The sequence below is a fragment of the Oryx dammah genome, unplaced genomic scaffold (genome assembly GCF_014754425.2).
Source record: "Oryx dammah isolate SB20612 unplaced genomic scaffold, SCBI_Odam_1.1 HiC_scaffold_28, whole genome shotgun sequence".
Taxonomy (NCBI): domain Eukaryota; kingdom Metazoa; phylum Chordata; class Mammalia; order Artiodactyla; family Bovidae; genus Oryx; species Oryx dammah.
Genome location: NW_024070212.1, coordinates 16,598,367 through 16,670,455, shown reverse-complemented (window position 1 = coordinate 16,670,455; position 72,089 = coordinate 16,598,367). Strand labels below are relative to the sequence as shown.

The window sequence follows — 72,089 nt, the reverse complement described above, 5'->3', positions numbered from 1 at the left end:
TGGCACTCCGTGACAACCTAGAGACATAAATAATTAAAGGGTAGTTTCTGAGTCTTGCACTTGACATTCAGGTCTTGAATTAGCTGTCTTTCCAGTTCACCCAGTAATGCTCCTCTGGCAGCACAAGCTTAGTGGCAATGCCTTTGTCTGCACATGTCCCTTCCCCGGAAAGTCCAGCCCCTCTGCCAGCCTTACCAGGTTTTAAGACACAGCTTGAAGAACACTTAACAAATGAAGTCTTACTGGATACAACAATGGAAACTGATTTTTCACACATTTCCACATCATCTATACCTATACTTTGCCACTGATAACAGACTGATCTTATAATAGAAACAGACTAATTTCTATAATAACAGAATCATAATTGTTACTTGGTGATATAATTAATAATGTATAGAATTAAATACTTTTTCTATCTAGTAGACACTATACTAAATGTTTTCACTTTGTATTCTCTTATCTAAAATTCTAACATTTCAAAAAGATTTTGAAGGAATTATATAAGAATATGAAGAGAACATTAAACACACTAAAAGACCCCAAAACATGCAAAATCCAAATAAATAGTGAAAAAAATTTAGATAGAGCCAGGGAAGGAAGAGGAAGATATTAACAATAAATAAATAGATATAAATATATAGGATATAGGAATTCCACTATACTTTGCAACTTAAAATCACATCTAATGTTACACATTTTAATCAAAACAATGAGGCTAATCTAATATCCCAAATTCCACAAATATTTTGAATACCAAAGATACACAAAAATACATACGGAGAGAAAGAAATTGAGGGAGATATATATATATATATATATATATGTATATATATATATATATAATTTACTTATTTAGAACTAATTTTAAGATGCAAGGTATAATGGTATTTGGTTAGATTTCTAAACAGTATTGACATATTTAAGAAACATAAAAATCAAAATATGTATAAATTTTCTTCCAGTATGTATCAGGATTGTATTTGTCAGAAGGTTAATGTACTTGGAAATTGGGTATATCAACTTGGCAACTTCAGTACCAAAGATTAATTAAATAAAGTTGTTCAGTGGAGCAAGTATGGCTCCAAAGTTCCCTTTTAAAAACTATTAACATTTCTAGAATTTTAATCAGATCAGTAATACTAAGTTATTAGAACTTAAAGCTCACAAAAGCAGCATTGTACTTTGTAACAAATAAGTTGAATATTAATTTTGTAAACCAATGTAACCCTTCAATCATCTTTGCTATACACAAAAAACAACTTCAAAGACAAAAAAAATAACCTAAGTTGATGAAAAATGAGCAGAAAAATAGTTCTATGTGACAGAAGAATGGGTAGAAAAGATGGGAAAATGTCTAGGAATCAACTCTAGAAGACTACTGAGCAATGGTGGGGGGGGTGCGGTGGAGAGAAAAAGAAAGACATGGAGATTAAAGGCATTCATGAAGAGATAGAGAAGAGTGCTCTCATATTTTCTGCAGAAAATTGCTTTTAATTTTCCAAGTTAACCAGGATGTGGTGATTCACACATCACATTGAGGACTATACAAACCAGCCATATCATTGGCTGGTCAATGACTCAAAGGAGCTAGTCAGGTGGGGAGAAATAGGGTATTGTGGACAACTGGTACAGATATTAAAAGGCTTAGAAGATCCAGCACCCACAATAAGCTCAATCCACCCCTTTGGTTCTTGGCAGTCACATCACACCCTTCATCCTTTCAAAGACAAGAACACTCCCAGGCAAAAGTACTGTTGCTGCTAGAGGTTACCCGGTCACACCTGCCTTAAAGGCCAGTGTGAATGAAGTGTTGACACTTCCCCTATCTACATTTTAACCTGAATTTCTCCAGACAATTAATTTCCCAGAAAATTAGCAGGTAAACACCCTTCCCCCACCCTTTTCTCAGCACTCCTGGGACTACTTGAAATACAGATATGTATTTACACAAACTACACTCGAGAAAAGAGTAAATATTAGATTGGTGCAAAAGTAGTTGCAGTTTTTGCATTGTTGAAATTTGGTGTTTAATATTAGAATATATTCTTAAATGTGGTTGTGTTATCACTTTAATGAACATTTCTTGCTTTATGTTTTTTGCTAATGACTTGTTGATTGCTGTTTATTTTGTATGTATTTTAGACTATGGAAATGATGTTAGACAAAACGCAAATAAGAGCAATTTTTTGCCACTTTATTTTTTTAACTGAAGGATAATTGCTTTTACCAAATTTTGTGGTTTTCATCACATCATACATCAACAGAATCAGCTATAAGCACACACATGTCCCCTCCCTCCCGAACTTCCCTCCCATCTCCCTCCCCATTCCACCCCTCTAGATTGTCAGAGAGCCCCTGTTTAAGTTTCCTGAGTCATACAGAAAATTCCCATTGGCTATCTATTTTACATAAGGTATTGTAAATTTCCATGTTACTCTCTCCATAGAACTCTCCCTTTCCCTCCTCCTCTCCCCCTGTGTCCTTAGGTCTGTTTTCTATGTCTGTTTCACCATTGCTGCCCTGATAATAAATCTTTCTAGATTCAATATATATATGTCACTATATGATATTTATATTTGTCTTTCTGACTTACTTCCCTCTGTATAATGGGCTCTAGTTTCATCCACCTCATTAGAACAGATTCAAATGTGTTCCTTTTTATGGCTGAGTAGTATTCCATTGTATAAATGTACCACAGCTTCTTATCCATTCATCTGTTGATAGACATCTAGATTTCTTCCATGTTCTAGCTATTGTAGATAGTGCTGCAATGAACACTGGGATACATGTGTCTTTTTCAATTTTGATTTCCTCAAGATATATCCCTAGGAGTGGGATTTCTGGGTCATATGATGGTTTTATTACTAGTTTTTAAAGAAATCTCCATACCATCTTCCATAGTAGCTGTATCAATTTACATTTCCACCACCAGTGCAAGAGGATTCCCTTTTCTCCACACCCTCTCCAGCATTCATTGTTTGTATACTTTTTGATGATGCCTATTCTTACTGGTGTGAGGTGGTATTTCATTATAGTTTTGATTTGCATTTCTCTAATAATGAGCGATGTTGAGCATCTTTTCATGTATTTGTTAGCCATCTGTATGTCTTCTTTGGAGAAATGTCTGTTTAGGTCTTTGTATGAGCTGCTTGTATATTTTGGAAATTAATTTTTTGTCAGTTGTTTCCCATTCTGAGGGTTGTCTTTTCACCTTGCTTGTAGTTTCATTTGCCATGCAAAAGCTTTTAAGTTTAACTAGGTCCCACTTATTTACTTTTGTTTTTATTTCCATTACTCTAGGAGGTGGGTCACAGAAGATCTTACTTTGATTTATGTCATCAAGTGTCCTGCCTATGTTTTCCTCTAAGAGTTTTATAGCTTCTGGTCTTACATGTAGGTCTTTAATCCATTTTGAGTTGATGTTGTGTATGGCATTAGGAAGTGCTCTAATTTCATTCTTGTGCATGTAACTGTCCAGTTTTCCCAGCACCACTTATTGAAGAGGTTATCTTTGCCTGATAACATTTTTTTGCCTCTTTTGACAAAAATAAGGTACCCATAGGTGTGTAGGTTTATCTTTGGGTGCTCTATCTTGTTCCATTGGTCCATATTTCTGTTTTTATGCCAGTACCATACTGTCTTGATGACTGTAGCTTTGTAGTATAAAGTAGGAAAGGTTGATACATCCAGTTCCATTCTTCTTTCTCAAGATTGCTTTGGCTATTTAGGATCTTTTGTGTTTCCATATGAATTGTGAGATTTTTTGTTCTAGTTATGTGAAAAATGCCATTGGTAATTTGATAGTGATCACATTGAATCTGCAGATTGCATTTGGTAGTATAGTCATTTGCAACAAACAGAATAAAATATCTAAGAATAAGCCTACCTGAGGAGACAGATGAACTGTATATGGAAAATTATAGGACACTGAAGAAAGAAATAAGCATATGACATAAGCATATGGAGAGATATTCCATGTTCCTGGGTAGGTAAAGCAGTTTTCTCATTTGAGTTCTAAATGGGTCATCAGGCAGCAGAGACAGACTGCAACCTCAACAACACATTTGGCCCAGGAATTGTTATTGAGCATACAGTGCAGTGGTGATTCAAGAAGTTTTGCAAAGGAGACAAGAGCCTTGAAGATGAGGAACATAGTGGCCAGCCATCAGAAGCTGATAATGACCAACTGAGAGCAATCATCAAAGCTGATCCTCTTACAATATGAGAAACTGGTGAAGAACTCAATGTGAACTATTCTATAGTCATTGGACTTTTGAAGCAAATTGGAAAGGTGAAAAAGCTTGATAAGTGGGTACCTCATGAGCTGACCAAAAAAAAATTTTTTTAATCATCATTTTAAAGTGTATCTTCCCTTATTCTACACAACAACAATGAACCATTTCTAGATATGATTATGATATGTGACAAAAAGTGGATTTTATACGACAACCAGTGATGACCAGCTCAGTGGTTGGACCGAGAAGAAGCACCAAAGCACTTCCCAAGGCCAAACTTGCATCAAAAGAAAAAAAAAAAAGTTATGGTCAGTGTTTGGCAGTCTGCTGCCCATCTGATCCACGACAGCTTTCTGAATCCCAGCAAAACCATTACATCTGAGAAGTATGCTCAGCAAATCAATGAGATGCACTGAAAACTGCAACACCTGAAGCCAGCATAGGTCAACAGAAAGGACCCAATTCGTCTCCACAATAATGCCCAACCACATATCACCCATCAATGCTTCAAAAGGTGAACAAATTGGGCTACTAAGTTTTGCCTCATCTGCTGTATTCACATGAACTCTTGCCAATTGACTACCACTTCTTCAAGAATCTTGACAACTTTTTGCAGGGAAAATGCTTCCACAACCAGCAGGAGGCAGAAAATGCTTTCCAAGAGTTCATTGACTCCTTAAGCATGGATTTTTACACTACAAGATAACAAATTTATTTCTCATTGGCAAAAATGTGTTGACTGTAATGGTTCCTATTTTGATTAATAAAGATGTGTTCGAGCCTAGTTATAATACTTTAAAATTTACAGTACAAAACCACAATAACTTTTTTACCAATCTAATAATAACTTCAGTAACTATTGAGTTGATAGATTGTGTGCAAGCATTGATGATTTGGGGATTGAAGATGCCTTTAGAACTCATTCATCTTCCCATGATAACTCAGGCTGACATTGGAGAACTTGGGGTGCACAGGCTTTAGTGATCACACCACTCTCCTGTTCAGTGCCTGAAACTCCACTACATGTGCTAACTTCCATCCTGACTGCCACTCCCATCCTACTGAGCTTACCATCACTCTGAACACTCTGAATCACAGCAGGTGATTGCTCACTTTTATACCAGCTAGGGCTCAAAAGCAGAGACATTACTTTGCCGACTAAGGTCTGACTAGTCAAGGCTCTGGTTTTTCCAGTGGTCATGTATGGTTGTGAGAGTTGGACTGTGAAGAAGGCTGAGCACCAAAGAACTGATGCTTTTGAACTGTGGTGTTGGAGAAGACTCTTGAGGTTCCTTGGACTGCAAGGAGATCCAACCAGTCCATTCTGAAGGAGATCAACCCTGGGATTTCTTTGGAAGGAATGATGCTAAAGCTGAAGCTCCAGTACTTTGGCCACCATGCAAAGAGTTGACTCATCGGAAAAGACTCTGATGCTGGGAAGGATTGGGGGCAGGAGAAGAAGGGGATGACCGAGGATGAGATGGCTGGATGGCATCACGGACTCAATGGACGTGAGTCTAAGTGAACTGCGGGAGATGGTGATGGAAAGGGAGGCCTGGCGTGCTGTGATTCATGGGGTCGCAAAGAGTCGGACACGACTGAGCGACTGAACTGAACTGAGGGCTCAAGTATCATGTACCAAAATACTGGACATTAACTGAAAATTCTTTTGTATTGATCTCTGATGAATAGCCACTTCTCAACTTCACAGCTACCCAGAGATGAGCATCCCTTCTTTCTGGTACATACAGTGAAATATTTCTTTCTCTCCACTCATATATGGTTTTTAAGTGTAGTTTCCCCTATCAAGCAACACAACAAGGCAAACACATCACACAATGGATAGTAGTAGTCTGAGAAATACCCAAAGTCCATCACTCCCCTCTCTACCTCTGCCTGTTACTGAGTCCAAGCTTGTACTGCTCACCATATGACAGGACTATAAATGAAGAGATGTGTTATTGGGACAAGGAATAGCAACTTCATTCAGAAAATCAGCAGACCAATAGGATAGTAGACTAATGTCCCAAAAACCATCTTTCCTGAGTTTGGATGCTAGTTTCTTTTATGGAACAAATAGGGGCAGGTGAAGACATAGTAAAAAAGGTAATAAGTTGTTGCTAATATTTCCTGGTTCTGGCCATACTTGGAAGGAGATGTGTTCATTTCTTTCTTTCTTGTAGCTATTGACAGGTGGACCTATTCAGAATGTTTCCTGTGAGCTAAACAAAGGAATTTTTGCTTAATTGTCAGGCATGGGAGGCAGGGATCCTGGAGAGGGCCATTATGTATACTTGAAGCTATCAGCAGCATCCTTTTACTAATTCACTTATAACAAAAGCAATAGAGCACAAAGATTAAAAGAAACAGATCCAAGATGGAGTCAGACTTGTTTCCCTGTTACATTTCCAGTGCCATCTTCTCTCCCTTCCCAGGCCTCTCAACGCTCCAGTCCTGTATTCCAACTACCAGTATCTACATCCACCCCATGACTGTGTGCCACAGCTTCAGATAACAGGCTAGACTCAAATATCTTCTTGAATCCTGAGTCCACTAAACAACTGACAGCCAACCAATGCTCCATGAGAAAAGACTAGGAATTATTCCTCACTCTACTTTACTTTCCACCTTCCAGAGTCTATCAAGATTCCTTGACTTACAAAATTGTGCTCATAAATGTAGAAGCTATGATCTATGTTTCCAAATGACCTCATTTTACTCTTTTCTAGTAGCCATTTTTTTAATTTATTTTATTTATTTTTTACTGCACTGGGTCTTCTTTGCTGCACATGGGCTTTCTTTAGTTGTGGCAAACAGGAACTACTCTTTAGCTGTGGTGTTCAGGCTTCTCACTGTGGTAGCTTCTCTTGTTGTGAAGCCTGGACTCTAAAGTGTCAGCTCAGTGGTCGTGGTACATGGGCTTAATTGCCCTGCAACATGTGGGATCCTTCCAGACCAGGGATCAAACCTGCGTCCCCTGCCTTGGCAGGCAGATTCTCAACCACTGGACCACCAGGGAAGTTCCTCTAGTATCTCTTTTTATCCTTCAAAATCTATATAATTCTTTTCTGACTATACCAGCAAAGTACATGGTCTGGATTCATGGGGCGTACTTTTGCTAAAGCATTAAAACATAAATTAAACTGGAAATAAAAAATTGTTTTGGTGGGGAAAAAATGTAAGTTAACATCTTCTACCACTTACTTATGAGGCCCCTCACGTGCTCCTCCCCTCCTCAAAGGTCCTGCCTCCCTTAGTCCATTCATCACACCTTCCCATGGTTACTCATCATCCACTGAGAGCCCAGCCCCTGTGTCCCATTCCTCCAGATTGCCCTGAGGAGATGGAAGCCTTGTTAGTCACTCAGAACCTGCCAAACCGGAGATTTCTAAACAAAGAAGTAGTTTCACAAGTCATTTTAGGACCTGAAGGGAGACACCTAAGAAACAGGAAACTGGGAAAAACCCCTTTGTTTTCCTTAAGTTTGCCTGAGCTTGGTATCAGAGATACAAAATAAGGCTCTCCTCAACGCCTCTCGAATCCTCTGAGGCAGGAAGCGGACTGGAGACGTAGGTGATATAGTCTCTCTCTCTGCAAAGAGGGACGAGTCCGCTTAAGGGCTGGTATGCTGCTGCTGCTGCTAAGTCGCTTCAGTTGTGTCTAACTCTGTGTGACCCCATAGACAGCTGCCCACCAGGCTTCCCCGACCCTGGGATTCTCCAGGCAAGAATACTGGAGTGGGTTGCCATTTCCTTCTCCAATGCATGAAAGTGAAAAGTGAAAGTGAAGTCGCTCAGTCGTGTCCGACTCTTAGCGACTCAATGGACTGCAGCCTACCAGGCTCCTCCACCATGGGATTTTCCAGGCAAGAGTACTGGAGAGGGGTGCCATTGCCTTCTCCGTAGGGACTGGTACAGCCCCTTCCTTACCTGAATGATCCTGTGGTTGAACTTAGAGTGAAGTTTCCTTTGAGGTGGAGTTTTAAAGGAATAGGATAGCTAGGTGTATAGACAGACAGGCAGACGTAATGTTAATTCTAGGATTAACTTTGGAAATGTTCATATCCAAATCTTTCATTTTAGAGATGAAGAGATCAAGTTATGGAGATATTGAGTGTTTTGAGTAAGACCACACAGCTGGTTAATGTCAAAGTAAAGCTAACATCCAGATCTTGTTTCTATATCACGTTCTTTCTATAATATCAAGAAGCTTTTTTTCCACTCAGATTTGAGGCCAAAGTCCAGCTGTAGGGAAATAACAAAAAACAGTCTTCAAGTGAAGACACAGATCTGACAATGTGAACTAAGGCCTTGGGATAGAGGATAAATATTCTGGAAATCCTACATTTGTGATATTCTATCACTACCTGACTCCTCTGTCAGGGCCTGTGATTAGGTCAATGAAATGGAAGAGAGAATTTATAAAATATCCTTAGGGTGAGTCCTACTGAAAGAGGAATTAATAGAATTAGATGGAGGCCCTAGAAGGAAGTCAAAAACAGAAACAAAGTCTCAGGAGAGAAAAGGCATCACAGAACCAAAAGCATATTTTGCACAAATATCTGTTCCAAAGAACCTCCTGAGAAACAGTCTTTCCTCCTCTGCTCGAACCTTGCCAGCAGCCGGGGGTTCAGTGTGTTGTAAGCTGCTGGTCTTACTGCAAATAAATTACTCAGGAGCTGTGTTCTCAGTTGGACTGAAATGTGCTTCCCAGTCACTTCTGTTTCTTTAGGAGACTTCTGCTCTGAAATACAGAACAGATTTACTTTCTATTCCTGTTATTTACACATAGCTCTCATATCAGCTCAAATTTTTGATTCCCCAAGTTAAACATCTTCATTTTATTCTCTCAAACCTAACAGCTGCAGCGCTCAGGAAGCTCTAGTCAATGCTGGTTAAACAAAAATGGCACAATTTCTGGACCTTTTCCATCCTACCCCAAGGACTAGTCTTGACCCAGGAGTCAGTGTTCTCCTGAGAGTGAGGGGCCAGATCAGAACACCAGCAGTCTGAATGGACCTGATGTAATCAGACAAAGGAACACCCCCAACCCCCAGCTACATAAAGAGTCACATTTGAGCAGCCTAAAGAAAATCTTTCTCCTGACAGCCCCTCAGGACACTCCTGAAAGGCTAGGAGTTAACATTTGCTAGAAAAGCCTAGTGGATGTGTGAATGTTAAGAGTGCTGGCTCTGAGGTAAGGGAATTCAAACTTGGTTCCTGGTTCCACAAGTTACTAGTTATTATTCTTCAGATAGGTCAGTTAACCTTTCTGTAACTTTTTTCCACTATGTATAAAATGGAGGCAGTGGCTTTTCTCGTCTCATAGGATTTTAACAGGGTTAAATTAGAAAATCGTGCAGCATGCTTAGCATAGCACTAACTGTATAAACACTCGGTACATGTTAGAAATTATTGCTATTATCATTATATTAAACTGGAAAAATCTGAATCATAGAATATGATAATGGAAACTATATGCCGAGGAGGTTTTGTCTACTCTCAAAGTTAGAATTTGGGGGGCAATTGCTCTACTTTAAACTATCTGAATGCCAAACATGAAAATAGTTCTCTCTTGTTTCTTTTGGGTTCTCTTAAACTTGGGTATGATGTCCCATCTGTAGTGGCAACAGTGCGAGCCTCCTCCCCACGGCCCTGAAACCTGCCCTTCTCCTGGGCAACAGAAGTGCTCTCTGCTCAGTGCCACCTGTGCCAGCAAGAATACCTGGAAAAGCGGAAGTCACATCTGAAACAAGCTTCTTTTCCCAACTTGAGCAAGGATTGTCTCCCAACCACCCAATAGACACTGCCACCTTGTGCACCATCTCCTCTTCTTCACCACTTCTACAGACTTCTCCCTCCAAAGGTTGGAAGTCACCAAGGCTTGGAGACAAAGGTTTTACTATCCCTTATTTTGCGGGAGCTCCAGTTCTTAAGGAACAAACTAAGGAGGGTTGATAAAGGTTCTTTTCAAATGACTTAGAACTACCTAGACTCTACAGATACCTCTTCTTCTAACATATATGTCCTTGGTGAAACCATCGAAGTTGGGCCTGACACATCCGTCCTCTCTACGCTTCTCCCCAACCCTTCTCCCTTATCAACGTGAAGAAGAGCTGATCCCTCCCTCTAAACTTCAGAGTCCTTTCCTATCTATTCCTTTGATGAAAACACGTATTGCTGAGAGACCCTAGACAGTGCTCACTTGCTAGAGGTGAGGGATGCTATGAGTCCAGAAGGAGTCGGGAGGCACCCAGTACGGGGAATGGATCAGTCCTTGGAGGGGTAACTCTAAGGGCAGAACAGGAGTCACAAGGAATAGGAGTGTGTTCGAGGATGAGAGATTGAGTGGTGTTGAATTCCTCTCCGGGAGCATCTGTCCCAACTGCCTACTTTCCAAATCCCACCCTTGTCATCATTATCACCCTTGCCATTCGAGGGATACACTACAGATGAAAGAAGTGAGCGTCACCAGGAAAGCAGTAGCACCAGGGCTGCAAAGAGGGCTAACAGGGAGGGACTTGTGCTTTCCTTCGGGGGCCGCTTAGGCCACAGCAGACATCAGAGAGAAGCTTGCACTGTGCTGTGTGCTGTGCGAAGTTGCTTCAGTAGTGTCTGACTCTGCGACCCTATGGACTGTAGCCCGCCAGGCTCCTCTGTCCACAGGATTCTCCAGGCAAGAATACTGGAGTGGGTTGCCCTGACTTCCTCCAGGGGATTTTCCCTGCCCAGGGATCAGACCCACATCTCTCACACCTCCTGCATTGGCAGGCAAGTTCTTTATCACTAGCACTACCTGGGAGGCTTACTGATAGCTTTTTAGTCACTTATGTGAGCAGTCCTTCTTCTGAGCATCAGTTCAGTTTGATAAATACTAAGTTCTTACGGTCTGCCAGACTCAGTGTTCCCAGATGAAACTTCGAAGTATTTCTGCATAATTCTAACAATAGCAGGGATCGCACTGGCACTAGAACAGCTGTTCACTTATTGCACTGTGACATGTATGGAATTTGGTGTGTACGCTTATTGATTGGAGATCAGTGCTTGTGAAGGCAGGAAGAGAAACCAGGACAGGGCAGAGGGAGAAGTCAAACTGCCATAGAAGCCTGATAAAGGTTCAGCTAAATGCATAGGAAACCTGAGAGCCTGTACAGCCTAATCATTGTCCTGGCCTAGATGGCCAGGCTGCTATATCTACCTCCTGAGTAGTCACTGGGTGTGGCCCAGCCTGGACTGGAATGTTCTTGAAAGAGGCAGCTCTCTGAAGCTGAGGCCAACCCTGAAGAAGCTGATGGCTCCCAATAGTTGGAACAACAAACCATTTCTTTAAGGGAAATCTGGATAGCACATCTTTATTTTACCACATTCATCTCTCCTAGTAAAGACTTTTGTGATTAAGGTAAAGATTAATCTTTGTGATAAAGATTTCACAATTTTATGAGACAGATAATCATGTAATGGTTGATCAAGTAATCCTCATGCTTCATATGGTATGAACTGGAACTTCTTGGTGGTATTCACCTGTTAGCTGATCAGCTCTGCGAGGTTCAAGATAGATTCATCCACATTCACCCTGCCTGATGCCTGGACAGAAGAAAGGCTAGACTCCGCTAGCCTCCTCTTTTTCTCTAGGTAATTTCAAGGTCTCTCCAGGAGAGTGGTCAGATTCTTGCACTTTGACTCAAGACATCAAAAGAAAGAAAATGGAAATTGCCCTGGTGTCACTTCAGTCAAAGCAATCATAGAACTGCCCATATTCAAGAATTGGACACATAGCCTTCCCCCCTTAATACACACACACATATCTCAATAGAGAAATATTTAATAAACTGTGCCCATCTTTAATGTCACAGATTTTCACCCTACAACTCCAAACCCTGCTATCTTTGTCCCCAGTATGCTGAGCCCTGTCCCCCATAATCTGATTTTTGGCTTCCAAAGGACTTTCAGCCCAGTCCCTTACAGATCCCACATTCCTGACTCTTGTCTTCCCCATACCACAAAACTCTGCCCTCAACATAACTCTCTCCCCACTGCTCTCCCAACAGTTCCAGACACTACACTCCCTGAAACCCAAATTTTGCCATCTACGTCTTCCTGAGCAGTACCTTCCCAAAGACCTGTATCAGTGGTCACTTTATTTCTCTCTTCTCCAAAATCATCCTCCTTTGCCTGTACCATGATAAGGGGTCTAGGCTTTACAAATATTCCTCTTTTTCCAGTTGTCAGGTATTTAGTTTTGTCAGTAGAAGGCACTGGAGGGACATCGCAAGAAAGTTTCTCTCTTTCTGGTTCTAATGTGTCTCACTTACAAAGTGGGAAAGGAGGAATAACCATTTGACACTACAGTCCACTCATATGTTAAGGTCAGAAAAACCCTATGTGTCATGAATTCCAGACTTTTTACACCCTGCCATATAATCAGCAATAGGTTCTAACCCCATTGCTGTGCTTTTTCCCTTTTAATTTCCTTTTAATATTTCAACTAAAATCTTGCATAGAACTGCAACATACTGAAAGGTTGCTGCTATGAACCATGAATGATGCCAGGATTCATGGCCTCCAGAGAGGAATTCATTCTGGGGCTAGAGACAAGGCTTGATCACTTGGAGCTTTTTATATGAAAGAAACTTGGACTTCCCTGGTAGCTCAGCTGGTAAAGAATTCATCTGCAATGCAGGAGACCCTGGTTTGATTCCTGGGTCAGGAAAATTCCATGGAGAAGGGATAGGCTACCCATTCCAGTATTCTGGCTTGAAGAATTCCATGGATTGTACAGTCCAGGGGGGTCACAAAGAGTCAGACATGACTGAGTGACGTCAGGATTTGTGGCCTCCAGAGGAGAGGAATTCTATCTAGGACCAGAGATGAGGCTTGACCACTCAGAGTTTTTTGTGTAGCAAAGTTTTATTAAAGTATGAAAAGAGATAGGGAAAACTTCTGACATAGACATCAGAAAGGTGCAGAAAGAGCACCCCATTGCTAGTTTTTAGCAAGGAGTTATATCCCTGTTAGTAAGCTGCTAATCAAATAAAGCAAACACCTCAAAACTGAGAGAGTTGCACCAGCCCCTCACCCACAACATGCATTCTGAGATAGCATTGGCCCAAGGTGAGTCATCCCCAGCCATATAACAATTGACATGAATTTTGAAGAAAGGCAGATTTCCAAGCAAATACATAGTTCATTAACATAGCTTAAGAAATACATTTTCAAGAGAAAAATGCATTGGTTAGCTCAAGGTTTGAGATAAAGTTAAGTTCAGGTGGAACCAGGTGTTGCTATGACAACACAGGATCAAAAGAGGAAAGAAAAAATAAAGTCTGCCACTTGCGGTTTATTCCCTCCTGCCACTTAGGGACCTCTGGCCTCCCTACGGAGGCTGCTAACACTCAATACAAAAGAGTAAACTTGGGCTACTCAAGTTGAAATTCACAGAAGGGTGATGTAGACCTGCTCTGTTAGCCTGTGAAATATCTCTTAAAATCTTGTCTCCTTAGAACTTGGATTGGAGGCAAATACTCTAAAATATGACCTTATTTTGTCTACTTTCCTCCATTGTCACTGACAAAACCCTAAGGCAAGCCAACAGCATCTCTTATTTGAACGAATGAAGTAGCCTCTTAACTAATCCTGCAGCTTTCTGTCTGTCTTCAAATAATTTATTCTTATTCAGAATTCAAAGAGATTATCTATGATAATCTAAGTATAATTATATGATGTCATTTAAATTATCTAAAAGGCCCTACATAATCTGTTCCTGCCTCTTCTTCCATCTTGTCTTCCCCCAACCCATCCATCCAACTCATTATATTACACCAGGCTGCTTCATTTCCACCTCTCCAACAGGACAAGTTCATTTTTTTGCATTTCCCTCTGCCTAGAATATTCTTCCCTTGAAGGATGCTCCTCATCACTCAGGTCTTGGCTCAGATATATTTTTAAGGATATTATAGACTGCAAGTAACAGAAACCCACCTCAAATTGATTTAAATAATTAAAATTTAATTTCATAGCATTCTTAGTAGAGTGGAGTGGCTTATTGGCAAACCAACACTCTTATCAGGAACAAATAGAAAACTTTGTTATAATTTTAAAGTCAATTGTTTAAAGAATTCAGAGACTTCCTGAAGAAATGGAGACTAAAGAGATTAATATTATAAAGAGGAGCAATCTTAGAAGAGCTGACTTTTGCAGCTGCTTCTTTCCCTCTGGGAGCATTTACTAGCTCTGGCAGAAAACAAGAGGTTGATATTTTATTCTGGACTTTCCCAGACATCCAGCTTTTGAGAGACAAGGGAGATTTTTATCATCTCACTGAGATAGTGTGACACATGGTTGATTCTTCTGAAAATATTTGGCAAAATCTAAAGTTTCATGAGGTGAAATACTAAAAAGCTAAGTATTACAGAAGTGGTAAAAGCAATAATTTGAATAATTTGCATTATTTTGTAATAAGCTAGATATTTGTTCTCTCCAATAATGTTAAAAGAATATAAAGCTAAAAATTTAATCAGAGAAAATAAAAGAAAAAGAAATATTCAAAAAAGGGCAAGAGAGAAAATGAACATAAACCATGAAATAAGATAATAGATACTAGTAATTTGTTAAATCTTAATAGGCTAAATATACCAGTATTACACCAAGATTGTCAACTGGGTTTTCTTAAACTATATTCTGTTACAAGAAGCACACCAAATTAAAAGGAGCAAAATATTTGAAAGTAAATTATAAAAAGGATAGACTTTGTGAGCAAAGTCTGGTGTAGCTCTACTAATACTAAACAGAGTAAAATTTAAGGCAAAAAGACTTTTTAAAGATAAGGAATGGCATTTTATAAGAACAAAATGATCAATGCAATAGAAAGTTTGCAATACTCAATCTAGATGTATCTCAAAACATGATTTCAAAATGCATAAAGAAAATAATCACAGAACAAAAATAGAGAGAAGTGAAAATCACACTCCTATTTTGAAAGTTAATACAAAAGAGAAAAAAGTTAATAAGGAAATAGAATTTCTCCCTAGTTAACAAACTTGACCTTATTGTATTATATAGAATATCATACCAAATAAAATATACCCATGGAATATTTACCAAAGCAGATCATATGATTATCATGTCTCAACAAATTTTAAAGAATTAAAATTACATAGAATATATGCTTCGTTTACACCCATGGCAGATTCATGTTGATGTATGGCAAAACCAATACAGTGTTGTAAAGTAAAATAAAGTTAAAAAAAAAAAAGAATATATGCCTCAACTACATTGAAATTAAGTTGGAAATTTACAACAGAAGGGTAATTAGAAAATCACAAACTAATTATAATTAAACAATATTCAAAATAACTCTTAGGTAGTATCATATTCCTATGAGAATTATAAAATATTTAAGTGAATTATAATCAAAATGTGACACAGCAAAACTCATTCAGTGGAGTACTATTGAGATAAGAATTTACAGTGTTCCAAGTACATATAACAGAATAAAACCTGAAAGTCAGTTATTTAAACTTCCATCTCAAGAAACTAAAAATAGAACAAATTTAACTCAAAGAAAGTAGAAGAAAAAAAATAAAGAATAGAAACAAGGAAACTATAAAGCAAACAGAAAACAGAAAAATCAATAAAGCCAAAAGATGGTTTTAAAAGGTGTTAGTAACAATAATAATTTCTGAGACAACTGACAAAAGGAAAAACATAAGTAACTAATATTAGGAATGGAAAAATTGGTATCACTACAAACATTCAAAAAATAGCAATAGAACATTATGAGCAACTTTATTCAAATAAATTTTTTATATTGAATTAAAACAGACAGATCATAAAATATAAAAACTAGTACAAAAATAAATTTAAAAACTGAAGAGTCCATAAGTAGGTGAATCAGTTATTAAAATTTTTTCCACAAAGAATACTGACCCAGTAGTCTTCACTGTGAATGCCTCCAAATTTTATTTTTTAAATTTGTATTATAAAAATGTACCATACCTTTAGAAAAGTATATAAGTGTATATATGGGGGGAAAGTATACACATTCTTCTTTTAAAAGTATACACATTCTTTTTAAAAACAAAATGAACATTCATATATCCAGGTTAAGATCTAGATCTTGACCAGTATCTTAGAGTTCCAATTTTTTTTAATTTTTTAAATTTTTATTTTTACTTTATTTTACTTTACAATACTGTATTGGTTTTGCCATACATTGACATGAATCCACCACAGGTTTACATGAGTTCCCAAACATGAACCCCCCTCCCACCTCCCACCCCATATCATCTCTCTGGATCACCCCCGTGCACCAGCCCCAAGCATCCTGTATCCTGCATCCAACATAGACTGGCGATTCATTTCTTACATGATAGTATACATGTTTCAATGCCATTCTCCCAAATCATCCCACCCTCTCCCTCAGAGTCCAAAAGTCCACTCTACACATCTGTGTCTCTTTTGCTGTCTCGCATACAGGGTCATCATTACCATCTTTCTGAATTCCATATATATGTGTTAGTATACTGTATTGGTGTTTTTCTTTCTGGCTTACTTCACTCTGTATAATCGGCTCCAGTTTCATCCACCTCATTAGAACTGATTCAAATGTATTCTTTTTAATGGCTGAGTAATACTCCATTGTGTATATGTACCAAAGCTTTCTTATCCATTCGTCTGCTGATGGACATCTAGGTTGTTTCCAGTCCTGGCTATTATAAACAGTGCTGCGATGAACACTGGGGTACATGTGTCTCTTTCTATTCTGGTTTCCTCGGTGTGTATGCCCAGCAGTGGGATTGCTGGGTCATAAGACAGTTCTATTTGCAATTTTTTAAGGAATCTCCACACTGTTCTCCATAGTGGCTGTACTAGTTTGCATTCCCACCAAGAGTGTAAGAGGGTTCCCTTCTCTCCACACCCTCTCCAGCATTTATTGCTTGCAGACTTTTGGATCACAGCCATTCTGACTGGTGTGAAGTGGTACCTCATTGTGGTCTTGATTTGCATTTCTCTAATAATGAGTGATGTTGAGCATCTTTTCATGACATAAATTCTATACAAATTCTTCCACAAATTGAAAAACAATGGGACAGTTTTCAATTCAGGAGGTGGAAAAACAGATTTTAAAAAAATACACAATTGTTTGATTACTATTAAAGATTTTTTTATAATATTCAGCTTTTATTTCCAATATTCTTCACAAAATAGGAATAAAATATTTTTCCTAATTTAATAGATGTATCTGCAAAAATATCTGCAGGAAACATCATGCTTAATAATGAAATATTGAAATTTCCTCTCTGAGATCAGGAATGAAATCAAAGAACCCATTATTACCATTTCTACTCAGCCTTATACTGGAGCTCTTGTCAATGCAACAAGGTGAAAAAACAAAGGAGGCATAAGTTTGAAGTTGCATATCAGAACATCTAGATTTTTGTGTGTGGATAATAGGGAGTTGTTTTATTCGATTTATTGTGACTGTTGCTTGCTTACACATAGGATGAAGGAGAAAATATATTTAAGGAAATATTTACAGAGAATAAGATAACATCTTGAAAATTCTGCCGATTAACTATTTGTCTGCATATTTGTAAAAAACTATATATTTTGAATCTACGTTATTCAGCTTTCTACAGACTTGTACTGACTATCATCCGGATCTTAGGATTGGTGCTGAAAATAAAGCAACAGTGTGTTTTCCCAGGGATTTCAGTATCTAATATTGTGAGGAAAACAATATGGCAAAATAGACTATAGTAAAGGAAGAGTGACTCATTAAATGAGTTTTTCTCCTTCAACTATTCCTTTTATGAGATCATTTTCAAAACAGTCACTGTTCTGATGAAAGGTGATGTATAGAGGAAAAGTAATTAGACATCCCCTCTCACTTGCCTGTAGTTTGCTTTTGGAGGAGTTCCTTCACTGCTCAGAAGCAAGGTTTTCTAATACAAACAAAAAGAATACAAAATAAACAAGCGATTGTTGAGTGAAAAGAGAACAGAATTAATACACATGAAATGTCAGTATTTCTGGGACCAGTGTAGAAACTTCTTTGGCTCATTGGTCTATATGGTCCACCAACTGCAGTTTCAAGACACTGGACATCTTATTATTTGGCAGGCAGGTTTTGACTTTGCGGGATAGGATTATCAGCTCTTCTGGCTGACTTCTCCTAGAGGACTTCAAGTTTGAAAAGATTAACAATTCTCATCTATAGAAAAAGGAACTTTGCTTCAAAATTAGGAGGATATTATGTCTGAACACTTTTGTCTCTTGTATGTTACAGGTTTACCTAGATCCAAGAAAGATATCCTTTCAGCAGTAACAACAAAGTAAGGTCCCCAAGTAACCTCTGCTTTTTCCACACCCAAGGACCATGAACTCTGCACCCACCTTCAGGCAGCTAAAGCATGCCCCACATCAGGAAGAATGCTGATGTGAAACCTTAGCAGAAGTGATGTCCTCAGCAATAATTGCAAAGCAAACCAAAAGTGCAGTTGGTCATTTTTCTTGGGCCCATCTCCCATAAGAAATAGAAGTAACATACTTTCAGGATCTTCTCTGAAACAGAGCTGCCTTTATCTTATCTGTGATGGTCAACACAAAGTCAGTTTTTCCAGCTTCTGTATAGGGAAGATTTTTAAGACAGAGGTTTAATTCCTTTCTCTAGATCTCTTCCCATTTGAACAAAGATATCCTGAGGTGTGGACAGCTCAATAAAACATGGTGCATATTAGGTCCCTTACTCTGCCTTCACAGAGGGCTAAATCCATCCTTTGCATACTCTCCACTCCTTCAACCAGCCAGTCCCAGCTGGCTCCTTCTCCGTTTTCTCCAGCAAAACATGATTCCCTAAGATGCCCAGTCTCCTATTCCTTTGGCATCCATCCACAGCATGGTGTCTTACAGAAAAGTGAAATTTAAGGCTAGGAAGGGGAGATACTAATGAGGAATGAGTGCCTAGTCAGGGAAGAGAGGTGGACAAATGACAAAGGAGGGACCATAAGGGACTCTAGAGATCCAGACAGTTTAAAAAGAAAGAAAGAAAAAGGAGGATGAAGAGCACTTGTGGAGACAGAATTGAGAGCTTGATGGAAGTACTTCTGCTGACTGCAAGATAGGGCAGGTGCCAAGTCTTGATGGACAGATTCGAGAATGTGGTGTGAATTGTGGCAAGTCACTTTGTATTGCTCCTGCTACTACTACCGATAAAGAAACTTCCCCCATGATAAGCAAAGAAATTATTAAAACCTTTTTTATTTCAATTAACATGTTCTCATTTAAACTATATTAAGCTTAAATATAAAGAGCGCTCTATTCTTTCACCTCCTTTTTCAGTCTCAGAGACTTAAAACCTCTCTGTCACGACCGTTAGCCACCTAGGAGCTACCACATTCTGAGAGCAATAATGATATTCTGACTATTATTTTGGGGGCTCTTACTCTGAACTAGGTCTTTACTCATGTTAAATAATTTAATCTTCACAATCACTAATGATTGATCTTTTAAATAATTTATGGCTTTGCATTAAATAATGTAAGATAAATTACATATGTAGAAAAGGTAGGCTTAAGATTTGAATCAAGTCGCAGGCTGGGAGCATATTGCCTTTCTAATAAATGCAATTATCTTGGAGATTAGGTAATTTGCCCTAGGTTATGTATCTTATAAATAATATACAGTGTCTGACTCCAACCCTGTCAATACTCTCTGGGAGGAGAGAGAGGTCATCAGATTGGGTCATATGTGGAAATGCAAAGGCAACAGAATTGTTTAACCTGAAGAAAAGAAGACAGATAGGAAAGAAAAGAGAGTCTGATGCCTAAAGTTACTGCAGGAGGATGCACAAGTTCTTATGAGGTGCAAGTGGTAGATGTAGGAATAGGGAGTAGAAGTTAGAGGATACAGGTTTCAGTTCTGTACAAGACAGACATTTCTCAAAGCAGACCTCACCGTGCAGCAACTTCCTTAAAAAGCATTTACCCTTTGTCACTAGAAGTGTTTTAGCAAAGACTCGTAGTCCTGAGTCTGAGATGCTCCAGAAGGCTCCTGGGGGTGACGGTGCCTGGACTGAAGTCTCTCCTTGGCTTCTAGAATTCTTCATGGATCTTCCCTACTGGGGCCACTTTCTCACTTGCTCATGACTTCCTCAGGACATTTCATAGTACCTTCCTCACCATACACACACACACCCCCACACACACTTGGCAGGAAAGATTCACTTTGTAATTCAGAGATAGGTACATTTTTTATTTTGCTTTATTTTTATTTTTAGCAGACAGGTTCAGGAATTTATCCATGTGATGGCCCTTTGAAATAGTTTCTTTGGACTCATACAGAGACGTGCGTTTCTCTTATTTGTAATAAATGTTTGCCATAACCCTAATGTGAGCCAAATATGAACAGAAGCTGTGATCAGACCTATTTTTCTTGTTCAGTCATACTTCTGAGGATCTCAATCTCATGATTTCATTTCAGGGAACGACTTCATACTGTGTGATTAATAACATCTAGTTTTATATCAGTTGGGGATATTAATTATAAGTAACAGAAGCTCACTCTGGCTGACTAAGCAAGAAAAAAAAGAGCTTATTAAAAGGCTATTGGGTGGATTACCAAACTACTGGGAGAGCTTAACGATGAAGTTTGAGGCTGAGTATCAAAAAATTATGCCCAAAACCACACCTGGTGAGGAAGCTGCTGCCGACACCACCTCCACTCCACCAATGCAACATTTGTGCCAGGAACACACCCTTGCCTCCTCAGCCAACAGCAAAAGGGAGCCACCACCCTTGTCAGGAAAATATGTTCTACAAGGAAACCCCCTTCCCACGGCTCCTTTCTAGAGCAAATTCTAATTTGTAGAGCCCAGACTGTAAAAGACACTGTGAGACTGATTTTCTGGGTTCTACTTGGGGAGAAGAGATGCATAAGTCTATAAATAGACCATACATAGTAAGACATTCAAAGGGTATTGGAAAATAAGGAGAGGGATTACATATATTTGCCACAAGCTCAAATTGGTACTGGGTTTATATCCAGACCAGTTGCAATGACACCTGGCAAAGTCAGATATTTGAAACATCTGTCAGGGAGTTCAGTTTTGCTAGGTGGAAATTACCTTGATGAGCATTTGAAAACAAAAATGGAACACTGAATATCTCAGGCAGGCTGCACCCATGTAGGACAGTGAGTGAGTGAAAGCCGTAGAGTCATGTCCAACTCTTTGTGACCCCATGGAATATATAGGCCAGAACACTGGAGTGGGTAGCCTTTCCCCTCTCCAGGGCATCTTCCCAATTCAGGGATCGAACGCAGGTCTCCCACATTGCAGGCAGATTCTTTACCAGCTGAGCCACAAGTGAAGCTCAAGAATACTGGTGTGTAGCTTATCCTTTCTCCAGAGGATCTTCCTGACTCAGGAATCTAACTGGGGCCTCCTGCATTGAAGGCAGATTCTTTACCAACTGAGCTATGAGGGAAGCCCATATAGGACAGATTTAACTATATTTATCAGTGTGTACTGGAGAAGGGAATGGCAAACTACTTCAGTATTCTTGCCTTGAGAACCCCATGAACAGTGTGAAAAGGCAAAAAGATAGGACACTGAAAGATGAATTCCCCAGGTCTGTAGGTGCCCAATACGCTACTAGAGATCAGTGGAGAAATAACTCCAGAAAAATGAAGAGATGGAGCCAAAGCAAAAACAGCACCCAGTTGTGAATGTCACTGATGATCTGAAGTAAAGTCTGATGCTGTAAAGAACAATATTGCATAGGAACCTGAAATGTTAGATCCATAAATCAAGGTAAATTGGAAGTAGTCAAATAGGAGATGGCAAAAGTGAACATAAACATTTTAGGAATCAGACCATTATATCTACTACTGTGGGCAAGAATCTCTTAGAAGAAATGGAGTAGCCATCATAGTCAACAAGAGTCCAAAATGCAGTACTTGGATGCAGTCTCAAAAATGACAGAACCATTCAGGTATGACCTAAATCAAATCCCTTATGATTACACAGTGGAAGTGAAAAATAGATTTAAGGGATTAGATTTGATAGTGTGCCTGAAGAACTATGGATAGAGGTCCGTGACATTGTACAGGAGGCAGTGGTCAAGACCATCCCCAAGAAAAAGAAATGCAAAAGGGCAACATGGTTGTCTGAGGAGGCCTTACAAATAGCTATGAAAAGAGAAGTGAAAGGCAAAAGAGAAAGACAGACCCATTTGAATGCAGAGTTCCAAAGAATAGCAAGGAGAAATAAGAAAGCCTATCTCTGTGATCAATGCAAAGAAATAGAGGAAAACAATAGAATGGGAAAGACTAGAGATCTCTTCAAGAAAATTAGAGATACCAAGGAAACATTTCATGCAAAGATGGGCTGGCTCAATAAAAGACAGAAGTGGTATGTACTTAACAAAAGCAGAAGATATTAAGAAGAGGTGGCAAGAATACACAGAAGAACAATACAAAAAAGATCTTCACAACCCAGATAATCACGATGGTGTGATCACTCACCCAAAGCCAGACAGCCTGGAAAGTGAAGTCAAGTGGGCCTTAGAAAGCATTACTACGAACAAAGCTAGTGGAGGTGATGGAATTCCAGTGGAGCTATTTCAATCCTAAAAGATAAAGTTGTGAGTGTGCTGCACTCAATATGCCAGCAAATTTGCAAAACTCAGCAGTGGCCACAGGACTGGAAAAGGTCAGTTTTCATTCCAGTCCCAAAGAAAGGCAATGCCAAAGAATGCTCAAACTACCACACAATTGCACTCATCTCACACGCTAGTAAAGTAATGCTCAAAATTCTCCAAGCCAGGCTTCCACAGTATGTGAACCGTGAACTTCCTGATGTTCAAGCTGGATTTAGAAAAGGCAGAGGAACCAGAGATCAAATTGCCAACATCTGTTGGATCATTGAGAAAGCAAGAGAGTTCCAGAAAAACATCTACTTCTGCTTTATTGACTATGCCAAAGCCTTTGACTGTGTGGATCACAACAAAATGTGGAAAATTCTTCAAGAGATGGGAATATCAGACCACCTGACCTGTCCCTTGAGAAATCTATATGCAAGTCAAGAAGTAACAGTTAGAACTGGACATGGAACAACAGAGTAGTTCCAAATCAGGAAAGGAGTATGTCAAGGCTGTATATTGTCACCCTGCTTATTTAACTTATATGCAGAGTACATCATGAGAATGCTGGACTGGATGAAATACAAGCTGGAATCAAGATAGCCAGGAGAAATATCAATAACCTCGGATATGCAGATGACACCACCCTTATGGCAGAAAACAAAGAGGAACTGAGGAGCCTCTTGATAAAAGTGAAAGAGGAGAGTGAAAATTCTGGCTTAAAACTCAACATTTAGAAAACGAAGATCATGGCATCTGGTCCCATCACTTCATGGCCAATAGATGGAGAAACAGCAGAAACAGTGACAGACTTTATTTTCTTGGACTCCAAAATCACTGCAGATAGTGACTGAAGCCATGAAATTAAAAGATGCTTGCTTCTTGGAAGAAATCCATGACCTACCTAGATAACATATTCAAAAGCAGAGAGACATTACTTTGCCAACAAAGGTCCATCTAGTCAAAGCTATGGTTTTTCCAGTGGTCATGTATGGATGTGAGAGTTGGACTATAAAGAAAGCTGAGTGCCGAAAAATTGATGCTTTTGAACTGTGGTGTTGGAGAAGACTCTTGAGAGTCCCTTGGACTGCAAAGAGATCCAACCAGTGCATCCTAAAGGAAATCATTCCTGACTATTCATTGGAAGGACTGATGCTGAAGCTGAAACTCCAATACTTTGGCCACCTGATGCGAAGACCTAACTCATTTGAAAAGACCCTGATGCTGGGAAAGATTGAAGTCAGGAGAAGAAGGGGATGACAGAGGATTGGATGGCATCGCCGACTCAATGGACATGAGTTTGAGTAAACTCCAGGAGTTGGTGATGGACAGGGAGGCCTGGATTGCTGCAGTCCATGGGGTCACAAAGTGTCGGACATGACTGAGCAACTGAACTGAACTGAACTGACTGATCGGTTGTGTTATAATTTTGACTGTGTAGATGTTATCACAGGTTTCAGACTCAGGGAATTATTAGAATAGTTAGAGTTAATATTTTGATCTTAACAGTTCTACCCGATATTGCCTCTATTTCTCCCATCCATCTTTCTCCATCTCACTCATGTTACGTTCATCCAAATACCCTCACTTCTTGCCTGGCCTAACTGTAAGAGCATCTCAAATGGTCTTCTTCAACCCCTGATGCCCTATAAACCATTCACCACACTGCAGCCAAACTACAAGTGAGACTCCATTATTTGCTTGATATCCTTCTGTGGCTTCCTTTAGACTTAAAAACATACTTGACTTCCCTAACATTGACCCAGAAGGCTCTGATTGTTTGGCTACCTCCTCATATTTAATCCATGAGGCATGGGTTGCAACATGCTCTGCTGGCCTGGTTTAAGAGCTCTGGTCACACCGGCCTCTCTGCTCCTCATATGATCCAGGTTCCTTCCCTCTGACCTCTTCCCTCCTCTCAGCCAGGAGATGTCTTTCCCTGACTGACTTTCATGCCCTATACAGCGTTCAGGCTAACTCTGATGGATTATTCTGTTTAGGCAAGGCTAGTTCCTCCTGTTTTATGCTCTTTTTACCCTGAATCACTCTTTCATGACACATGTAGAATTACTAAAGAATTATTCATGTTACCATTTGTTCAGTGTCTATTGACCTTGATGAATTTAAGTTTCATGAGTTAGTCACTGCTTTATGTCCAACACCTAACAGTTTCCAGGACAACTGAAGTCCTTAATTAATATTTGAGGAATCACTCTTTTCCTCTTCTCTCCCCTCTGGAAGCTAAGGCTTGGCGAAGCATGAGATGAGAACTGATAATGCCTCAGAAAGAATAGGGTTCTGGCAACCAGGATAGTGCAACCAGAGTGCGCATGCATGCTTAGTTGTGTCCAACTCTTTGCAACCCCGTAGACTGTAGCCCACCTGGCTCCTCTGTCCATGCAATTTCCCAGGCAAGAATACTGGAGTGTGTTGCCATGCCCTCCTCCAGGGGATCTTTCCGACTCAGGGATCAAACCCACATCTCTTTTGTCTCGTGCGTTGCAGGAGGATTCTTTACCACTGAGCCACCTGGGAAGCCCCCAGCCAGGATACTGGATTCCAATATTCACTGTGCAACCCTAGACACATTACTTCATATTTCTAGACTTTGATTCAATGGTTGGAACATAGGAAAAACAAACTTTGACTTCTTGATTAAACTTCCTCTATAGTCTATTCGTTCATTGCCTACACATAATAATACATTTCTCCATCCAGCCGTGTCTGCTTATCTGTCTTAATTACCCCCCAGTCCCATACCTGGCCAGAAAGAATCACTCCATCCATTGTTCTGTCCAAACTGCTCTTGTCCTCAGAAGACCCCAGTGCATGAAGAGGACTGACTTAATACCTCTCAGCCCACGTGTAGCTGGGGTCTGGAGCAAATAGCAAGTATTTTCACAGCAGTTCTGATTCATGTCAGTTCCTGAAAACTGACTCCTGGATTTTCAAAGGAAACTCCACTTTGGTGGCTGAATAGATGCTAACATTTTTCTCTCACCAGAAGAGCACCCATGAAGGAGAAATAAAATAATAAGACTCCTTTTTCCAGAACCTCTGGAGCATTCCAAAAAACCACTCATTGATGGTCAAGAAAGCCGATTCCGATTTTATACAACCAGTTTTTGCAGCCACTGTGAGTAAAAGTGAAAGAATAAAGCAATAATACCAATACATCTTTTCGTTATGACTAATGGGGATAATATAATTCAAGAATGCAGATATCTAGGGAAATGATTTTAGAACTTGGCACAATGTGTTATGTGGATAGATAACATGATCTTATCATAACAGTCCCTGTAATATCCGAGAGCAAGGAGAATATAGAATACTTTGCAATACTCCTTTCTACTTACTTCTTCCCAAAGGCATCTCCTGTTCAGATTCCTATCACCACGGGTGAGTTTTGCTTACTCTAGAATTTCATGCACACTGAATCATACAAAACTCACTCTGCTCTGTTTGACTTCTTTTGCTGAACCTGTTTTGATATTCTTCATGTTATTGTTTAATCAGTAGTTTTTTTAGCTCTTTTTTAATTGCTTGGCATATTCTGCTGTGAATTATCTACAATTTGTTCAGCTATTTATATGTTGACGAACATTTGCATGTTTCAGTTTGGTGTTATGCAAACAAAGCTATTATGAATATTTATGTACAAGTCTTTTATGAATATATGTTTTTATTTCTCTTAAATAAATATTTAGAAATGAAGTTTCATGGTCATAGCAGAGAAATATGGTTAACATTGTAAGAAACTGCCAAACTGTTTCCTAAATTGACTGTGCCATTTGCATTCCCACCAGCATTGTGTGAGGCTTCCAATTGTTCCACACCCTTATCATGGCTGTTTTAGTCACTTATTATCCTTAGCGATTTTCATGATCTGAAATGGTACCTCATGGGGCTTTTTAACTTCATTTCCCTGATTAGTAATGTTGTTAAGCATGCTTTTTGGTATTCATACATTTTACTTGACCATTAATGTTGAGTCCATCTCTGGATTCTTTATACAGTTCCATTGACCTATATGTCTATTACCTGACAAAGCCTTGCATTTTGATCGATGGATATTTGTAGTCTATGTCTTGAAATCAGATAATGTGAGACCCTCAATTTTGTTCTTTTCCAAGATTATTTGGTTTAGTTTACATTCTTTGCCTTTCCATATAAATGTTAAATTTGGCCTGTTGATTTCTCCCCAAAAAGTCAACCAGGATTTTTATTGGGACTATAAGAACTCAATAGATCAACTTAAGAGGACTGATATGTTTTAAAGAATGTGTTATCCAGTGTATAACTCCTGTATATCTCTTCATTTATATACATCTTCTTGAAATTTCCTCTGGATTATTCTATAGTTTTCAGTATAGACAACTTGAACATTTTTGTTCAATATATTTCTAATACTTTATGATTTATATGCTATTATGAGTTTATTTTTTACTTTATTTCCAATTGTTTGGTGATGGTATACAGAAATAAAATTGATTGGCCTTATATTCTGTGGCATTGCTAAAATCACTTAATTCCAATATATATTTGTGTAAATTCCTTAGATATTTCTACATAGGGAGACTGAAGCTATCTGTCATGGTCTGAAGTTATTATTCAGGTATAGAATTTCTTCAGGAACGCTTCAATCCTACTCTTAAAGTCTTTCAACTATTGCATCAGACCAACCCAGCATATCTAGATATGCTCCCCTACACAAAGTTATTTGCTTAGGAACATTAGTCATATCTACCTCTCTGCAACACCTAGATTAGTGTTTGAATAACTAGGGATTGTAGCCTAGCCAAGCTGACACATCAGAAGATCATTACAGGGCTATTCAAATTTTCCTCATGTGTTACTTTTTGTCACTTGGTTTTCAAGGAGTTTGGAGTTTTACTATAAGTTGTAGAATTTATTGTTATGAAGTTGTTCATAATAACTCCTGATTATTTTTTTGGTAGTAATCTCATACCTATCATTTGTGGAACATTTTCTATGCATCTTCAGTATACACAGCAATGTCACCGTGTATATAAAGATGCTCAAGACACAACTAAATAACAATAATATTTTTAAAGCCTAGATTCATCTCTGATTTCTTGTGTTACCTCACACAGATAATTCCTTCCAAAGTCCTAAAGTTCTGTACTAAGAATGGAATCACTTCTCATGAACACACCTCCAGTGTTCTTATCCTAGTTGGAGTCAGTATTATTCTTCCTCTGAGCCACTGCAAAAGTCACCTGTCTTGTCTCTTTCTTCTTATCTTGTGCCACAATCCCTTATCAGAACTGCAGCAATCATATCAAGACATAAATAACATTATGGTCTCTCTTTACTGAAATTATCAAATATCATCCCATTTCAGAATAAAATCCAAAGTCCTTACTGTCCTAAAAATATTCCATGCTATCTATGGTCCTTAATATTTTGCTATTCTCATCATCTCTCACTCTCTCTTTCACTACATTGCAGAAATATTGACTTTTAAATTAACATTTTAATTGGACTAAATTTGAAATATAAATAAATGAAATTACAACAATTTAAGTACACAGCTCAATAAACTTTCACTAGCTAAATAGCCATCTAACCAACACACAGATGAAGAAATAGCATGTTACCAGCATCCCAGTGGTCCATCCTATCGTGCCCCCTCCCAGTCACTACCTTCCCACAAACAGAACCACTCTCCTACATCTAACACCACAGATTAGCTTTCCTTATTTTGAAATCCATAAAAAGGAAATCATACAGTAGAAATTCTTTATTGCCTGGATTTTTTTTCCTTCAAAATTGTGTTTGTGAGATTCATTCATTTCCCAGTGTACAATTGGGGATCATAGTTCAGTTCATTCTCATTGTATAGTTTTTCACTTCCAGAATATACCATTATTTATGTATTTTTATTTACTGTTGACAGTCTTTTTCTAGTTTCCAGTTTAAAAAAAATTTTAAGTGGTGCTACTGTGAACATTCACGTTCATATATTTTTGTTACAATATACATATACCTCTGTTGGGTGCTCGGCTCTTGTGGATGCTGCTAATTTTTCCAAAATTTTAGTACAACTTTTAATTTTTCCAAAATTTTAATACAACTTTTATTCCTGTCAACAGTATATAAAAGATTTAACTGTTCTACACACTAAGCAATCTTGATGGTGTCTTTTTCACATTAGTCATTTAAGTGGTGATATGGAGATAACATGATTTTAACTTTCAACTCTCTTGTAACTGATGAGATTGAGCACATTATTATATATTTGAAAATACCCTGCTATCAACTGCCTGTTCAAGTTGTTTGAACAGTTTTCTATTTCTGCTTCTTGTTTTTGTTGATCTGTAGGAGTGTGTTTGAGTGTGTTGCGGGGGAGGGGGGGGAGTTCTAGACACAAGTTCTTTGTGAGATATATGTATTATAAGTAGCTTCTCCATCTCTGTGGCATGCTATTTTACAGTCATAATGGTGTATTTTAAAAACCAGAAATCTTATAATTATGCTTTTTATGCCTTGTTTGTGGACTCTTTGCTATTGACAAGATCATGAAGATATTCTTTCCTTTTTTCTAGATTCTATCATTTTACCATTCAAATGTAGATCCATCACAAAAAGACAGCAGCATTCTAGACTTGAGCACTACTTCCTACCATGTATCTGAAAGTATGACTTTTCAAACCCTGAGATAGGTAGAGAGATAGCTGAAGATAACTTTTATTGTTGGGTTTCTATTTTTTAAACTAAATATTAATTTTGCTTACTTTAAAATAAAATGATTTTTAAATTTAATCCCTTGAACAGGTAATAAAATCAGCTTTCCAAAAGAAAAAAAATGTAGATCTATAATATACCCAGAACTAATTTTTGTTTAAGATATAAGGTAGAGGTCAAGATATATACAAACCTAAATTCTGCTGAAAGACCAAGAATATTTGAAGAAAGTACATTAATCCCTATATCCCTTTGCCTCACTCATCACACACACATATTAAATCCTCTCAGAGGAAACAGAAATGTTGTTATTCACCCTAAAGCTGCCAAACAAGAGCTTTTGGTGCAAAGAGAGGATCTAGCAAGTGTTTTCAAGAACTAAGACATCAGATTACCATGAAATGGTGGGCAAGCCCCTTTGATCTCCTGCCAGGCTGAGCCCAGAATAAAAGGACCCTACTCCAAGCTTCTTCACTGCACTTGAATTCCACAAGCCTGGAACAACCCAGAGAGGCAGGTGAGCAGTGACACTCTGTGGGAAAGGAAGCCCTCCAGGATGCCACCAATAGGTTCTGGTAGGAGGGAATGAGCAGGTTGTATAGAGCCATGGGCTGGGATGGAATACAGAAAAAGAAAGACAGATGACAGAAACACCAATGCTGCTGCTGCTAAGTTGCTTTAGTCATGTCCAACTCTGTGCAACCCCACAGACAGCAGCAGTAGGAACAGATAAATAAAACAAACCAGAAAACAAAAACCAGCTGGAAGAGACCTCGAGCAGGGAGAAGTGTGATACAGAAAGTTGGGGTCTGAATCAGGTATCAGTAAACTAAAAAGAAAAAAAAAGTGAAGTCGCTCAGTCATATCCAACTCTTTGTGACCCCATGGACACTAGGCTCCTCCGTCCATAGGATTTTCTAGGCAAGAGTTCTGGAGTGGGTTGCCGTTTCCTTCTCCAGGGAACATCCCAACCCAGGGATCAAACCCAGGTCTCCCACATTGTAGACAGACGCTTTCCGTCCGAGCCACCACTTGATCTTAGCCAAAAAGCCACTAGAGCTCACCTATTTTGGGAAATAACATTTCATTGGAATACTCTCATGCTCATCTGTTTACATATTACCTACGCCTGCTTTTAGTTTTAGTATTTTTTATTGATGTATAGTTGTTTTACAATGTTGTGTTAATTTCTACTCTAGAGCAAACAAATTCAGTTATACATATGTATATATTCTTTTTTTATATCCTTCTCCATTAAGGTTTGTCATAGAATATTGAATATAGTTCTGTGTTATACAGTAGGACCTTGTTATTTGTCCATTCTATAAATAGAAGCTTAGATTTGCTAACCCCAACCTCCCTCTCCCTCCCTCCCTCAAGCCTCTCCCCCTTCACAAACACCAATCGGTTCTCTATGTCTTTGATTTTCTGTTTCATACATATGTTCGTTTGTATCATATTTTACATTCCTCATATAAGTGATGTCATGTGGCATTTGTCTTTTTCTATCTGACTTTCTTCACTTAGTACGAAGTGAAGTTGCATCAATCTAGTTGCATCAGTGATTCTTACCTATGCCTGCTTTTATGTCACAATGGCAGAGTTGGGGAGTTGTGACAAAGCCTGTCCAGAAAAGCCTAAAATTTTTATTACCTGGCCCTTTAGAGGAAAAGTTTGCTGAGTACTGTTCTAAAACAGAAAATAATTTAAGATGAATGTGATTATAAGTTACAGATGAGAAAACTCCAGATCACCCTACCAAATGCTGGTAAAGCTGAGGCCAGAACTTAGCTTACATAGCCCCCAGGCTTTGTTCTTTCTTATGCTCCACCTTGAATCTTCCTATTGTTTCAAGATCAAGCTTTGACCACAGGCCAGAGCATGATAAGTTATCTAGAGAGGACCTGGGCCAGATGCCTGCCTGGGGTTTCCTACTGACTCTGACTCTGCTCTGGATTCTGATTTTAAGACAGCCAATGCAAAGGGGCAGTAATTATCCCTGAAGAAACAGTGATCAAGTTTAAAGTAGCCAGGAATAATACAAAGGACTAGGGATGTTGCCAAAAATGGCAAACTAAGGGGAAGAAATGCCTCAGCAACAGATAGGGGCCCAGTCTCCAAGAAAGAAACTACTCCATGGTAGTGGGAACAATATAATCTAAACTCTCCAAATTCATCTCTCTGCTTCAACACATCTCATAAACTTTAGCAAGTGCTCTCATGTCCTCCCAAGCTTCTTTTCTTCAAACTGACTACTCTAAAGACATTTTGTCTTATTTTCAGGCACATTTTCCAAACCCATTCTTTCCCCTGACTCTTTGCAGAGTGAACATGCTCCTTTTAAAGGAAAGAGTATCGAGTCCAGGCACCAGTGCTCCGGTGCAGCAGAGTAGGCACTGGCAACTGCAGGCCAGCCCCCAAGAAAAGTCCCTTTTAGGCCACTGTGATCTGTGGAGGCTCCTGTAGGGTGGGAAGAATAGGGAGGAAGTGAAATAGAATGGTCATAGCGTTGATCTTAAAGAAAAAAGTAACAAGCAACAGTATTTCTCTCTTGTGTTAATTTGGAAATAATCTCCTCCACTGATGTTGTCTCATTCTAAAGGGCTTTTTCTTCTTTCTTTCTTTCAATTTATCTTCAGTCAAAGGAAAATGTCCTGTCAGCAGCAGCAATAATGCAAAGTCCCCTGTCAGCCTTCTACCCAGTTTCCTGTGAACTGCTCTCCCCAGGTTCCTTCATGCTGTCCTCCCAGGTTCCTTCATGCTGTCCTCCCAGCTTCCTTCATGCTGTCCTCCCATCTTCCTTCGTGCTGTCCTCCCAGCTTCCTTCGTGCTGTCCTCCCAGCTTCCTTCGTGCTGTCCTCCCAGCTTCCTTCATGCTGTCTTCCCAGCTTCCTTCATGCCGTCCTCCCAGCTTCCTTCGTGCCGTCCTCCCAGCTTCCTTCGTGCTGTCCTCCCAGCTTCCTCCATGCTGTCCTCCCAGCTTCCTTCATGCTGTTTTCCCAGCTTCCTTCGTGCTGTCCTCCCATCTTCCTTCGTGCTGTCCTCCCATCTTCCTTCATGCTGTCCTCCCAGCTTACTCCATGCTGTCCTCCCAGCTTCCTTCATGCTGCCCTCCCAGCTTCCTTCATGCTGTCCTCCCAGCTTCCTCCATGCTGTCCTCCCATCTTCCTTCGTGCTGTCCTCCCGGCTTCCTTTGTGCTGCCCTCCCGGCTTCCTTTGTGCTGCCCTCCCGGCTTCCTTCATTCTGTCCTCCCAGCTTCCTGTGCCCTGCATTCCCCAAGTCACTCTCACCTGCCCTCCCCGGGTATGCTGCCCTCCCCAGATTTCTTGGTACTGCCCTCCTTGAGCTCCTGAACCCTGCCCTTCCAAGCCACATCCCCCCTCCCCACCTGCAGGAATACCCGCCAAAGCAGAAGTGACACCTCTGAAGCCACCCTCCACCACCTGATCATGAAGACACTGCATCCAGCACCATCCCCTCACTTCCAATAAACAACTGAGAAGACACTGCCTCTCTTCAGACTCAGGGAGAAAGGTATCATTACAGTGTATTGGATTTTCCTCTCCAGTACACTCCTCCCAGCTCTTCCACCAGGAGATTGCATGGTGTGGCCAGAAGTGCCATGCTCTCCAAGTCTTCCCTAGAGGCCAGACCTGTTCCTGCCCTTCTCCTCCACTGCTGTGGTCAGGACAAGGCCACACTTTCTACCTGCTGTCTCCTCTACCATGCTGCCCCCGGCTGGTCATATGAGGTACCTACAAGGACACAGATATTCTTGTTCACCAGTTGGCCTCACTAGGAGTTGTAGTTGTAAACTGTAAAGTTTTCCAGGAGCAAACACAGCTGGAAAATTAACAACAACAAAATCTGCTTAAGTCAATCAGAACTTCTTCAGACTTCTTCAGAGCAGGACTCCACACTCCTCAGTGAAGACAATGAACTTTTCTGTTTGTATTTCCTTCCTACACTTCCCACAACCCCTAACAAAGCTCACCCTGCCTGCTAGACTCCAAGTCCATTGAAAGTTTTCCAAACTATTTGATGTTCTTTCCCTCATGCTTCTCAAAAAAATATCTTATTCCCTCATTTGCCTTGTCTCTGTGTTATCGAAAGTCGGGGTATGGCTCTCTCTCCTCAAAGCCAATAAACAAAGTTTGCTTTATTTTGGATGCTGGCAACCAGAGTGGGGGCGGTGAGGGACATAAAGGCCCATTCCCCCCATCCGCTGACTCCTTCCTTCCTGATTCTACTCCAACAATGGGGAGTGGGGTGGTGAAATGTTTTATAGACAGAGGGAGGGGCTGCTTGCAGAAACAGCAGTCAGCCTTGACAGTCATCTTGAAATTGCTCATCAGTGGTCTGACCAACATCAGCTTTGCTGTTTGAGGTGCAGTTAACCTTCAGTTCCAGGGTCAGTCTGTTTCCAGTTCTTTGAGGCCGATTCTCAGAATTATGGCAGCTTATGTTGGTGGATACAGTCTGGTCATATGTAGTTAACTTATTTCACCCGGTAAGTGCTTCAGTATCTATAAAACAGCTCACCGGATATGGCTCAGAATACTATCGATAGCCCTTGAGGAGGAACTAAGGGTCCTTAACTATGGATCAGTGACTACATTACTATAATTTGCTCTCCTCTGACTGTTTTCCTTTGTTTCTGCGTTTTCTAACTCCTGTGATTAAACTTATTCTTTGGCTAAAGTTTCTCCACAGACAAAAGGCAGGCTGAGGACACAGCGGGGAGTGGGGCAAGCCATAGGATCCTGCTCCATTCCTCTACCCTCTTACTGGGGTTGGGAGAAGGACACAGGGGGACAAACCTGGGCCTGAGAAAAGAAGCTTCTGAGACTGATTCGTGTCAATAAAGGGTCTTGCACAGCTAAGACCTAGAGAAAAAAAGAGAAGGAGACAGAAGCTTTCTGGAGAAGACTGCTCAGTGGTCTGCTGGGAGGGCCCGGGTGTAGCACATAGACCTTTACATTGAATCTGACAAAGGTACATCAGTGGTGATGTACACTCACTCACCCAGGGCTGCGGTGGTGTGTGAAACCCACAGAAGACAAGGAACCAAGTACATCGAGGAATGACTCCTTGATTCCCTAACTGGGCTCCATCACTGGCTGCTTATGTAACCCAGGCAAGACCTTCTTTGAAGCCAATCACATTCAGTAATTATGGAATTTTTAATCTAATCATAGACCATGCATATCCCAATTTTCATTTTCCCACCAATCACACAATAGAGCCTCTCATTTTCATGAAGGTCCATTTCATACACCTGAAGGGTATGAAATTTTAAAAATATAAAGTAAGTGTAGAAGAAAGAAGGAACTAAATTTTGCCTACAGTAGGAAGACTTGTCAGACTTCCCCAGGGTCCACCCACTTCCCTTTCTCTCAGTGGATTGTAGGTTCCTGGGTTGTAGGTGCCCCTCACTGTGTCCAGGAATGTACCCACTGGTTGATTCCAGATTCTGAAACTGGTGAAAGGCCAATCGATTCTCTTTTTAAACCTTGATATTAATATCTTCCCCTGGACCTAAATGTTTCCCAGGCTACCACTGCTTTGTAAGTGTACTGAATATATTTTCTCCACAATTTTAAAAGATTAGAGTCTTTATAAACTATTAGCAATTTCTTAATATCTTAATTTCCAGGTAAAAACTATTGTCTAGTAGGTAAAGGCTTCCATTCATTCACCTTCCTGCCCAAACCACAGAGGTGTTTTACCAGATGCGAACTAGTATTAATAATAGCAAAAGCTCAGAGACTCTTGGGCTATGCCTAGGTAATGATCACAAGGTGAGTGCTTTTTATGAAGCAGACTAGGGTGAGGTTTCCACTTCTTTATGTTGAGTTATTGGGCATAAGAAACCTTCCTCTGGTCCCCTGTCCAGTCCAGGAATACTTCATGGTGAAATGAAAGAAAAGGATGCATTGTCCCTGTGTGAAGCCAGGTGGAGAACTGGTAAACTTGCATGACAGGGTAAACACATTAAAAAGTTTTAGAAAGAGGCATAATCCCCTCTCTATCACCCCTGGATGATTTCTGTGATTACCTACCCACCCTCACTTTCATTCAGTCGCTCAGTCGTGTCTGACTCTTTGCAACCCCATGAATCTCAGCACGCCAGGCCTCCCTGTCCATCACCATCTCCCGGAGTTCACTCAGACTCACATCCAACGATTCAGTGATGCCATCCAGCCATCTCATCCTCGGTCGTCCCCTTCTCCTCCTGCCCCCAATCCCTCCCAGCATCACAGTCTTTTCCAATGAGTCAACTCTTCGCATGAGGTGGCCAAAGTACTGGAGTTTCAGCTTTAGCATCATTCCTTCCAAAGAAATCCCAGGGCTGATCTCCTTCAGAATGGACTGGTGGGATCTCCTTGCAGTCCAAGGGACTCTCAAGAGTCTTCTCCAACACCACAGTTCAAAAGCATCAATTCTTTGGTGCTCAGCTTTCTTCACAGTCCAAATCTCACATCCATACATGACTACTGGAAAAACCATAGCTTTGACTAGATGAACCTTTGTTGGCAAAGTAATGTCTCTGCTTTTCAATATGCTATCTAAGTTGGTTATAACTATTCTTCCAAAAGTGTCTTTTAATTTCATGGCTGCAATCACCATCTGCAGTGATTTTGGAGCCCAGAAAAATGAAGTTTGACACTGTTTCCACTGTTTCCCCATCTATTTCCCATGAAGTGATGGAACCACATGCCATGATCTTCGTTTTCTGAATGTTGAGCTTTAAGCCAACTTTTTCACTCTCCTCTTTCACTTTTCATCAAGAGGCTCTTTAGCTCCTCTTCACTTTCTGCCATAAGGGTGGTGTCATCTGCATATCTGAGGTTATTGATATTTCTCCTGGCAATCTTAATTCCAGCTTGTGCTTCTTCCAGCCCAGCGTTTCTCATGATATACTCTGCATAGAAGTTAAATAAGCAGGGTGACAATATACAGCCTTGATGTCCTCCTTTTCCTATTTGGAACCAGTCTGTTGTTCCATGTCCAGTTCTAACTGTTGCTTCTTGACCTGCAGATAGGTTTCTCAAGAGGCAGGTCAGGTGGTCTGGTATTCCCATCTCTTGCAGAATTTTCCACAGTCTATTGTGACCCACACAGTCGAAGGCTTTGGCGTAGTCAATAAAGCAGAAATAGATGTTTTCCTGGAACTCTCTTGCTTTTTCGATGATCCAGCGGATGTTGGCCATTTGATCTCTGGTTCCTCTGCCTTTTCTAAAACCAGCTTGAACATCAGGGAGTTCATGGTTCACGTATTGCTGAAGCCTGGCTTGGAGAATTTTGAGCATTACTTTACTAGCATGTGAGATGAGTGCAATTGTGCGGTAGTTTGAGCATTCTTTGGCATTGCCTTTCTTTGGGACTGGAATGAAAACTGACCTTTTCCAGTCCTGTGGCCACTGCTGAGTTTTCCAAATTTGCTGGCATATTGAGTGCAGCACTTTCACAGCATCATCTTTCAGGAATTGAAATAACTCAACTGGAATTCCATCACTTCCACTAGCTTTGTTCGTAGTGATGCTTTCTAAGGCCCACTTGACTTCACATTCCAGGATGTCTGGCGGTGAGTGATCACACCATCATGATTATCTTAGTCGTGAAGGTCTTTTTTGTACAGTTCTTCTGTGTATTCTTGCCACCTCTTCTTAATATCTTCTGCTTCTGTTAGGTCCATACCATTTCTGTCCTTTACCGAGCCCATCTTTGCATGAAATCCTACCCACCCTAGCTGGGCTTACATGCATGTTAATCATAGTCTTTGAAGAAAACATGATCTTGCATCATGTAAGTAGACCTCATCCTATGAGTTGAAAGCCTGAATACAAAAAAAGACTGACCTCTCCCAAGGGAATCCTATGACCAGGCTGCCAGTGTGCTCAAACTGCACACTTCCCTGGGTCTCCAGCCAGCCTGCCTACTCTGCAGGTTTTGGACTTGCCGGCCTCCATGATCACATGAGCCAATTTCTTAAAAATATACATATTCACTTCCTACTGGTTCTATTTCTCTGGACATTCCTGACATGCTTATTCAAACTGCAGGATGCAGAGACAGGGGCTTGGCTAGAGGTTTAAAGAGAACTCTTGGACATGGCAGAGAAGCTGAAGCACAGCGGGTGTGGAGGGTTGAAGAGACTGAATGGCATGGCCCAGCCTCCCAGGACCCCTCCCTGTGCCGCCCCTCCACCTGGGGTTTTCACACTCAGTGGACTGCTTTGTCCACTGAGGCGATGACAGTGGACTGACGTGCACGTGAAACACCCATCTCACACCAGCTGTCCTTTCTGCACAGAAGGAAGTGCCATTACACACCAGCTGCTGACAAAGTAGGATCTTCCATACAAAGAAGGGGTTTGGCAAGTGTTTCAGGAAGTGGAGAGCTATACTTGGAGCCGGCAAGTCACGGTGGATTCCAAGTATTGTCCCAGCCTGGGCTGAATTCATCATGAAAGGGCTAGGGCTGGAGTCTCTTCAGCCCACTTGGCTCTATCCTCACAGGCCAGGTGCGCTTGGAATTTCAGGTAAGTGAAATAGCTCCAATGGATGTGAAGAGCCTAATATGCCAGCCCAGGCTCCCTCTAGAGTTACAGACAGGGGATGCCCAAGAGTGACTTTCTTAAGGCAGAGAGAGGGGCCACTTATAGGAAAAAAACACTCTTACAGTCCTTCCTGAGCAGCTGCTGCAAGTGCAGGGTCCTGGAATGCAGCAGATTTGCCAGAACCCCTGATGGGAAGGTTGCCCCTGAGGGTAATGGCAGAGCGGTGGTGTTTTAATTAAGTAGGTGTCAACATCGACAACAGATCTTCTCTTGCTTATAGATTCTTTTCAAACAAGGAAGATGTCTTATACAGAGTGAAAAAGTCAGAAAGAGAAAAATAAATATCTCAAATCAATGCATATATGTGGAATCTAGAAAAAATGGTACTGATAAAGCTATCTGCAAAGCAGAAATGGAGACACAGATATAGAGAACAAACATATGGACACCAAGGAATGGGGGTGCGGTGGGATGAATTGGGGATTGGGATTAGCATATATTCACTATTACATATAAAACAGGTCACTAATGAGAAGCTACCACATAGCACAGGAAACTCTACTCATTGCTCTGTGGTGACTTAATGGGAAGGAAATCCAAAAAGTACACACACACACACACACACACACACACACATATGGGTATCCCAGGTGGCACTGGCGGTGCAGAGTCCTCCTGCCAGTGCAGCAGATGCAAGAGACCACCAGTTCAATCCCTGGCCGAGAAGATCCCCAGGGAGAAGGAAATGGCAACCCATTCCAATATTCCAATATTCTTGCCTGAGAAATCCCATGGGCAGAGGAGCCTGGCGGGTTACAGTCCATTGGGTCGCAAGAATCAGACACGACTTAGCGACTGTACAACAACAAAATATATGCATACATTTATTCCTTCTTTTTGGATTGTTTTTGGATTCACGAAGCTGATTCACTTTGCTGTACAGCAGAAATTAAAACAAAATTGTAAAGTAACTATACTGCAATAAAAATTTTCAGAAGAATAGAAAGATGTCTTAGCAGCAGCAACAAAGCAAAATCCCATGTTGGCCCCCTCCCCAGGACCTTAAGCTTTGCCCTCCCAAGCTGTGTCCCCCACCCCCAGCCAGCAGAACTGTCCCCCTATGCGATGCCCCTCCCCCAGCCAGCAGGAATCCTGCCAAAATAGAAGCGACACCTCTGAAGCCACCCTCCACCATCTGATCATGAAGACACTGCATCCCTCTGCCCAGCATCATCCCCTGACTTCCAGCCAAAGCAGGGAACATAAACAACTGAGAAGGCACGGCCTCTCTTCTGACTCAAGGAGAAAGAGATCATCATGCTGTTTTGGGTTTTCCTCTCCAAATCCACTCCTCCTAGCTCTTCTACCAGGAGACTGCATGGTGTATACAGAAGTACCATGCTCTCAAACTCTTCCCTAGAGACCAGACCTGTCCCTTCTTCTCTGCTGCGGTCAGGACAAGGTCGGACTTTCCACTTGTAGTCTCCTCTACCATGCTGCCCCCTGCTGGTAATACGAGATTCCTACAAGGACACAGATTTTCTTTTTCCTCAATTGGCCTGCCTGTGAAGCAACAACTTTGTAAGAATTTCCAGGAGGGGCATTGACGGTTCAGTGGTAGAATTCTCACCTCCCACAAGGAAGATCTGGGATTGATTCCTGGCCGATGCACTGTGCTCAAGTTTGTTTTGGAGAAGAGCACGGCAACCTACTCCAGTATTCTTGCCTGGAGAATCCCATGGACAGGAGTCTGGCCGGCTAAAATCCATAGGGTTGCAAAGAGTCAGACAGGATTGAACTGACTTAGAACACATGCACCAGGAGGAAACATAGCTGAAAATTAAAAAAATAAATAAATAAATAAAACACCATCTGCTAAAACCAATCAAGATTTCTCCAGAGTTCAGAGCACAACTTCTCCCAGCTCCTCTGCCAGGACACTGCATGGTATAGATAAAACTGCCATGTTCTTAAACTCTTCCTTATCCCCAGCCCACAGGAGTGCCCCTCTGTACAGCGCTCCCTGTTCCATCAAGGCTCACACACTGAAGCTGCCCTCCCTGACTTGTTCATAAAGCACCTGGATTCTGTTCTCTATTACCATACACCTTATTTTCACCCAAAAGCTTAAATTACATTCAGCCCCAAAAGAGACTACTTCCCCTGGGCTGAAGGTGGATCGTGAAACTCCACAGTTAATCCAAACAGAGAGCGAAGGGTGGTCAGATGTGTTCTCAGGGAGCTCCTGGGGGCCTGGGCAGGCCTGTGCTTCTCTAGTACCATCACCTTAGCGGGCAGAATACTGCCATTCTCCTGTTGCTTCACCCTCTACCCACACTGCTCTCCGTCTCTTTCCAGCTGCTTTCACCCCTGGAGGCCAAAGAAAAGTCCCACAAACAGAAGGAAACATGAGCTTTCCTTCAAATTTCCCACAGGAAAAAAAAAAAAAAACAGAATTCTTCCAAATGATTTTTAAATTAAAATGAGATATTACTGCACATCAGTCAGAATGACCATCATCAAAAAATCTACCAACAATAAATGCTAGAGAGAGTGTGGACAAAAGGGAACCCTCTTGCACAGTTGGTGGGAATGCAAACTGATCCAGCTACTATGGAGAACAGTATGGAGATTCCTTTAAAAACTAGGACTAAGACTACCATTTGACTCCGCAGTCCCAGTACTGGGCATATACCCTGAGAAAAACATAATTGAAAAAGATACATGTACCCTCAATGTTCATTGCCGCTCTATTTACAGTAGCCAGGACATGGAAACCACCTAGATGTCCATCTACAGATGAATGGGTAAAGAAGTCGTGATACATATAATTGCTCAGCCATAAAAAGGAACGCTTTTGAGTCAGTTCTAGCGAGGTGGATGAACCTAGAGCCTGTTATACAAAGTAAGTCAGAAAGAGAAAAACAAATATCAAATATTAATGCATATATATATGGAATCTAGAAAAATTGCACTGTTGAACCTACTTACAGGGTAGGAACAGAGTCTCAGACATGGAGAACAGACTTATGGACATAACAAGGGCAGGAGAGGGTGGGACAAACTGAGAAATACATACATTACCATATGTAAAATAGATAGCTATTGGGAAGTTGCCATATGACTCAGGGAGCTCAGTCTGGTGCTCTGTGACAATCTAGAAGGGTAGGATGGGGTGGGAAGTGGGAGAGAGGTTCAAGAAGGAGAGGACATATGTATACCCATGGCTGATTCGTGTTGTTGTATGGCAGAAACCAACACAACATTGTAAAGTGATTATCCTCCAGGTAAAAACAAATTTATTTTTTAATATAAATTTATTTATTTTAATTGGAGGTTAATTACTTTACAATATTGTATTGGTTTTGCCATACATCAGCATGAATCTGCCACAGGTATACACGTGTTCCCCATCCTGAACCCCCCCCCTTCTTCCCTCCAAGTATCATCCCTCTGGGTCATCCCAGTGCACCAGCCCCAAGCATCCAGTATCATGCATCTAACCTAGACTGGCGATTCTTTTCATATATGATATTATACATGCTTCAATGCCATTCTCCCAAATCATCATACCCTCGCCCTCTCCCACAGAGTCCAAAAGACTGTTCTATACATCTGTGTCTCTTTTGCTTTCTCGCATACAGGGTTATCATTACCATCTTTCTAAATTCCATATATATGCATTAGTATACTGTATTGGTGTTTTTCTTTCTGGCTTACTTCACTCTGTATAATAAGCTCCAGTTTCATCCACCTCATTAGAACTGATTCAAATGTATTCTTTTTAATGGTTGAGTAATACTCCATTGCGTATATGTACCACAGCTTTCTTATCCATTCATCTGCTGATGGACATCTAGGTTGCTTCCATGTCCTGGCTATTATAAACAGTGCTGCAATGAACATTGGGGTACATGTGTCTCTTTCAATTCTGGTTTCCTCGGTGTGTATGCCCACCAGTGGGATTGCTGGGTCATAAGGCAGTTCTGTTTCCAGTTTTTTAAGGAATCTCCACACTGTTCTCCATAGTGGCTGTACTAGTTTGCATTCCCACCAACAGCGTAACAGGGTTCCTTTTTCTCCACACCCTCTCCAGCATTTATTGCTTGTACACTTTTGGATCACAGCCATTCTGACTGGCGTGAAATGGTACCTCATTGTGGTTTAAATGAAGTTTAAATGATTTGCATTTTGATAATGAGTGATGTTGAACATCTTTTCATGTGTTTGTTAGCCATCTGTATGTCTTCTTTGGATAAATGTCTGTTTAGTTCTTTGGCCCATTTTTTGATTGGGTCATTTATTTTTCTGGAATTGAGCTGCAGGAGCTGCTTGTATATTTCTATGAGGCCACCATCACCATAATACCAAAACCTGACAAAGGTGCCACAAAAAAAGAAAGCTACAAGCCCAATATCACTGATGAACATAGATGCAAAAATCCTTAACAAAATTCTAGCAATCAGAATCCAACAACACATTTAAAAGATCATACACCATGACCAAGTGGGCTTTTTATCTGAGGGATGCAAGGATCCTTCAATATCTGCAAATCAATCAATGTAATACACCACATTAACAAATTAAAAAATAAAAATAAATTTTTTTTAAAAGTCATATTAGAATCCACACTCCTCTCCTCCATGCCACAAAGAAGCTCTTGAAGCCACTTGTCTTCCCCACTGTGCACACCCCATCTCTTATTGCTAGTTAGGCTCTTTCAAGGACTGACTCTGCAGCCTCCACCCCCAGTTCTGCTGACTCATCACCCAGCCTCTCTGCTTGAGCCATTAAAAATAATATCACTGAAGAACATTGCCTTTTGCTCAATTAATGCCCGACCACTGTGGGTGTAGACAGGTGAGTTTAGAGGGGTGGGGAATGGCAGAAGTTACAAGAAAGAGAGTACTATCTTATCCAAGGAAAAAAGACACAGGGAAATGACTTGGAACGCCTTCCTCCTAGGGGCCACCATCTGGTGAATCTCCAAAATGAGTTGTACCCTCAGCTCCCCAGCCTCCTTCCTAGAGAAAGACACATTGAGTTGAGATGGTGAAGTTCATTGGCAAGGGTGCTACTGAACAACTGAGGATGTGCAGGCTTCCTTTGAATTATATTTAGATTATTATACAACACTGAACAGAAGAGATTTGAGTTGGGCACTTTAACTTTGCAGACCTGTGACAGTGACAACCTCAATGAAGGCAGCAACAGTGAGACAGGTGTTCACTGGGCTCCCAAACACCAGCCTGGGTCAAGGACCTGTGATTTGGGAAATAGAACTGGCAGATCCCAGGGGCACATTTGGTGCAGGTGAGTGGGAGGCAGGAGGCTAGGATGAGCTCAGGTTTCAGGTCTTGGTGAAGAGAGATGCTATTCACAGAGTTGGAGCACACAAGAGAAGCATGTTAAAAAGATGCAGAAGGTGATAAATTCTGTTTGAGGAATCAAAGTGCATCTAATGGAAGGAGGAAGGTAGAAGTGGCCAGAGAAATGGGACACCATCCAAGTAATAGAGGAACCCAAGGGGGTGTTGTTATCATTTAGTCACTGTGTCCAATAGTTTTGCTACCCCAAGGACTGTAGCCTGCCAGGCTCCTCTGTCCATGGGATTTCCCAAGCAAGAATACTGGAGTGGGGTAGCCATTTCCTCCTCCAGGGGATCTCCCCAGCCCAGGAATCAAACCCAAACCTCCTGCATTGATAGGCAGATTCTTTACCACTGAGCCACCTGGGAAGCCCAACTCAAGGGGATATGGGGTTTTAAAGAGAGAAAGAGAAAGGACACAACAATGTCAAATACTGCAGTAAAGTCAAACTGGGTAAAGAGCAAACTATGTCCATGAAGACATCGTGGAACTAATATACACCTAATACACGACATATAAGCAAAAATACATAAAAATCACCATCGGGAATTCACGCACAATGAAAGGGGAAGACTGTGTTTCCCACAGGCCGCAGGAGAGGGAGAAATGGCTCTCTGGGCTGTGTGAAATCCAATCCAAGAGGGCCACCTACAGGTGAAATCCCAGTGGAAAGAACCCGGAGGAGAACTGCTCAACCCTTGGGTGGGTAGGAGTGGGAGGCAGGTATGCTTGCCAATACTGAATAATGCTGCAGTTAAAACCTCAACAAGGCGGGTGACAGAAGGGGCTGAAGAACATATTCAAGTTTCCCACCCGAGAAAAGGTCAGCTTAACCGGCTGCCAAATGCAGAAAGCCCCTATGTCAGTGCAGAGCAGTATCAGTCAGATAAGAACCTTCCTGCCCCTTTGCAAACCCTCCCCCAGAAACCAGAGGCAGCCAGATGAGTGAAGAAGGGGCGGAGAAACTCTGAATAGAGAAATAGAGAAGATGCTCTCCTTTAGGGTCCCAAGTGGGAAAGAGAAAGAAATATAATGTTCTGGGAAGTGCACCTTCCGATTACTGAAATAAGATTGTTTAGGGACTTCCCTGGTGGCCCAGTGGTTAAGAATCCGCCTCCCAGTGCAGGGGACACAGGTTCAATCCCTGTTCAGGGAAATAAGACCCCACATGCCACAGGGCAACTAAGCCCATCAGCCACAACTACTGAGCGCATGCCCCACAACTAGAAAGAAGCGTGCACACTGCAACGAAGACCTGCTGCAGCCAAATAAATAAATAAGTAAATGTTTGTTTATTAAAATAGGAACCAAAAAAAAAAATAGGAACCAGAGAGTTCCTTATTGTCTAAGCAGGATTCTAAAAAAAGTTAACAGTATCTGCTTGAGATTCCATCCCAAGAGGAAGGAAAGAGACAATCCCACAGAGAGAATCTGAAGAGGCACCAAGGGAAGGAATAGAGCTCTTTTCTGATTTTATCCTATGAGTCCTGCTTATTCAGTAAGCATCACACGAGAGACAGGAAAAGAGAGAGAAGAAAAGAGCAACTTCAGCTAGAAAACAGAAAAGGGGGAACCAAGTGAATTTAAAAATTCTGACACAAGGCAACATGGGCGGACCTAGACAGTGTCATCCTGAGCGATGTACGCCAGATAGAGAAGGAGAAACATTGTATGATACCCCTTAGATGTGGAATCTAAAAAGAAAGGATGCAAATGAACTTACCTACAAAACAGAAGGAGACTCACAGACTTAGCAAACAAACGTAGGGTTGCTGGAGAGGGGGATAGAGAAAGGGGTAGTTAGGGAGTTGGGAAGGTCGTGTACACACTGCTGTGTTTAAAAAGGATAATCAACAAAGACCTATTGTATAGCACCCGGAACTCTGCTTAATGTTATGTGCCAGCCTGGATGGGAGGAGTTTTGTGGGAGAATAAATACATGTTTATGCATGATTGAGCCCCTTTGCTGTTCACCTGAAACCACCACAACATTGTTAATCGGCTATTCTTCAGTCACGAGCCCATGTCTGACTCTTTGCGATCCCATGAACTACAGCACACCAGGCTTCCCTGTTCATCACCATCTCCCGGAGTTTACTCAAACTCTCGTCCATTGAGTCGGTGATGCCATCCAAACATCTCATCCTCTGTCTTCCCCTTCCCCTCCTTGATCTCAACCTTTCCCAACATCAGGGTCTTTTCCGATGAGTCAGCTCTTCATATGGTGGACAAAGTATTGGAGCTTCAGCTTCAGCCTCAGTCCTTCCAATGAATATTTAGTGTTGATTTCCTTTAGGATTTTGGTTTGACTGCCTTGCTGTGCAAGGGACTCTCAAGAGTCTTCTCAAGCACCACAGTTCAAAAGCATCAATTCTTTGGGTTTACCCCAATACAAAATAAGAAGTTTAAAGTTTGGGGAAAAGAAAAGATTTCCCCAGCCTGGTACAATATCCAGACCTATGGGGCCTGCAGCTCACAAGGAGAAACCATTGAATGGTCCCCTGACTTTTCTGGCCTTAGTGAATGTTTAAAGTACTAGCTTTTATCACTAACATTTATATCAACTCTCCTTCCTCAAAACTGAAATCATCCATTAACAGCTAATATTGTAATACCTAATCTTCCTAGATTAGATGACCAGGAACTTTGGCTGGAAGACAGGAAAAAATAATGTGGAGAAACAGAATTTCAGAGTCAAAATCAGGAGGTGAGAGAGAGAGAGATCAGAGACAGAGGCAAGGAGAGATCTAATAAGCCAAGTGATGACAAAGCCAGGAATATCATATACTCATATGTATAGAAAACTTTTATTGGGGGCTCTTCATATCTAGAGCCTTACTGAATTTTCACAACCTACAAGTACTATGAGGCAGGATGACAGATGACAGTGTAGGCTTTGCACTTGGAAATATGCCTGGTATGTTATAAGCACTCAGTATAAATCACATATTATCCTAAGATGGGTACTATTATTTTCACACTTTATTATTGAGGGAATTGGAACTTGAAAAGTTTAAACCAGTTACTAAGTGTCATTTCTGCTCCCCAGATGTCTCAGGAAAGAATTCGCCTGCAGTGCAGAAGATTCAGGAGATGCAGGTTCAATCCCTGGGTTGGAAAGATCCCCAGGATGAGGGCATGGCTACCCACCCCAGTGTTCTTGCCTGCAGAATCCCATGGACAGAGGAGCCTGGCGGGCTGCAGTCCACAGGGTTGCAATTGAAGTGACTGAGTACACACATAAGGACCATTTGTTAAGTAAAGGGCGAAAGCAGGACTTGAACCCAAGGGTCTGAATCCAAGGGCCTCGTTCTTAACCTGGGGGCTTTGATGCCCCCTCATTTCCCCTTCCAGCCATTCTCCTTCTGAGATCCAGCCCCTCAACAAGTCTGTTCTCTCTATGATGACCTAGAGGGATGGGTTGGGAATGGAGGTGAGAGGGAGACTCAAGAGAGAGGGAATATATGTATACTTATAGCTAATTCACATTGTTGTACAACAGAAATAACACAACGTTGTACGGCAATTATCTTCCAATTAAAAATTTAAAAAATTAAAATTAAAAAAGAAACCTGTTTTGTGTTTCATCTCAGGAGTGCCTTGCTGCTAGCTAGCCGCCAACCAAACTCTAAGCCAAACATAAACAGATACCTATTAGTAAATGTAACCCTTTAAAGAAGGGTTTTAAAGATTAAAAAGATGATGGACAAATGTCCAGTTGACAATCCAATGAGTGATAGACTTTTATTTAGTGGTAATTTCTTAAGCCAGAAATAGGAGAGAGGAGAAAGAAGAGAGCAGAAGATGACAACAGCCAGTAGAAATCACTACGTCTTCTCTCATCACTGTCGCAAATGACTGGCTCCTCCATATCCGCTTGCTAGCTCTGGTCCAGAGCTGAACAGCAGGTGGAGCCAGGATTCTTGAGATGGGTGTAAGAGCTGCTTTTCAATAGCTTTGAAGAGATGGAGCTCTTGAACAAACTGAAGGAGATAAGAAAATGAAGATTGGGCTACACCAAGACAATGCGTCTAACACCAATTATCCCAGGGGCAGGGGGCTCAATTCTGGCCCACCCTGGACTTCCATTTAGGTTCATTTGGGTTTTATGACATTCCTTATCCACTGAAATACCAAATAAACCCTGCGCTGGGACTCCCCATCCTCCCCAGTATCCTTACTCTTCTCTCCCCCAGTCCTCTCTTTCTGGACCAGCTCACTCTCATCCACTCAGTAAACACATATTGGGCTGAAGTGAACTCAAGATCTCAGGTCTGCCCAGCAGCACAAGAGTCAGAGCCATCTTTCCAATAACCATTCAAGGTGCTCTACTGCAAACACAGAACTCTTAGATTCAAACTCATTTTCTTCCAACACAAACCTCTTCTGTTTCCTCACTGCCCATTAACAATAGAACCTCCCTGGTGGCTCAGTGCTAAAGAAACTGTCTGCAATGTGGGAGACCCAGGCTTGATCCCTGAGTTGGGAAGGTCCCCTGAAGAAGGGCATGGCAGCCCACTCCAGCTTTCCTGCCATGGAGAATCCCATCGACAGAGGAGCCTGGCGGGCTACAGTCCATGGGATCATAAGGAGTCAAGTCTGACTGAGCATGCACTGCACACAGTAACGATGGGAGCACCGCGGAGTCCTCTTTCTTAATTTTCTTCTTAGCTTTCCACTAACAAAGCCCATAACTTTGCCTCTCTGATGATGTTTGTCTCACTGGCACCTTCTTTCTTCCACACTGCCACTGCCTTCCTTCAGACTTGGAAATTTTTTCTGATTTCTTTGAAACAACCTAGTTCAACTTTCACTCTACCACTCCATTCCCCAATGCACCCTACACTTTGCTGTCAGAGATATCTTCCAACACCTTAGGCATGATCATATCACAATTTTAATCAAAAATCACTCACGATTCATCAGTGAATGATGATGTGCATTCATCAGTAAATGCCAAGATGAATTTCCTGGACCAGAGTTCAAGGCATAATGTGTGTCTGAACCCTAGTTGCCTTTCTTATTAATCCTATTACTACCCTAGACACACCCCATTGCAACCACAAAGACCCCTTGGCCAGGTCTTTGAAAAACCAAGGAAAGAATTTCTTAAGAGGCAATCTTTTCCACTCTAGCATTGGAACAGGGCTTAACCCAACAGGTCAGAACTGGTCAGGGGCATCAGACTCAATTTCTTTAGAATAGGCAGGATTTACCTTAGATTTCAAGGGATGGCCACTCCTTGATTTTAAAAAAAAAAATCATTGAATCCAGAAAACTGTGAATTTCAGGAAGAGATACTGAGAAAAAGTGTTAAGAAAAAGTGTTAAGTGAAAAGTGTTTACAGAGCTTTAAAAATAGATCCAAAATTCTACAGGCAATAAATGCTGGAGAGGGTGTGGAGAAAAGGGAACCCTCTAACACTCTTGGTGGGAATGCAAACTAGTACAGCCATTATGGAGAACAGTGTGGAGATTCCTTAAAAAACTGGAAATTGAACTGCCTTATGACCCAGCAATCCCACTGCTGGGCATACACACCGAGGAAACCAGAACTGAAAGAGACACGTGTACCCCAATGTTCATCGCAGCACTGTTTATAATAGCTAGGACATGGAAGCAACCTAGATGTCCATCAGCAGACGAATGGATAAGAAAGCTGTGGTACATATATGCAATGGAGTATTACTCAGTCATTAAAAAGAATACATTTGAATCAGTTCTAATGAGGTGGATGAAACTGGAGCCGATTATACAGAGTGAAGTAAGCCAGAAAGAAAAACACCAATACAGTATACTAATGCATATATATGGAATTTAGAAAGATGGTAATGATAACCCTGTATGTGAGACAGCAAAAGAGACACAGATGTATAGAACAGTCTTTTAGACTCTGTGGGAGAGGGAGAGGGTGGGATGATTTGGGAGAATGGCATTGAAACATGTATACTATCATGTAAGAAACGAATCGCTTATCTAGGTTCTATACAGGATACCGAATGCTGGGGGCTGGTGCACTGGGATGACCCAGAGAGATGATATGGGGAGAGAGGTGGGAGTGGGGTTCAGGACTGGGAACTCCTGTACACCCGTGGAGGATTCACGTCAATGTATGGCAAAGCCAATACAGTATTGTAAAGTAAAAAAATAAATAAATAAAATAGATTTCAGAATCTCATGCTAAAAACATAGGGAGGACAGGAGAGTCAAAACAGCTGTGCTAGCTCCTGGGAAGCTCTCCTAGAAAGATAAACAACAGCCAGGTTCAAAGGAGTTAAGATTTCGGAGGCTAGGGGAGGAAAGAGAGACCAGGTGCCAACAGAGCTTTTCTGCCGCCAGCAATAACAAAGTTCCCTGTCCTTAGAGTTCAGTACCCTTCACCATAGCCTGATTTCACCAGCACGAATTTTGAGGGTTGGGGAGAGGATGAGAGAGCAAAGGAGCCTATTCTCATGTTCAAAGACTTGAGTTGAGCTGGGAGCTCTGGAGCCATACAACAATCACTCCTTGATGATGTAGCAATGAGGTCACAAGCAGCTATCTCCTTCCCTCCTCTTCCGGCTTCCTCAGAGCTGGGCAGAGGAACCAGAGGGGAAAATACACCTTCCCGGGCACAGCCACAACATCCACCTCACTCGACTACTTGTCAGCTTCAGGAACAACACAAAGGGGTGAGTTGCATGTCAACAACTGGAAATGCCCCATCTTTTACCTCTCCTTTCTGGGAATGACCCACCGTAGCCCAGGCACTGAACAAGGTTGAAATGACAGCTATGTTTGGGTCAAAGTTTCCTCTCATTCTCAGTAGCAAGAGCTAGCTACAATTCATTTGCAAGAGTGATTCTTAACCATTTTGGAGTTCAATGTAATTATCTGTCTCTTCAGAATGTCATACTGACTTTAAAACAAACATAGATTTAAACATTTATTTTTATACTGTTAAAGGAAATCCAAGACATGCCAAGTTGATCCAGCTTGCAAGTATTGTTAGAGACTTAAGAGCTCTGTCCATATCTAGAAGTCAAACAGTCTATAGAGGAAGACTTAGCTCAGGGCAAAATTGAACAGAGGGGGAAAAGGAATTCCTCCTGAAAATCACGTTTTGTGGCTCTGACATTCGTATTTTCAGAGAAACTAGAAGTTCCCAGTTTATCTCCTCTTCTCTTAACTTCCTCCCTCACCCTAATCAACTAGGAGAGGAGTTTCCAGAGTGGTCCATGGGAGCCCAGCCATGGTAGGGATTCAACTGTTTCCATCCTCATTTCCCAAATTTAAAAAAAAAAAATCAATTCTTAAGGTTTTGAGGGCTTAGACAGGACATAGAATTGAAATAAGTGTCCTAGGTCACTAAGCCCACTAATATAGCCTCCCATTCAATTTCCAGAGGGATGGGGAGGTGTTCGTACAGGAGTTCTTTAACTCTGTTGTCATGTCATGGATGCCTTTAGAAATGTTTGGACTTCCAAACTTATGGACTCCTCAGAATAAAGTTTTTAAATGAATGAAACAAAATACATGGGGTTATGGAAGATACTGATTACACTGGTAAATATATGGCTAAGTACGGTTCTTATGTTGGGTTTGGGCAGGGTCCCAGGACCCTAGGTTAAGAACTCCTGCTCTAGGGGCTATGGAATGAAAGCAAGGATAAATGCAGAGAAAGCAAAGTAAGGGTGACGAGATCAAGAAATGCTGTCACTAGAGCACTGCAAGGAGAAGACAACCCTTAGATAAGAATTTGGTCTAGAGCCTGAACACGTCCCAGGAAAGGCTTTCTTAAGAATAAGGCTGGGCACAGGGCAGGACGTGTGAGGAGCAGGAGGCCCCCCTCCCACCTTGCAATATGGTCTCCCACAAACAACCTGTCATGTATTTCTTTACAGGGCTCAGAGAATCAAGAAGGAATGTCGAGTGATGATAAAAATAAACCTAGTGAACCCAAGAATGAGCCCAAGCAATGTGATCCCGGGTGTGAACAAAAGTGTGAAACGAAATGCCAACCCAGCTGTTTAAAGAGGCTGCTGCAGCGGTGCTCTGAAAAGTGCCAGCCACCAAAGTGCCCACCACCAAAGTGTCCCCCGTGTCCCCCGTGTCCCCCATCGTGGCCCCCACCGTGCCCCCCACCCCCAAAGTGCCCCCCACCATGCCCACCGCCCTGCCCTCCTAAGCCATGTGTCAAGTCCTGTCCTCCTAAATGCCCACCGCCCTGCCCACCCCCAGAGTGAGGCACCAAGGGCGCCACCCAGCCCACTACCTCCACCATCTCATCAGGTTCACCACCAAGGGGCTGAGCTGAAGCCATGAACTGACAAGTAAATGAGTTCCTCTGCTGTGCAAGACTTCCTTCTGGTTTCTTGGCAGTTGGGGGTTGGTTTGTCGTCTTCCGGCTTTATACCAGTAAGAAGCAATCCCCTGGGGGGTTGAGGCTAGGACCCAGGCCCTCCACACTCAACAACCTTGGAAGATGGCCCCGCGTCTGACCCCACCCTCTGCGTGGAGGGATGAGGCATCTTCTGAGGGGCGCACCCGGGGAACATGCCCCTGCTAGAGCACCACCTGAGAAAGCCATAAACAGGGCTATCGAAGTGGCATCCCCGGGGGACACACTGAGCACAAGGCGGGAAGCGGGCGTGAGGGGGAAAAGGAGCGGACATTGGGGAAAGACCCAGAAGTCTGCCATGGCTTTTAGTCCCACTGCATGATGCTGGGGCAGAACATTCTGAAAACAGGCTACATGTGTTTAAACTCTAGCTCTGCTTCCCTCTGGCTTCCCTGCTGGCTCAGACGGTGAAGAATTTGCCTGCATTACAGGAGACCTGGGTTCAATCCCTGGGTCAGGAAGATCCCCTGGAGAAGGGCATGGCAGCCCACTCCAGTATTCTTGCCTGGAGAATCCCATGGACAGAGGAGCCTGGCGGGCTACAGTCCACAGGGTCGCAAAGAGTCAGACACGACTGAGATGACTTAGCACGCACAGAGTTGCAGGGAGTGCACATCAAAGTGGCTCAGTTCACCAAAGGGGAGTCACCATTTGTATTGCTGGGAAGGATATTAGCCTGAGGAGGGGGCATGTAAAGTTAGAGAGAGAACTGCAGGAACCAGGACTTCGGGACCTGGGATGTGGACTCACCACTACCATTTCAATTTCCCTCATCTCCACCAGTCTCCACTCCTCTTCAGGGTGGGTCTCCTCACCCCTTAGAGCGCCCTGCATGTGCCATGGTCTTTAACCAGGAGGACCCAGCTTGTTGATGGATGTGGTATGAGGCACTCCTGCTATTTCCAGAAAAGAAATCTGATTGCTTCTTTCCAAAAACAACGCCACAGCTCACAACATCTGAGCAGAAGTAGGTTTAGGATTCTCTGCTATCACAGAGGTAATGAAAGAGGCCAAATCTGAGGTACTTCCTGTGGAATCATGGCCCATAAACAGCTTTCTATCCCTTTGAGTCTGGAAAATGGTTTAGGACAGCAAAGGGTAGAGTAAGTACAGAGAGTTCAAAATGTGCCCAAGAAAAGACATCTGGGGCTCCCACCAGGCCAAGGTCATATAATCAGCTGGTTGCAGAAGCACTTTTAGGACACAAGAGCTAGACAAGGCCTTTAGGGTACAATCCTCTCATTTCTTCAGATGTCAAAATGACTATTTGTCTCCTCTGACATACAGACCCTTGAGGGTCTCAGGATCTCCTAGCAAGAATGGGAGCTTGGCACCCACACTGTAAGGTCCTGCAGAGAGGTTCCTCCTGGATGCAGGAACCTCTGAAAATCTGATGTAGGGAATCGGGGCAGGGGGGCCACATTCAACTGTTGGTAACAGGTGGGGAACTCTTCCATCCACTAGAAATCCAAAAGAAAAGAGCGGGGAGAGAGAAGGAAAATAGAACAATAAGGTATCATTCTTATTTACATATTTAATGACCATTTTTTGATGCTAGAATAATTTTTATTTAAAAATGTAAGTTAATCTTTTCCCTCTCACCAAAACAAATCTCTGGAAGACAAACACATCAAAAAGACAAAACATAAAAGCTCCAGAAGAAAACTATTCAAATAATCTGAGTATGTGATGGGTCTTTGTAGGCATAACCCCAAGGCAGAAACCATATTTACGTATCTAAACTTACATAAATACATATATATGATATTATACATAAAATTTATAATGATCATTTTTAAAGAATAAACCCCAGAACCCCAATGCTAAACACTGTGCCACTATTGGTGAAAGTGTAAATAGACAAAATTCTTTTAGAAAATAATTTGAGGAATATGACATGTATCAAAAGCATAAAGTGATTCAACTCTTGGACCCAATTGTTCCTTGTCTTGGAATCCATGCAAAGAAAAATAATTCCAAAATGAAAAAAAAAAGTCTATATTATCACAGTGTGACTTAGAGACAATTTAATCTAACCAAGATTTGGATAAATTTGGACTTATTATTTAATGAAACATTATATAAACATTAATGGAATGTATGGCATAAACAATTATGTTTAATCCAAAATTTCTATAATAATGATAATAATAATAGAAGGAAATTTGTCAGCATTCTATAGTCACTTTAGGACAATGGAGTTATGGGTAACCGGTGAAGTATTTTATTTTCTGCCTTTTTATTAACAGGCTTTTATTTCTTTTGTAATATGAAAAAGTGATATAATCATGAATGCCTCAGAGACCCTCAAGCTCCTCTCATTTGTTCAAATGAACAAAAAAAGAAAAGAAGGAAGAACGTCTTTCTCCACCTCTCCTCTCCTGAGCACACCTCTGCTCTGGTGCCTGCCTCCAAGGCTGAGCGGCTCCATGGCAGTGTGGGTCAGGGACTGGGGCTCTCCTGGAGGCCCTGAGGTCATGGCACAGACTGGATGGAGGCCAGCTCTGAGAACATGAAACCATCCATCTGCCAATTTAGTTCTCTTTTCTACTATGTAAATGAAACAAAAGATAGGCATCTCTTAATGGCTACTTTCCCAGCGGGGGAGGGGAAAAAAAACCTGGATCAAAGGCAATTCAGCAGGAAGATGGCTGGAACATAATGAGTGTGCCACCTCCCTGCAGAATACCATAATTACTACCTGCCCCAGCAGCAGTCACCTGCTCCAAAAGGTAGAGTGAGTGAGTGAGCGAAGTCGCTCAGTCATGCCCAACTCTGTGCGACCCCATGGACTGTAGCCTACCTACCAGGCTCCTCCCTCCATGGGATTCTCCAGGCAAGCGTACTGGAGCGGGTTGCCATTTCCTTCTCCACCAAAAGGTAGAGGGTTGTGTAAATCAGCAACACCTGAAGAGTGGCACCCTGAGAATCTGTGCAGTGCCAGGCTGATGGCTCCCAGAGAATGTGAGGGGGCAGGACCAAGCCTTCTGCTTCCCGGGGAGAGCCGTTCTGAGGGCCCGTCAGAAGGGCAGGAAGAGGATGCTCTACCCTAGACTCCCTTGCTTCACGTTTACTCTAGAACCAGGGAGTGTACCATCAGTCTTAGAAAAGCACTTCTAAGTCTTCCAATGAGGCCAGCTGGGGGCAACAGGCAAGGTGAGCCGGTGCTATGAAAGGATGTGACTAGAATACGAGGATGTCTTGCTTTGAAGCTGAAAGGAGCCTTAGAGATCAGGTTCACTAATCCCCCACCTCTACACACATGGAACTGGGGAGATGGCAAGAAGTAACCAGTTACCAAACCTGTACTATTTTCCCATTCTGCTTCCACGTGACCAGATATTCCAACCAGGGACACATCCAGGCTCACCCTGGGAGGCTTTATTGCACACAAGTCATAACTGCTTCTATGTCACAGCTGTTGATGGTCAGCAAACAGATCAGTAAATGCAGAAAGTCAAATGCCAAATATTAATACATAAGGATTCTAAGATACAAACTGATCATAAAATGCATACTGGGGTATTTTTAGTTGCACCTGTCTTCCAGGCACAAGAAACCTGAAATATCTCACTTAGAGAGCTCCATGCTCTCTCTCAGGCTAGGAGGGAGTGATGTTCAGCCTGAAAGCTACTCCCCAGCTGGGACCCGGGAGACCACGAGTCACAGTAGGAGTCAGAAGGGGACTTTGTCATCACTGGATATGACAGTTGGATGCGGCATTTAACAGGCCCTCAGTGTCCGGATGAGGAAACAAAATTCCAGAGAGGAAAACAATGTACCCAAAGTCACAGTGGCTTGATTGTTGGAAGAGTACAGGATTTCTGACTCTCTTTTATGCCAAGATAATCCAGAACCCAGACTCAAAGGGAAAAGGACTGAAGACCAACAGCAAGCCCAAACAACTTGGTAACATTATTTTCCCCATTTTCTGTTAGTGGTCTTGAACCCAGAGGTCATGAACCCCCCTGAAAGTGAAGGTTTGTGTATATAGATGTATCTTCATGCATGAGTTAGTGCTCACTCATTGAGTCGTGTCTGACTCTTCGTGACCCATGGACGGTAGCCCACCAGTCCGTGGGATTCTCTGTCCACAGAATTCTCTAGGCAAGAATGCTGGTGTGGGTTCCCGTTTCCTTTTCCAGGGGGTTTTCCTGACCCACGGATGGAGCCCGCATCTCCTGTGTCTCCTGCACTGGCAGGCGGATTCTTTACCACTGAGCCACATGGGAATGTCTCCATCACTCCCAAACTGTTAGGAACTACTGACTGGTCTGTGTCTTTGTTATCTCCTTAAAGTTATACAGAATCCCCAATACAGTAGTTTCCTAAATGTTTTTACATGGACAAGTCCCTAGCCCAGACAGGAGCTCACCATATAACCTCGAACAAGGCCCTACACACTTTTGTACCTCCGTTTCCTCATCTTAAAAAAATGCAGCCAATAAATGATTCCTTGTCTCCTGTTTAAAGCACATGCTTGGCTAAAACAAGCAGGTGGAATCCAGTGGCCCCTCATGTCCCCTCTGGGCCCATGGCCTGTGATCCAGAGCCTCTCCCATGGCCTCTGAGTCAGACTCCCTGCGTGGTGACACAGGAGGAAAGGAAGTGACAAGAGAGGTGGACTCGGCTCCGGGGATCCACAAGCTCCTTAGGCTCTCCTGAAGCACCTGCTCCTCAGGAAACGGGACGAGATACATTCAGCTTTATCAGAGCCACTGTCCTATGATAGGCTGATGGGGCCAGCCGAGTGATTCAGAGGAGTCTGGGAACTTTTATGATATGAACAAAGGAGGTAGTTATTTGATGGGAAAGGGGGGAAAGCAATGTCCTGCACACACCTGACTCTCTTCTGCTGACCCTATTTAATTACACCCTTGCTCTCAATAATGACAGTTACAGAAATCTAAAATCTTAAATCTCAGGTGGCACTGAATCAGATTGTCCCCAGTCTCGCTGGAGGGCTAGGGATGATTAGAGAAACTACTTAGTCACCATATCTTAAGATGTGGGCTGGGACAATCTCCCCAAAGGTGTCCCAGCCCCGATCCGAATACTGGGCCACTAAGGCTGATTTTTGAGGGTTCAGACCCCAAATACTCATCTCTGTACCAAGGAAAAGACAGGTCACCTAAGGTCACCCGGCCACCTGGCTAGATCACTGCCACATGCGCAAGACAGAAGACTGGGTCTTCCTGTGGGTGGATTATAACCCAGTCGAGGAGGAAGAGCCTGCAACACACGTGCATACTTCAAAGTCATGTAGATATGAGGCTGACCATTCACGATCACATGTATGGTGTCACCGAATGTCAGGAATGCAATGGACTCGACGGAATTCTAATCTAACTTTCTTGTTTAAAGATGATGAACATGAAGCCAGAAAGGGCCTGGGACTTGCCTGAAGTCGCACATCTTGCTGGGGACAGAGCCAGGTCTCTGGAGTCTCTGCAGAAGTCTGTCTACTGCATCTCAATGCATAGAAAAGTAGCAGTCCAAGACCAGGTGCTGGGGGGCTCGGAAAGGAAAGAGGACAAGGAGGACTGGGGGCGATCAAGCAGGCTTCATAGAGGAGGTGAGTCCTGGACAGATTCAGATTGCTCTACAATTCTGTAAGTAGTTGATGGCCCTAAGTGTTGGTGCATACGTTTCCTAACTTATTTATTACTTGAAATCTGTGAAACAGTATTATCCCTTTTCAACAAAAGGAAATTGAGGCTCTAAGAAGCTAAATAGCTTATCCAGTATCACACACACTATATGTAACAGAGTAACCCCTAGGTCAGTGGGATCCCGAGTCCATTGTTTCTCCATGCGTTATTGAAAGCGAGTCTTTGTCTGATACACGTAAATAAAGGAGTATTAAGCTGAGAGTTTAGTTCTTCATTTGAGACTTCCCTCCCCCAGAGTCGCCAAGAGCCTCAGACCCTGGGAAGGCATGCTAATTTTCTGTTACTGCTATAACAAGTCAACACAGCTTTAGTGGCTTAAAACATCAGAAATTTATTATCATCCAGTTCTGGAAGTCACAAGTCTGACATAGGCCTCTCCGGGCTAAAATCAAAATGCCAGCAATTCTACATGTCTTTCTAGAAGCTCTAGGAGAGAATCTCAGATCTAGAAGCTGTCCACATTCCTAGGCCAGGGTCCCCTTCAGCATCTACACAACCTGCAGTGGCCAAATCTTTCTCACATCACATCACTCTGACACTGACTCTTCTGCCTGTTTGCACTGAAGTACCCTTGTGATTGCACTGGGCCCACTTCAATGGGATCGGCTCACAGTCAGTCGTTTTCAAGGAGCTGAAATCTGGGCTCCTCCTAACTGCCTTCACCCTCCTCCGTGAGAAGTTTCTCCATTGTTCTGCACATCCATTTGGTCTCCTTCTCCCTCAGCTCAGCCAAAGACACAGAAATCCATTCTGCATGAGCAAGGTCTTCTGGGGCATCCTGCTGCAGAAAACGGAGATCTCAACCAAGCAGGCCTCCTCCCCTAATCTCTCACCCATCCCTTTCCTGCATCAGCCTCAGCGTCGCCCCCCAACAGGATCCTAATGAAGATGCCTTCCTCCAAGCTCCCTAAAAGGTCCCTGCCCACCCTCCTTGCCTGATTAATTCCTACTGTCCAGTGAAACATGGGACAGACATCTCCTGCTCTGGAAGCCTTCTAGAACCTTCCACTCAAGGCTAATGTAGCGGCCTTCTTCTGGGATGTGGGGGCTTACCTCTGTCCATCTTTCCCATGAGACTGTGAGCCCCTTGAAAGCAAAGCCACAAATGACTGAAAGAATGAATGCATTAATAAACTCAGTGACAGAGAATCCCTTGCTTCCTAGGACTCCCAAGCAGTTGCTTTGTCCCTTAGACCAATGTCCCTCAACCTTTTTGGCACCAGGGACCGGATTCTTGGAAGACAGTTTTTCCATGGATGGGGGTGGGTTAGGTGGGAAGTGGTTCAGGCAATAATGTGAATAATGGGAGAGGCAGCAGATGAAGCTTTGCTAGCCTGTCACTCACCTCCTGCTATGTGGCCTGCTTCCTAATGGCCACAGACCAGGGACCCCTGTCTTAGACAGCATTCTACAGAAAAGATAAAGGAGATGAAGAGGGAAAGGAGAAATGGAAGGAGGAGATGAAAAACAAAGAGAAGAGAAAGGAAGAGGAGAGCCCCCCATTCTACACCTGATCATCCAGTTCCCAGATTCCCCAAATGACCTGTCTCTTCAGATACTCCCATAGGTCTTCCAAATCCTCTCCTGGTCCCCCACACCCCACTCCCACTGCAGCCTAGAAGATTATGTCCTCACAGGAACACCAGCACCTCTCCCCTGGCTGGCCTCTGTCCCCTCCCCACTCCAGCATCTGTCCCTCACCAGGACACTGAGGGGGCCAGGCTGGTACTACCTCAGTTCTCCATGTACCAGTCCTAAAGGCCAAAATGTCACCTGGTCTCCCCCAGTTCACCTTTTGAAAATTTTTCAGGAACAAGCATCCAAAAACTATATAAATCTTTGAAGGCTTTTCTGATTTTAGCCTCTTTTAGGAAATGACCTAAACCTATCTCTTCAAGCTTTACAGTCCCTAAAAATTGGTCAAACAAGCACAATTAGCAAACAAGCACAAGTCACCACGTTGTGATTGAAGGGCTTCTTGTACAATGAATGTTTTCCCATTTTCCATTAAGTGAAATCCTTCTCTGCCTCCCTTTGTCTCCCATTCATCTTCTTCCCTTAATTAAGGCATTTACTCCATCAATAATCATTTCTCTTTCACTTAGTCGTACAGCCCCCACCACCTAATAAGCTACAACCCAAGATAGAAATAAGATCTTGTACACAAATAACTGGAATTGCTAAATAACAATGCATGCTAAGCCACTTCAGTCGTGTCCAACCTTTTGTGACGCCATGAACCGCAGCATGCCAGGCTTCTTCCCTGTCCTTTACCATCTCCCAGAGTTTGCTCAAACTTATGTCCATTGAGTTAGTGATGCCATCCAACCATCTCATCCTTGTTGTCCTGCCTTCAATCTTTCCCAGCATCAGGGTCTTTTCCAAGGAGTCGGCTCTGCACGTCAGATGGCCAAATTATTGGAGCTTCAGTTTCAGCCTGCCAGGCTCCTCTGGCCAGGGGATTCTCCAGGCAAGAATACTGAAGTGGGTTGTCATTTCCTTCTCCAGGGGATCTTCCCAACCCAGGAATTGAACCTGAGTCTCTTATGTCTCCTGCGTTGGCAGGTGGGTTCTTTACCACTAGCTCCACCTAGGAAGCCAATAACAATGGTAAATGTCATATAAATAACACAAACAAGATACTGTGAGAGTTCAGAAAGAGGCAAAAGTGTTTCTAGTTTAACCAGGAAAGGCTCCTTGGAAGACAGAAGACTAGAGTGGAGCCTTGACAAATGCTTAGGATTTCAAAAGGCCTTGGAAAGGAAGGCACACAAGATGGAAAGTGGCAGCCCAAACAGAGACTTACAAGGAGAGAAAACTGGCTGTGCTTGCTTTGAAACTTTTCCTTTCATCCCTCTAACTTTTATTAACCTGAGTTCTAATAAAAGTTTTTCCAGAAGGCAAGATGACAGATCAGCCTTGCTTGGTCCATCCTGTTTTCTTGGTCACTATGAAAACTCTGAGTAGCTAACTCCACTCTTAGAAGTGTCATAAATCAAGGTTGAGAAGACGAAGATTATCTGCCTTCTCCCTTCTTTTTCTTTCCCTCCACCCTACTTTACAACCCAGGAGTGACAAATGACTCCAATTTCCCTCCAGATCGCCTTTCAAGAAATCACCCTCTGCAGGAGGCTGTAGGTTGTCTGTCTGTTTGGGCCCTATCTTCCTCGTGTCCAAAGGAGTGTGACTTTGAAGAAGGATCTAGTGGAAATGACTGAAAGGGGCCATGCATCCCTTGACCCAGACAGACTTCAGACTTTAGGCATAAAATCTTACATGGCTGAAGATGAGATGAGCAAGGCGGATCTTATCTCGCCACATCCTGAACCAGTTTGGGCAGACAAGGGACCCAGTCCTAGTTCTGAGGCTGAGATAACGTTTTATGAACATTCTTTTGCGGCTGCCTCTAATGAGAGAGATCTGACGGGAGCCCTTCCCTGCTGAGGTCTGGTGAGGACCCAGAGGCCAAAAGAGAGGCTGATTAACAGGCATCCCAAGCAATGACTCAAACCATGGGCAATTTCAGATGAAGCTCGTTATGGTGACTCCACAATTAAGACCTCAGCCCACGTGACCAGTCAGTCTTGCAGGAGGCTGGACCAAGCACCGTATAAAAGTCCCTACCAGACTGGGCTCCTCCATCCACATCCTTTGCAGAGGCTTATAGAAGATTGGGTAAGTGGGGACATCTGTGCCCTCTCTCTCCCTTTCAGTTCTGTCTCTAGGAGACTACTATTCTCCTCCTCCACTGGACTGTACTTTCTATTGATTTTTTTGAAGTGGTTTGCCACTCCTTGGGGCTTCCCAGGTGGTTCAGAATCTGCCTGCCAGTGCAGGAGACGCAAGAATCATGGGTTCAGTCCCTGGGCGGGGAAGATCCCCTGGAGGATGAAAGGGCAGCCCACTCCAGTATTCTTTCCTGGAGAATCCTATGGACAGAGGAGCCTGGAGGGCTGCAGTCCATGGGGGTCACAAAAAGTCAGACACAGCTGGGCATGCATACACACACACCAGTTCTTGGGCTTCTCAAACCTTTCTGTGTATTCTACCTAGTCTCTTGCAACTAAATTTCAAAAGGATTAGTCAAATAGGATAGAAAGAAAAGATCTATAGGAGGACTGGAGTTTGGGGGTTGGGGGTTATAGATATTGACAAAAGCTATGAGAATATCCTCAGCTAGGAGATGGACGTCAGAAAGAGCTGAAGTAGGGATAGAAAGAGAAAGGAATAAAAACCAGCAGAGAAATGAATTCTCAGGGTTAATAATCATTTATTCCCCCTTCCCCTCTCTCAGACCTTCATTTTCAGCCCTCTATGGTTAATGCGTATATTTTCAAAGCTTATGTTTGTTTCAGGTCCTGCCAATCCCCCTAGGATGTCCTTCAGTGAGCAGCAGTGCAAACAGCCATGTGTGCCTCCTCAGTGTCTTCAAAAGACCCAGGAGCAGTGCCAGGCAAAGGCTGAGGAGGTGTGCCTCCCCCCATGCCAGGACCCCTGCCAAGAGAAGTGCCCAACGAAAGTTCAAGAGGTGTGTGTTTCTCAGTGTCAGGCATTAAGCCAAGACAACTGCCCACAACAAAGCCAAGACCCATGTCTCCCTCTATGTCAAGACCAATGTCCATCTCAGTGCACGGAGCCCTGCCAGGAGTTATCCCAGACAAAATGTGTGGAGGTTTGCCCACAGAAAATCCAGGAGAAGTGCTTACCCCCTGGCAAGGGGAAGTAGTTGCTCATAATGCTGTGTGGGGGTCCAGAAGATGACCCCAACCCCAGCCCACACCATGGTGACCTTTCCTTATGGGTACCTCTGTGTGCACCCTGCTCTCACCTCCTGGCTTCCTCAGGACTTGGTCTGTGTCTCTGAAGACAGTTCTCTCTGTATTTCCTCAACCTCTGTGAATACATATGGTTGTCAACAATCTATTAGAAGGTCTTAGCTGTCGGAATGATGTGGTTATCAAGGAAGACCACAGGAGCCCAGTTCAGCTCCCTTGGGGCAAAAATTCACCCTTCCCTGGGTGTGTAACAGCCAAGGACGCCTCCATTCATCATTCAGAACGTCAGCCTCTCACCTGAGTCTCAGAACAAACTGAATTTTGATGGACTTTGCACCAATCACCACCACCACCACCACCAGAAGTGAGGAGAAGAAGCTGGTGGTGTTGCAAAACTAAAAAACGGGGTAATTTTATATCCATATCCCAAAATAATGACAGAAAGTGATTAGATGTTGGAATGTTGGCTGTGTTTTTAAAAATGAAGCTAAATGAAATGTAAATGGTTGATTCCAAATAGCCAATAAGGAAAGATGTGATTAGATGTTTGGGGTCCTGGTGATTGATCTTTGTGCTTCATTGATGACCTGCTCTAGGCCCTTAATTTCTGCCATGTACACTCTTTAGAGATGGATTTGTGACTGCGTGGTGCAGGCTGCTGTCCTCCAGCTTCTTTGCCTTCTTCTCCCTGGTGAAGGTAAAATGCAGAATAAAGCTGATCCTAAAACATGCCTGACTTGATGTGTGCTCATTCCTGCTGTTCTTATGATGATTATTTTCTCCTTTTTTGACAAAACTCAAATAGGAATAAAAAACAGCCCTCCAAGATGTACAGAACAGCCGTATTGAAAGAGGCCTCCTTAAGGGGTACCCAGATCATCCCACCCCCATCCACAACATATCATAGGCCCACCTGTGCCCATATTTCATACCTGAGAAAATCCAGCTGGAACTGGGACTTCAACACTTCAGGTCCAGGATTCTTTCCACAATAGCATCTTTCCTCTTTGACCCTTGCTTTCCAGAAGAAAGGACTAATATGGGAGAAGGGCCCTTCAATGAAAGAGCCATGACACCCACAAGCATAGCATCCCTCTCTGAAGGAAAACCCAGGTGTGCTTCTAAGACGAACACAAACTTGAGGGCCAAAGTTGTGTGCCCTACCACCTGGCCAGATTTCAGAAAATCCAGGCAGCCTGGTTCACCTCCCTGTACCCTGCTATTGCCCCCAGTTGTGAAGGAAACACAAGGCTGTGAGCTCTGGATTTGCACAAAAGGGCTGAGGAGACTCCAGAAGTATAGGAGAGAATCAATGGTGGCTTCTCAGCTGTGCCTGGACATTGGCCCTGATACTTGAGTCAAGGGCCAGGCTCCTGAGGGCTAAAGGGACTCCTCCTTCATCCTCAGGGACCCCCTCCTCCTCAGCCTGTATGGCTGTGCCCCCATGGACAGCCTGGACAGCCCCTCCCTGAAGGCTGTGCGAAACCTGAGGCCTCAACTGTTTGGCTGAACTGGGGCCTTCCAGCACTGGGATCACTGAAGGTCTCAATCTCAGAGATTTTTCTAAGGTGAGAAAGAACTGGAGGGTGACCCAAGGGAGATTTCAAGTGGCAACATGGAGCCCTCAGACACTCACTGAGTCTACAGGTGGCAAGTGCCAGGCCCTGCAACCTAGGCACATTCTTTACAGGAACCCTGACAGCAGGTGGAGTACATTGCCCCTTTGTTGAGGAACCAGTCTGGCTTCACAAAGCTAGCAAGTGGCGAAGTCAGCATTCTAACCAGAGCTTTTCTTGACTTCAGAACAGACTCTTTCTTGCAAGAGGAAAGTGTGCATGGCACACAGACAAGATTTCCAGAAGCTGGGTTATTCTCACTCATTCATTCATCCACCTATCATTTGCTCACTGATCACCTACCAAGTGCTGAAGATCCAAGCAGGCAGCATCCCCACATAGGGCTAGAGAGCTGTCTTTCCACAAGGCACGCGTGCCAAGGGACACACATATCAAGCCCCTGAACATCTCTAGAGGTCTGAATCAGTTCTCTTCCCTCTTTGCCTACTTGGACCAAGTTTTCTCTTCCATTTTCCAACTGTGGAATAAGCCAGCGGCTCCACAGTGCCAAGATGGCTCAGCAGATAAAGAATCCACCTGCAGTGCTGGAGACACAGTTTCAATCCCTGTGTTGGGAAGATCCCCTGGAGCAGACAATGGCAACCCACTTCAGTATTCTCACCTGGGAAATCCCATGGGCAGAGGAGCTTGACGGGCTACAGTCTATGCAGTCGCAAAGAGTCAGACACGCTTGATACGATTGAAAGACAAACACTTTAACACTTTCCCCAGCCTTGCCAGTAGTGAAGCTTCTGACTGGGCTGAGGATGCTCAGGGACATTTCTCTAACCTGGCTCAAGCCCAGGGAATGTCTTTGATCTCTGGCACTAAAAGTGTGCACAGAATCGAGTCCAAGATCAGATGCTCAGGTGCTGAGCGGAAGCATGAGGTGGATGAGCAGGGAGAGTCCAGCCATATCAGAGAGAAGGCAACCTGTTGATTACAGGGGAGGCCTCGGCAGATGGGGGAGACAAACCTGCAGATCACAGATAGCAGAGCAGACATCAGGGAGCCAGCAGGCCCTCATCAAGCTCTGTCATGGGAACCGCCACCCCAGGCTCCTGCTCACAGAACTCTGCCCAGCCCTACCTGCACTGCTGTGATGCGGGCTGAGGCCCCAGTGACAGACCCAGGCCATGGAGACAGCCAGGACCAAGCCCCACAGAAACCACACTTCCCAGCTGTTTGCATCTGAGGTGAAGCCTTTCAGAAAGGGGTGGGGGGAGGCGATCACCAGGGAGATTCCCAGATGCTACAAGTCCTAGTTGACAATTGTTAAAGAAAACCAAACATGAATGCCACAGGCTTTTTGTTTTTGTTAAGTCCTTACTGAATTTGTTACAGTATTGCTTCTTGGCTGCATTTTTTGGCCATGAGACATGTGGGATCTTATCTCTCCTACCAGGGATTGAACCCACACCCCCTGCATTGGAAGGTGAAGTCCAACCACAGAAGTCCCTGAGTGCCACAGTTTTCATATACCCCTCCACCAAACACCCACAGCCACATGACCAGAACTAAAACTATCCTGATTTCCCCAAAGTGTTGACTTCTGACCATTAGCAAACTTAAGCTTTCTGCCTGTCAGCATGATCTCATAGTTTCCCAGCCAATCAGCTACAGAAGAGTAATTCTGGGTGGCACTGTTACCCAAGGAGCGTACCTCCAGGTAGCAGAGTTACCACCGCAGGCTCCTGGTGGTCAATCATGATAAACAGCAGTGTACTTCCTCACTTTAGAGAGTGACCTGTAACCCTCATTTTATCAGAGTCTTGCCATTTTCAGCTTGAAGCCTTTCCAGTTCTACAAACTGTTCTTCTGCACAATTAATAACCTTTTACATTTTCCCCAACTTGATTTGGTTTTAATTTTTGACTCAGTTAACTCAGTATGTGGCACGTGTGGCCCCATGGGCTCCGGGTACCAAGAGAAGAAGCTGCAAAGTGACAGGTGCACGCAGGAGGGTGGTGGGGTTCACCCGCTCCGCGGGTAACTGTTTGTGGAGAACCGCCCTGTGCAGGAGGGAGGGGGACACGTGACGGGGCAGCAGCCTGAAGACTCTCACTTTAGTGAATATTGAAATCTATTTAGTCCAGAGAAGACACTGCCCAAAGGAGCAGGATAGTGGCGCTCAAGTATTTTAAGTGACTTTGTGAGGAAGGAAATGGATTTCTATGAGGTTACAAAGGATGGAGTTGGAACCAATGGACAGAAATTACAGATTTGGGTTCAGTTTAGTTACTTAGTTACTTTCTGCCACTGTGAAAGTGAAGTCGCTCAGTCGTGTCTGACTCTTTGCGACCCCATGGACTGTAGCCTACTAGGCTCCTCTGTCTATGGGATTTTCCAGGCAAGAATACTGGAGTGAGTTGCCACTGCCTTCTCCAAGAGATCTTTCCAACCCAGGGATTGAACCCAGGTGTCCCACATTGTAGGCAGATGCTTTACCCAGCTTTCATATAATGAGATCTGCTTGCTGGCAAGAGGAGCTGCCTTTGGACTTGCCATGCTTCCACAAATTGGAGGTGTGCAACTAGGGAGTGATAACTACGGTGAGAGCCATGCTTCCTTCCACCCATCTAGTGCTGAGACTCACCTCACTCATCTAACTTTCCTGGGCAGAGAGGGGATCAGAGGGCAGAGGCGCCTAAGGGGACAGAGAGACTCAGAAGATCTGACCCTGAGGTCAGGAGACAGAGGAAATTACTCTGGCCTCTGATACACCCCCCAGAGGCCCTTTGGGGACCCAAACTCCTGGGGAACAGCAGAGTGTGGACCACAGCTTGAGGCAAAGGAAAGGAGGAGAACAGGTACGTGAAAGGAGGTGGCTCCCCCAAATTTAGGACTTTTAAAATATGGATTGGGGCCCAAACACTTCAGCCCTGAGTGGCACCTCACAGTAATTCCTCACTGCCTTCCAAATCCAGTCTCCCCAGCCAGGGTTTAGCACACCTCTCTTCCCTTTATTCCTTACTACTTGGCTTTCTGGAGCTCCTTTCTCTCCCAGGCCAGCATGGTGCATCTGTTCCAGGCATATGTGTACCTAACAACCATCGAAGCCTCCTTTCCACCTGTACCTGCCTCTCTCCAACCCAGGACTCCCCATGGCTTGTGTCTGCAAACCTAAGCATTTCAAGCTCACCTCCTCCAGGAAGCCTTCCATGATGTCAAGTCTACATTTCAGTTAAATTTACAGGGAGTTAAATGTACAGGGAGACTTCTGCAACACTTCAGCCTGGGCGCCATGCACCCACACTGGTCCCTAGGGGTCTGTGGCCCCTTGCAGCTGCCTTGCACGTGACCGGCCTCTATCTCCTGTCAGTATGAGAGCCCTGGATGATGGCTCATGAGCCTAGCTATGTTCTTTGCCTCTCTTCACTGGACCAACCACACAGAGGTCTTAGGCACTGTCAGAGTCACCCAACCACCATGTCCTTTGAGGCAGAGACGAAGGAGGCTTCTTTTATTGTTAGGGTGACCAAAATCATCCTGGCTGTCCTGGAACTGAGGAGGTTCCCAAGATGCAGGACTTCGGTGTTAACATAAGGTAAGTCCTCCAGGAACCAAGCCAAGCTGACCACCCTAACCAGGTACCTGTGTGTACAAGACACACTGTCTAATGATACAGGAGTATAGATGCAGAGCAGATAGGACTCCCCGTGTTGGAGCTGGGAATAGGAAAACCCCCCAGAAAAACTGCAAGCCCAGAAGACTTACTGTCTGCTGCCTGCCCACCCCTCTCTCTGGCCCTACTGGGTGTGTGTATGTGTTGGCTAGGGGACACTACACCAACAGGCAGGTGCCCAGGCCAGGCCTGGATAAACACAAACTGGCAAGTCCTGGCTCAGAGAAGTAGTATAGTTAGGGGGTATCCCACATCTTCCCACTCCATCCCCACTACCATCATTACCCCAGGGCATCTCAGTCAATGGGAAGCAGGTCTGGACCTGCCCACTCCTCTTCCTTCTCTCCCACAGACACTGACCTCACAACTGAAAATGGCTAGAAGTAAAGGCAGGCGGGCTGGTAGGGCCATCTAACCTGAAGTTCCCCATGTCTCCTCCTCTCCAGCAGTCTCATAACACCTGGCCCTCTTTTAGAAGTCCCTTTCTCTTCCCAACAGCACCATCTACTGGCCATGGAGGCACTGCACCTGAATTAGAGATGGCTGCTCACGCTGGGGCCTAGTCATGCCAGGGCCCAGCCACCCTGGGGCCCAGCCACCCTGGGGCCCAGCCACCCAGTCTGCTGAGCAGTCAAGAGCACAGAGATGCAAGGAAGGATAAATGTGCAAGACAAAAGTCAAATAATGTCTGGGGTTAAAGTGCATGAAAGTTTAGAACATAAGCTCAGGACTCAAATTGCAGAGATTTAAATGTGAACCCCACCACTTCTTTACCTTTAAAAGAATTTTCTGAGGACCTTGTATGGGCCAGTACTGTTCCAAGCACTGGATATACAGTGATGAATTAGAGATTCTGCTTCCCAGAGCTTACGTGAATGAAAGAAGACAGACAAAAGGCAACTAAGCAAATGTATAAATAAGAAAATATAGAAAACAAAATAGGGTGAGGAGACAATATTTGTCAAGGAGGTCTTTTTAGCCACGTCTTCTGGAAAAGCCTGCCTTAGCAGGTGAGGTCTGAATGGCAATGGGAACGATTTGAAGGAGCCAGCTGTGTGGAGGATGGGAATCAGTGTTAGCACAGAGAAAGCAGCATCTGCAAGGGAGCTGGGTAGCCTCTGGAGTCTCCTCTGGACACTGCAGTTGAAGGTGAACACTGACCAAATTTTAGTCCATCCAAGTGAATGTGAGCAGAAGGGTGAGGCCTCTTGTCACGGGAGCCCTCAGTGAGAAATAGGGGCATTTCACACAAAGATGAGAAGTCTTAGGGGACACAGGATGGCTGTCTTCAGACCTTCAACTGTGATCCCAGAGGAAAGAGCATGGGTGAATTCAGGGTACAGGATGGCAGATTTCTGCTCGTTTCAGGAATAAAATGTCCTAGCAATGAAAACGACTGCCCATGCAGTAGTGAGTTCACCATCACTGAAAGTATGCAAGAGGCCAGTGACTAGCCCAGAAGGTTATAGACGTTTGGACGCAATATTTTATTAGTCTTTTAACTTACACTCAAATTTTTAACAAGTTGCTCTGAAGGTAGGGAAAACATCCTTGGTCAGCCAGTCGCTGAAGACATCTGCCCCCGTCCGCAGGACCAACCCTGGTGTGCGAGGAGGAGGACAAGCCCTTGTGTTCCCTCGTGGCCTATGCCTGCTCCCTCTCCCCTGCCGCAGCACCAGAAGATGGGCACTTCCTCCCCTGCAGCAGCCTGAGAAAAAAGGCAGTCCAGGTTCTCAGAGAAAATATCCTGCTCTTCCTGTCTCGAACCTCTTTATGTTGCACTACCTCTTTTTGTAAATGTGCAAATACAAAATATTTGCACATAATAACCAATACATACTGAAAAAAAGGCATGTTCACCTCATTATTCATCAGAGAAATACAAATTAAAACCTCAAGAGCACACCCACTGGAAGGGCTAAAATTAAAAAGACAGAATGTGCAGAGATGAGAGGCTGTGAGAGCACACACCAGTCCAACCACTTTGGAAAGCTCCAGTTTACTGAAGCCAAATGTCTGGAGAGCCAGTGACTGAGCAGCTCCTCTCCTAGGCATATACTCTGCATGTGGTCACTAAAAAATCAAATACTAAAATGTTCATTCTAGTATGATTCTTAATAGCCAGATATTAGAAACTTCCAAAATGCCCATCAATGAGTACAAATTTTGAATATAAACAAAGTGCCCACCAATGAATATAAACAAAAATCACATGGTATGATATAGTAATGTGTTCTAATGATGTGCAGCTACACACCTCAACACAGCTAATTCTCACAAATATAAATTAAGTGCTCAGGAAAGGAAACACACACAAAATATTAAGGTGAACCATGTAAAAGTGGCTTTACAGAGATGAAAAACTTGAATATTGACAATTCTGTAAGGCTCAACATAAGATATGCTGTCCTTTTATGTCATTCAGATAACATACAAGAATTGGCAAAGCAAATCTGGGTTGCAGAGACCAGGACAGAGGTTACAGGAGTTGAGGGCAGCATGATAACAAATGGAAGGGAGCAGAAGGGAATATTCATTTTCTTCATCTAGCAGCTGCTTACCTTGGTGTATTTAGTTTGTGAAGATTCACTGAACTGTGCACTCATGCACTCATGATATTTACATTTTTTCAGATGTATACTTTAATGAAAAGTGTGTTAGTCTTATTTGAATTCATCATGTAATACATACATATCATTTTTAAGCAATCAATATGCACTATCATCCTAACATCATACAAGTTAGAAAACAAATGCAAAATGTAGACTATTTAAAGGATGAGATAAACATGGGGGAAAAGAAAAAAATTTTTTTTTTCTGGTGCCAATGTATGGTTTTATGCAGCCTCAGTGGACCAGCATGCTCTCTGGAAATTTTTGTATAATGGAGCCTTGGTTTACTCAGTAGCTGCATGACCTTGGGCAAATCTCCCAGCCTCAGTTTCTACATCTGTAAAGTTGAAATGTCAATCATTCACCCATACTTCCAGACAGCTATCCTCATAATCAAATGAGATATTTGTGAAAATACTAGACTGAGCGTATGTTCTTCCCTCTGCTGGACTGGTCTTTTCTCTACTTGTCTGCCAGGCAAACGCCTTCACGTTTCAGCCTAGCGTCATATCCTCTGTGCAACTGCTTCTCCTGACACGCTGAGCTCTTCTCACCCACTTTGTGCTCCCAGTTCACCCGTTCACACACATGCCGTCCCTTGGAGGTGACGCCCCTGGAGGCAGCGCATTTCTTGGCATGGCTGTCTCCCCTATCAGGCTGCGCGCCCAGAGGGCAGGGCCTGTTGTTTTCTTCCCTGCATCCCAAAGGCCAGAATGGAGCCCGGCACAGTGGGGCCAAATGTAGGGCCTCTGGACTTGACTGCATTGGTTTGCAGTTCAGAGAAAGCCCCAGACCACAACTGCCCTGGGACAATAGAGACCTTAATGAAGGACGTCTGGCTGCAGGTGTCATGTGTGGGCAGGGCACTGGGCAAAAGCAGGGCTGGGCATCTCCTTGCCCAAACCAGGGAGAAGCCAACACTGAAGCCTGGGTTCCCATTTATAGGGCTTCCAGGGGTGGACTTGGCACTTGTATGAACGCTGCACGCCAGTTATGGAGGCAGCCCCGCCTGGGCCTTTCACACCACAGAAGCTGAAGCAGGTCCAAATGACATTCATGCTTCAGGCTACGATCAGACTCCATGTGGAACTGCACCGCAGAGTCCACCCAGCTCACACCGTCCTCTTTGCCTCCAGCATGTCCTCCTAGAATAGGGGGCTCCTCCTCCTTACCCTCCAGAGCTTCACAAACTCATGAGGTTGCACGCTGTACCCTTCACAGCATATCACACACACACATACACATATACCCTCCACAACACACACCACACAACATATATGCAACATATATGCACACACGCATGCATGCATACAAAATACACACACACACAGAGGCCCTCCGATCCTGAGCCAGTGCAGGTGACTCTGGGTGCTGGAACCATGTCTGCCCCCTGCCCTTCGCCTTTTGGATAAAGCACAGGCCCTGTTGGCCACAGAGGCAGAAGAAAAGTGATAGTTCTGCACTTGGAAAACAGATCTCTGCCATTTGTGTCCATCACAGGTCCTTCATCTGAGGCCTGAGTGGCCCTAGATTTCAGCTGGTGTTGGAGAAATATCCCATCTGATGATCCAGCCCTGATGGTCAAGGACCCCCAGTCTGAAGATAGGATTCAGCTTATCTTAGGGACTAGTGCACAATTGCACTCATCTCACACGCTAGCAAACTAATGCTCAAAATTCTCCAAGGGAGGCTTCAACAGTACATGAACCAAGAACTTCCAGATGTTCAAGCTGGATTTAGAAAAGGCAGAAGAACCAGAGATCAAATTGCCAATATCTGTTGGAACATAGAAAAAGCAAGATTCCAGAAAAGCATCTATTTCTGCTTAATTGACTATGCCAAAGCCTTCAACTGTGTGGATCACAACAAACTGTAGAAAATTCTTCAAGAGATG

The 72,089-nt window shown here is 43.0% G+C and overlaps 2 protein-coding genes across 2 annotated transcripts; both read left to right on the top strand.

Moving 5' to 3' along the window:
- The first annotated feature begins 51,419 nt into the window (after nt 1-51,419).
- On the top strand, nt 51,420-51,740 carry LELP1 (late cornified envelope like proline rich 1). Its single transcript, XM_040230587.1, has one exon. The coding sequence runs from the start codon at nt 51,420-51,422 to the stop codon at nt 51,738-51,740; it is 321 nt and encodes a 106-aa protein (XP_040086521.1).
- A 10,098-nt stretch (nt 51,741-61,838) lies between these two features.
- PRR9 (proline rich 9) lies at nt 61,839-63,071 on the top strand. The gene has a single exon (XM_040230586.1). The coding sequence runs from the start codon at nt 61,889-61,891 to the stop codon at nt 62,291-62,293; it is 405 nt and encodes a 134-aa protein (XP_040086520.1). The 5' UTR covers nt 61,839-61,888; the 3' UTR covers nt 62,294-63,071.
- Nucleotides 63,072-72,089: the final 9,018 nt, after the last annotated feature.

Bases quoted from the DNA above. Each gene is read 5' to 3' on its own strand.
- LELP1 (XM_040230587.1), top strand. From the start codon at position 51,420: ATGTCGAGTGATGATAAAAATAAACCTAGTGAACCCAAGAATGAGCCC.
- PRR9 (XM_040230586.1), top strand. From the start codon at position 61,889: ATGCGTATATTTTCAAAGCTTATGTTTGTTTCAGGTCCTGCCAATCCC.